The following is a 72089-nucleotide window of genomic DNA, read 5'->3' as shown; positions in this document are numbered from 1 at the left end:
CTTAATGATCTTTGAACTGCATATCTACTAACTATTTCTCCACCCCTATCAGTTCGCAAGATCTTTAACCACTTACCTTAATGGTTTTTCACCATTGCTAGAAATTCATGAAATTTTTCAAACATTTCAAATTTCTTTTGCATAAGGTAAAATCTAGAGTGATCATTTTAAGAATATAACGATAAACTCATATCCACCCCCGAATGTACATCCATCTGCGAATGAGATGAACTTACTTTCAGTGGATATAGGCATATTAACTCTTTGCAGAGAATGATCTTGTCAAAACCACTATGAACAAGATACAGATGCCATAGATTTATAAAATATGGTTGTGTCTTTTGACGATTCAGTTTTAGTTACATCAAAGAGTTCTTAGAATAGTGCAAGTGGATTCTGGTCACAGAATACTAAACTCATATTCCTTACTAACATACAGTTTGAATCCATTGATAGAAAATGGTTACTAAACACTTGTGAAAGTGTAACTGTATAATGAGTAATTCTTTCTTGGACCATCACTACTAATTTAACTCTAAGTCTGATTTGCCCATACAAGTAGGAGATTTCTAAGATCGAGGATTTATATTATTTTGGAATAGAATTTCGGGAATATAATCAAATGCGTCATTTAATTTCTTAAGAGAAAATATAGAATGACATGAAATGATTTATAGACCATTCATCCAATGATATGTTATTGAGCTAATTCGAAATGAATAAGCTAAGAGGAATTTGGATAATTTCGTATTTAAATAAGAATCCAACGATGCTCCGATTAGCGAGAGTCAAAGTAATCTTATTTATACAATCTTCTTGTTTCATATGGTAAATACTAGTCTAAGGTGTCATCAATTGATGAACAGCTAGATGTTGCATTTACAATATTTATCTTTCGAGATCTAACACTATTATGTTTGTCTAATGTTGACAATCCATTAGGGATTTATCTCATTAGAACAACAAACAAAGTTAGAACAACAATGAAGATTCGAAATTAAACTACAATTTAATAACAGAAAATAACATGGTTCAATATAAATTCATATACAATTCGGAAATTATTAAACATATAGCAAGTAGGAATGACAAGTGAAAATACTAAAACATACAATCCTAAATAATTTCCAAGGTCTTCAACAAACTGATATCAGTGTCCCGTTTAGGAGAGAGTCAGTGATACCATCCATTGAATAGAGTTGTCAGCTCATCTAAAATGATAAACATTCTAGCAACCTTTTATTTGATAAAGATCAGAATCCAGCGTTGTCCCGTTTAGGCGAGAGTCAAGGCTATTCTATCTTATGAGCTTGCACCATTGTTTCATACTTTTGTAAGTCAAATACAGTCGCCACCATTAGGGTGATCAATACTAATATAAAACACTTACAAATAATACTTATCTTTCGAGATTCTACGGTGTTAAATTGCTAATGAACGTTCCTCCATTAAGGAGGATTACTCACTAAAACAAGAACTATGTAGAACCAACAATGGAGATCGAATGTCCTAATAATAAAGCTCATTATTTAAACTGTATTTTCTTCTAATATTTGTTTTAATCAATTTATTTTAAATATATATTTATTTAATTAAAATTTCTAATTTAGAATGAAAAATTCTAAATATAAATTTTAATTTAATATTTATAAATTATACTTAGATGGATATGAAAATAAAATGAATTATTTCCATCTTAGTAATAATTTCCATTAAATATTTAGAAAAATATTCAATTTAAGTTGTTTCAAAATTAATTTAAATTAACTTACAACTCAAATTTAATTTTCTATAAATATATATTGCATTTCGAAAATTGAAGTATTTAAGAATACAATTTTCGAAAAATGCTTGTTAAAATAAAATAAAAATAAATCCTGGAAAAAAATTATTGTAAATTTATGTTGGCCCAAAATTAATTAATAAAATTAATTTACAACAAAAAAAAATAATTTTCCTATTTAATTAATTATTAAAGAAAAATTTCAAATATTTAAGTATCATGATGAAAATCAACTTAAATATTAATTTTCTATTTAATTAAATATCACTAATAAAATACTTCAAGCAAAACAGATAATAACTATCTAGACTTTCATTGACTAATTAATTCATTTTCTAATAATAATATATTTTAGTTCATTTATTTTAATTAATCATTAAATGAAAAAAATCATTGATTTCGGTTGGTCCAAAATTAAAATAAATAATTTTCAACTTTAATCTATTTTTCAAATAAAAATCAGAATTTCTGCATCAAAGTGATGCAATTTCGAAATTGTGGGAAAAGATTAATAAAATAAAATAAAATATATTTTGAAAATTATTCAAATTTAAGTTATTCTGAAATAAGATTTCAAACTTAAAATAATTTTCAATTTTGATTAAATAACATGAAAAAAATAATATTTAAGTATCATGATGAAAATCAACTTAGATATTTAATTTTTAATTTAATTAAATGTATTAAACTCAAGAAATAAGTAATTAAGTATAGATGAGACTTAATTATTAATTCTAATTTAATACTAGGAAAAATATACTTAACTTAGATTGTACAGAAATTAATTATTAAACAATTAATTTCACAATCTATGATATTTTCCTAATTAAATATTAGAAAATATAATTAGTACTAGAAATAACTATCTAGAATATATATCATTAACTAAGTGTTTTTCTAAAATTAACTTTAAAATATTAAATGAAAAATAAATTTCATATATTTTAAAAGTTAATTATGTTGCTAATTCAATTTTAATTAGGTTAGACTAATATAATTAACCTAATACAATTATTTAAATAAGGCAAATGGGCCTTCACAATTGGGGTAGTTCATGTGAGGGGGAGTTGGGTTCAGTATGTCGTACCCACTTCTATTGGCCCCCAACTCTCACACAAGGCCCAAAAGAGAGGAATTTAACCTTTAAATAAACAATTGTTATTCATTGAATAAGCCCAAATCTAATTTTACTTATGTCAAATTTTATTTTAGCAACCTTGTCCATTTACTTAGTAAAACTTAAATGGGCTTCCTATATGCATCTAAGCCCAATAGTAAACATATAAGCTCTGTTGGAATTTATTTTACAAGGATCTTAGATCTACTCACAAGTATGTTTATTAACATCCTAAATATGAACTTTCTAAAACGATGAAATAAACACGTATAAAGTTTAAGAAACCTTACATTGGGTGCAGCGAAATTAAATGACTCCTTCCGTTCAGATCTCTAACCCTTGTATCCTTTCTATAGCAGAGTATTATCAAGATCTGAACCTGGATTTGTTTCTCTGAATCCTTGATGCTGAAACTCCTCTACTGATGATCTTTATTCACGATCTTCCTCACTATGATTGAGGTATTGCTTGCTGTGTGTGGGCACTACTCTAATCACTAAGTTAATTTCGAAATATGAAGGAAGAAGAGAGAGAGAGAGAGTGGCGGCCAAGGAAGAGAGAGAAGGCTCAGGTTTTTCTGATTCAGAAGTGTAATTTTCCTGAAGCCTTCACTATCTATTTATAGCATTCCACTACGGTTAGGTTTGAATTATTTGGCATTAAAATAATGAAAATATCACTTTAAAATGCCTACAAAAGTGGCCGGCCATGGTTTGATGGATTTGGGCCTTGCTTTTTGCAATTTTGCAATTTTAACACTTTTGTATCTGATTTTCTCAAAAATGCCAACTTTCTAATTCAACCATTTAAATGCCAATTCTAACTATTTAATAACTATAAATAATTATTAAATAATATTGTCATTTATCATATTTATTAATTGAACCATACAAAGTATCATAATTAACAAATATGCCCCTATTAACTCTTTCTTTACAATTTCGCCCTTACTTAGTGAAAATTTCACAAATAGACATAGTCTAATTAGTGAATTATAATTGATTAATCAAAACCAATTACATGAGTCTTACAAACAATATTATCTCAACTAGTGCGGGGACCATGGGTCTATATAACCGAGCTTCCAATAAGTAGATAAGGAATTTAGCACTAAAATTCACTAACTTATTAATTCTTCGTTGAATCCACGCATAGAACTTAGAATTGCATTCTCAGTATATAGAATGCTCTATATGTTCCACCATATAGACGCATCATTAGTTATCCATTGTTATAATCCTAATGTGATCAATGATCCTCTATATGAATGATCTACACTGTAAAGGGATTAGATTACCGTAACACCCTACTATGTATTTTATCCTTAAAACACTTGACCCCGTATAAATGATATTTCAGCTTATGTGAAATGAGTACTCCACCATTTATGTTTGTTTGGTCAAGCTCGAAGGAGATCATCCTTTGCTTACTATTCGCCAGATAGAAGCTGTAGATTCCATGTTTATGCTAGCGCTCCCACTCAATTGCACTACCGTGTTCCCAAAATGTACGTATCACCCTGACCTAAAAGTAGGCTTAACTAACAAATCAAATAACACGAATAGCCTTTCAAGATTGAGCCTAATCATAACAGGATTAAGAACATTTGATCTAGGATCAACTTGGCGATATTGACTTGAATAGATTTTATGGTGAGTTTAATTAAATCTAAGTCAAAGTTCAATATCGGTCCCTTCCGATGCATACTCCATGCATCCAACCTGAGCTTTACTTTGACCAATATTCTGGAAAGAATATAGCATTTCTCCAAATGCAAGTAAACTCTTATTGTAGATTATCATATCAGTAAATTCCTGTGTCTAATAAATGTAGGAAACTTTATTCACATAGTCATGTTTACTTTCCAATGTGATGATAGCACAATAAACATGATCAAGTATGTGAAAAGGGTTTAAGATGAATTTATAAATCAAATAGACAAGCAATTGATAAAGTGAACCAAAACATACACAAATGAATGATAAATACTTCTGTTTCTTTATTGATGTTAAATAAAATAGATTACATTGAAATGGAGTTTTATTTAGGGCATAAAACCTAACAAACTCCCACTTGCACTAATATAAAACTAATTAGTACATATCAATTAATCCTAAATTCTGACGGTGCTTTTCAAAGGCTGTGACGGCCAGGACTTTGGTAAATGGATCAGCTAGGTTGTCCTCTGTGTCAACTTTCTCAACTAGTACATCCCCTCTTGCCACGTATTCTCTGATAATGTGATACTTCCTTTCAATGTGTTTGCTTCTCTTGTGGCTTCGAGGTTCTTTACTGTTTGCTCTTGCTCCATTGTTATCACAAAGTAAGACCAGAGGCTTTTCCATTCCAGGAATGACACCTATACTGGTGAAGAACTTTATTAGCCAGACAATTTCTTTAGCAGCTTTGGCTGCTGCTATGTATTCAGCTTCCATAGTTGAGTCCGATATTGCGGTTTATTTAGCACTTCTCCAAACCACTTCTCCACCCCAAGAGTAAACACCATCCCAGATGTAGATTTCCTGTCTTCAAGACTTGCCTGGAAATCTGAATCACTGTAGCCTATGGGATTTAAAGCACCACCCTTGTAGACTAACACAAGATTCCTTGTACTCTTCAAGTATTTCAGAATATACTTAACTGCATTCCAATGTTCATGTCCTGGATTAGACTGATACCTGCTCACGATTCCAACTGCATAGCAGATGTCAGGTCTAGTGCATAGCATTGCATACATTAGACTTCCAACTGCAGAGGCATAGGGAATTTTTGCCATGTCCTTTATCTCTTGAGGATCAGTCGGAGACTGTTCCTTAGATAGACGAATACCATATGTAGAAGGCATGTTTGCCCCATTGGTGTTGTTCATGGAGAATCTCTCTAAGACTTTGTCTATGTAGGTTGTTTGAGAGAGAGCAAGAGATCTGTTCTTCCGGTTTCTAATAATCTGAATACGAAGAACATAGGCTGCTTCACCCAAATCTTTCATATCGAATTGAGTGTTAAGCCATTTTTTGATGTGAGTCATTTTCTTGACATTGTTTCCAATAATCAAAATGTCATCAACATAAAGGACCAGGAATACTACTATTTGGTCTTCCTTGAGTTGGTAAACACAAGGTTCATCTTCATTCTGAAGAAAGCCGTAGGTCTTGATGATTTCATCAAAACTTTTGTTCCATGAGAGAGAAGCTTGCTTAAGTCCATAGATAGACTTGTTTAATTTGCAAACTTTCTTTTCCTTCCCAGGAAGAACATAACCTTCTGGTTGCTCCATATAGATGGTTTCTTCAAGTACCCCATTAAGGAAGGCAGTCTTGACATCCATTTGCCAGATTTCATAATCGAAAGCAGCAGCTATGGAGAGAAGAATTCAGATGGATTTGAGCATGGCAACAGGACTAAAAGTTTCCTCATAGTCCACGCCTTCTCTTTGGGTATAACCCTTGGCTACAAGTCTAGCTTTAAAAGTTTCGACTTCACCTCCAGCTCCTCTTTTCTTCTTGTAAACCCACTTGCATCCTATCGGATGATAGTCGTCAGGTGCGTCTACATATTCCCAGACTTTGTTCTTTTTCATGGAATCCATTTCTGAATCCATGCCGGCCGACCATCGTTTCCGTTGCGGACTAGCCATTGCCTGTTTATAGGTTAATGGATCGTCTTCAATACCGTCACCTACGACCATATTGATTTCACCATCCAAGCCATAACGAGCAGGTTTTGTTGAAACCCTCCCACTACGACGAGGTGCGGTGATCTTCTGAACAGAAACTTTAGTAGTAGATTTCTCAGTTTGTTCAACTGAGGGAGTGGGATTGTCTTCTTCACGAGTGGAAGAGGACGGAACATTGGAAGGACTTATATCTGATAGAAATTCCTCTAGAACAACTTTACTTTTCGGTTTGTAGTCTTTAATATAGTTCTCTTCAAGGAAAGTAGCATTGTAGAAACAAACACTTTGTTATCCTTGTGACTATAAAACAGTCCACCCCTAGTCTCTTTAGAATTTTCGACAAGCATGCATACTTCGGTACGTGATTCAAGTTTGCCTTCTTTCTTTCTTAAGACATGAGCAGGGCACCCCCATATTCTGTAATGGCGTAAACTAGGTGTACGACCATTCCAAAGTTCGACGGGTGTCTTAGGGACTGCTTTAGATGGAACAACATTTAAAATGTCATTAGCCATCTGTATAGCATTTCCCCAAAAGGACGTAGACAGAGTTGAATAACTCAGCATAAACCTAACCATTTCCAAAAGAGTGCGATTTCTTCTTTCTGCAACTCCATTTTGTTGTGGAGTGCTTGGGGCAGTGTATTGGGATTCAATTCCAAGTTCAATTAAATGATCTTTGAACTGCATATCCATATATTCTCCACCCCTATCAGTTCGCAAGATCTTTAATGATTTACCTAATTGGTTTTGGGCCAAAGCATGAAACTCCTGAAACTTTTCAAATGTTTCAGATTTCTTTTGCATTAGGTAAAGAAAACTATATCTAGAGAAATCGTCAATGAAAGTGACAAAATACTCATAACCACCTCGGGCTTTGACATTCAAAGGTCCGCAGACATCGGAATGCACTAACCCTAGAGGGATTTTGGCACGCTCTCCCTTTGCAGAGAAAGAACGTTTAGTCATTTTTCCTTCTAGGTAGGACTCGCATACTGGCAGTTCACCTAAGACGATATTTTTCAATGGACCGTCTTTGGTGAGGCTATTGAGTCTATCAGAGCCTATATGACCTAAACGTAAATGCCATAGATAAGTTTGATCATCATTATCAATCTCTTTTCTTTTGAGGTTTCTAGGTCTAGCTACACAGAAAAGTTCACTATTTAGTGAGATTTGAGTACTCGGTCTTAAAACATAAAGCCCTTGTTCCATTATAACAACACATATTTGAAATCCATTATGAGAAATTGTACAATTTGTACTCGAAAAATTCAATATATAAGATTGTGTTTGCAAACATGAGACACTAATCAAGTTTCTACTAAAGTTTGGAATAAATAAAATATTTTCTAAAATTAAAAATCTTTGTTGAAACTTGATGCGGGCTTTTCCTCTAGCTTTGATCGACACTAATTCGCCATTGCCAACTTTAAGCTTTAACTCTCCTGGAAGCAGATTTTCCCAAGTTTCAAGCAACTGCAGTGAAGAACATACATGGTTAGTAGACCCAGAATCAACAATCCAGATGGATTTGTCGTTCTCTAAAACACATGATTCAAAGACAAAAGCATTACCTTCGTTTGAATTGTTTAGAAGCCTGGGACATCGTTCTTCATGATGTCCCTTTTCATTACAATTCGAACATAGAAGATCATGTCTGATAATTGTACTTGAAGAAGCAGCTTTGCTAGATCCTTCATACCTAGTCCTTTTCCTTCGATTATGGATTGCAAACCCAGGGGGACCCATTGCAATCAAATTCCGTTCATGGGCTCGTAATTCTGCTTCGAGCTTGTCCATGTCGGAGGAGTTAGAATTGTTGATCATGTAAGAGATAACAAATTCATTATACTCCGGAGGAAGACTATTAAGGATGAGTTGGACCCATTGTTCTCTTGATAAATCAATTCCTAGTAGATTTGCCTTTTGGAACTTCAGAATCATCATAAACAGGTGCGAGTTAATGCAACTACCAGGATGCATTTTCACACTATAGAGTTCTTTTGCTAAGATAGTAACTAAGAGAGGATCGGGGTGAGGGTTATTCATAATGACACTACAACACATCAATAAAACAGAAGTAAGGTTTTGGCTCATAAATTCATACACAGTTTAGAAAATAACAACTAATGACATATGTTATAGAAATACTAAATCTAACATAGTTTATTTTCCAAGGTATTTCAGCAAACTGATACAGTGTCCCGTTTAGGCGAGAGTCAAAGCATCATCCATTGAATAGAGTTGTCAGCTCATCTAAAATGTTAATCATTCTAGCAACCTTTTATTCGATCAAGATTGGAATTCAGCGTTGTCCCGTTTAGGCGAGAGTCAAGGCAATTCTATCTTATGAGCTTCCACCATTGTTTCATAATTTGCAAGTCAAATATGGTCGCCACCATTAGGGTGATCCATACCATATAAAACACTTACAAACTACTTATCTTTCGAGATTAAACGGTGCGAAATTGCTAATGAACGTTCCTCCATTAGGGATGATTACTCACTAAAACAAACGCGGTGTAAAACCCACAATGGAGATCGAATGTCTCTTGATTAAAAGCTCATTATTTGAAAATATTATATGTATTTTGTATAATCATTTTAATTCGATATTATAATAATGAAAAATTACAAACTAAAGTTGGTTTAAATAAAAAATCAACTTTAATTAATTTTCAATTATTATTTAAATTTGAAAAATAAATTCAAATAAATATCGAACAAGTTCCATAATATAATAATAAAAAATTACAAATCAAAGTTGGTTTAAATAAAAAATTAACTTTAATTAATTTTCAATTATTAATTAAATTCGAAAAATAAATTCGAATAATAAATGGAACAAATTTGAAAATATCTTGTTTAAGTTGTTTTAGAAGAATCTAAAAAATCAACTTAAATATCTTTCAAATCATATTTAATTAAATTAAAATTAAGTTGTAACCACTTAATTTTGAAGATATTCCATTTTAAGTTAATATTCGAAAATATATTAACCTAAAAAATATCTAAAATATTCCATTTTAAGTTAATATTCGAAAAGATATTAACTTAAAAAAAATATCTAAAGAATCTTAATAACCAATGCCTAAAATTCCTCAACTTAATTTTGAAATTTTAAATCCAAAGGATATTCAGATTTAAGTTGGTTAGTTGTAGATAACTAATTATCAACTTAAATAGGAATATTTAATGAAAAATTTAAATTAAGCTTAAGAAAGAATCTATATGGTTATAATTCTATATTTAATTAAATACAAGAAAATACATATAGTTTAGCTTAGAATATAAAATTCTTTAAACTATGGTTTTCTTAAATTAATTTCAAAATAAATGAAATTAATTATGTTGCTAATCAATTTTATTAGGTTAAACTAGTGTAATTAACCTAGTACAGTTATTAAAATCAGGCAAATGGGCCTTCACAATTGGGGTGGTTCATGTGAGGGGGTGCTGGGTTCAGTATGTCGTACCCACTTCTATGGCTCCCAACTCTCACACAAGGCCCAAAAGAGAGGAATTTAACCTTAAAATGAACAACTGTTATTAATTGAATAGGCCCAAAAACTAAATGGGCCTAAATAAAATCTATCAAGAACTATGACATTTTATTTAGCAACATTAACCTATATGCATCTATAATAAAATTAAACACATAGACTCACACAGGCACACTTTGGATGGGTCCTATCATGTTGCTAGGTCATACACAGATGAAAGAAGATTGTAAATATACCTATTACAAATTATTAACTTGACCAAGGGAGCCATCAGATCATTAGATCTGGCAAAAAGTAACCATGGCTATTTGCAATCAAGTAATAATAGGTTTTGAAAACTTACACATAAGCTAAAACACATACTCCTGCAACAAGGTTAGCTGGATAGTTGGATGTAGGATTTATTTAATTTTAAATTAAATAATGAATTTCGAAATAAATAATTAATTAAATAAAAAAAGTTAATTTTTGAAAATTTAAGAAAAAAATTTGAAATAAAAATTTTCGAAATTAAATTAAAAATTTAAATTTAAAATTAAACCTACAATTTTAAAAAATTAGGTTTCAACCAACCTAAATATCATTTCAAAATTTGCTAACTACTTTTAAAAATTAGATGTTATTTTATAAATAAAAATTAAATAAAAAATTAAAAAAGATAAATGAATATCTTTTTCAGATTTTAAATATAATTTAAATAAATAAAATAACAAAATTTAAAAGTTAGCAAAATATCTTACACACCTTTTTAAAAATTACATGATTATAGTTATCTTATTTTAAATTTAAATAAGGTCAAATTATTTAAAAAAGATTTAATTTAAAATATTTTAAATCTGACCTTAAATTTTAAAATAAGATAAGATATAATCAAATTTAAAAATAAGATAGATTATTAAGCAAAAAAAGATAGATACTAACTATTTTTTAAATTCAAATTACACTAATATCTTGAATTAAATTTAAAAAAATATTAAATTAATTCATAATGATAATTAGAATTGAATTAGGAATAGTAATAGTATAAATACAGAACTACACAAAAAATCGGAAGTTAATTCCATGAAAAAGCATGAAAAAACGAAGAAAAACGGAAAAATTGCGAGCTGTACGGACAGGATGCTGTGCATACCCGTCCGCGCGCGCAGGAGGGTGTCATGGGCGAGTTTGTGTGGCGGAATCATGTCGTGCATGATTTCCGCGCGCGCATGCAAGTTTCAGCACAACTCCGATTTTTTTTCGAATCTTCGAAAAATCATAACTAATTCAAATTAAATCGAAATTGAGTTCTGTAAAAAAGTAACTTGCTTAATTTTTTCCATACTATCCAATAAAAATAATTTTAGAAACAGATATTCAATTATTTTTTACGAAAATTTACAAACACCAATCAATCATCAAATAACACTCAATACAACATGATACCATCCAAAAACAAACAAACAATCGTTTTAAAGTCCAAATTTCTTGCAAGTAAATCAATAACCTGGCTCTGAGGCCAGTTGTTGGAATTTATTTTACCAGGATCTTAGATCTAGTCACAAGTATGTTTATTAACATCCTAAATATGAACTTTCTAAAATGATAAAATAAACACGTATAAAGTTTAAGAAACCTTACATTGGGTGCAGCGGAATTAAATGACTCCTTCCGTTCAGATCTCTAACCCTTGTATCCTTTCTGTAGCAGAGTATTATCAAGATCTGAACCTGGATTTCTTTCTCTGAATCCTTGATGCTGAAACTCCTTTGCTGATGATCTTTCCTCACGGTCTTCCTCACTATGATTGAGGTATTGCTTGCTGTGTGTGGGCACTACTCTAATCACTAAGATAATTTTGAAATATGAAGGAAGAAGAGACAGAGAGAGTGGAGGCCAAGGAAGAGAGAGAGGGCTCAGGTTTTTTTGATTCAGAAGTGTAATTTTCCTGAAGCCTTCACTATCTATTTATAGCATTCCACTAGGGTTAGGTTTGAATTATTTGGCATTAAAATAATGGAAATATCAGTTTAAAATGCCTACAAAAGTGGCCGGCCATGGCTTGATGGATTTGGGCCTTGCTTTTTGCAATTTTGCAATTTTAACACTTTTGTATCTGATTTTCTCAAAAATGCCAATTTTCTAATTCAACCATTTAAATGCCAATTCTAACTATTTAATAACTATAAATAATTATTAAATAATATTATCATTTGTCATATTTATTAATTGAAACATACAAAGTATCATAATTAACAAATATGCCCCTATTAACTCTTTACAATTTCGCCCTTACTTAGTGAAAATTTTACAAATAGACATAGTCTAATTTTTGAATTATAATTGATTAATCAAAACCAATTACATGAGTCTTACAAACAATATTATCTCAACTAGTGCGGGGACCATGGGTCTATATAACCGAGCTTCCAATAAGTAGATCAAGAATTTAGCACTAAAATTCACTAACTTATTAATTCTTCGTTGAATCCACGCATAGAACTTAGAATTGCACTCTCAGTATATAGAATGCTCTATATGTTCCACCATATATATAGACGCATCATTAGTTATCTATTGTTATAATCCTAATATGATCAATGATCCTCTATATGAATGATCTACACTGTAAAGGGATTAGATTACCGTAACACCCTACTATGTATTTTATCCTTAAAACACTTGACCCCGTATAAATGATATTTCAGCTTATGTGAAATGAGTACTCCACCATTTATGTTCGTTTGGTCAAGCTCGAAGGAGATCAACCTTTGCTTACTATCCACCAGATAGAAGCTATAGATTCCATGTTTATGCTAGCGCTCCCACTCAATTGCACTACCGTGTTCCCAAAATGTACGTATCAACCTGACCTAAAAGTAGGCTTAAATAACAAATCAAAGAACACGAATAGCCTTTCAAGATTGAGCCTAATCATAACAGGATTAAGAACATTTGATCTAGAATCAACTTGGCGATATTGACTTGAATAGATTTTACGGTAAGTTTAATTAAATCTAAGTCAAAGTTCAATATCGGTCCCTTCCGATGCATACTCCATGCATCCAACCTGAGCTTTACTTTAACCAATGTTCTGGAAAGAACATAGCATTTCTCCAAATGCAAGTAAACTCTTGTTGTAGATTATCATATCAGTAAAACCCTGTGTCTGATAAATCTAGGAAACTTTATTCACATAGTCATGTTTACTTTCCAATGTGATGACAGCACAATAAACATGATCAAGTATGTGAAAAGGGTTTAAGATGAATTTATAAATCAAATAGACAAGCAATTGATAAAGTGAACCAAAACATACACAAATGAATGAAAAATAATTCTGTTTCTTTATTGATGTTGAATAAAATAGATTACATTGAAATGGAGTTTTATTTAGGGCATAAAACCTAACAGGCTCACATAGTACAAAATTTACCTGTTACAAATTATTTATAAGATCTATTGACAATTGGACTATGATTAAAATCAGATCATTGGATCTGTCAACAAGTTAATCATAGCAATTTAGATCAAATAAATAATAGGTTTGTTAAAAAAAATTTGAATAAACAATATAAAATTAAACAAACATTGTCCATGTAATAAATGTGAAATAAGATATTAATATAATTAAATTATTATTTTTTAAACTAACCAACCAAATTTTGAAAATTTAGGGTTGTTAAAACAAACCTTAAAAATCTCAAAATTTTAATTCAAAAAAAAAAAAATGAAAACTAATTTTAAAATATCTAGGTTTATTTGAATTATTTTTATCAAATTAAATTAAATACCTAATAAGATCAATGATTTTAAAAAAAATCTTCAATATCACTTTCAAATCTTATAATTTAATAAAATTAAAATAATAAAGTAAACCAATTTTAAAATAGATATGGTTAGATAGTTATTATTTTAAGAATAAAAATAATAAATAAATAATAATTACCATAATTATATGTCAAAATATCTCAAATTAAGCAATATTCAAATTTTTACAAAAATATCTAAGTTATTTAAATATTTAAAGACAATTTATAAATATCTAATAAGTAAAAAAATGATATAAAATAGTAAGATATCATTTTTAAAACTTATAATTTATAAATAATTAAATATTTAACAAAATAACAAATTTTTGAATTTGAAAATATTATGGTTAAAATATCTATAAAAATATCTAGGTTAATTTCTAATTTATTAATTATTTAATTTGTAATATAAGATAATTTGAATATCATATTTCAAATAAAAAGATAAAGTTATCTTTTAATTTAAAATATGTTAAATATCAAAATATCTAATCTGATAATTAAATAATATATAAATATTAAAGAAATTAACAAATTTTTGAATCTGACCATATTTTAAAAAATTAAAATAATCAATTTTTAAATTTAAACCTCAAAATATCAAAATTAATAATAATCTATTGAAAAATAAATATTATTAATTTAAAAAATGCATTTAAGTTCAAATATATTTAAAAATAATATTTTATTTAAAATTCAGGGTTTTAAAATTAGAAAAAAACGAATTTTGGGAAAAAATCCCACAAAAATCGCACATTTTGTGGAGGCTGCCAACTAGGCTGCAAGTGCAGCCTTGAGAGGCTGCACGAGAGGCCTTACGCGGGAGCAAAAGGAGATCTGCAGGGTGGCTGTGCAGCATATCTCAGCACTGGCAGGGGTGACACGGGCGGACGTGCAGGGTCCTCGTGGGCTTCAAACAGCGAAGGTGTCTGAGCATACGCGCGCGTCTCCTGCTTGTCCGAAGCACCTGGTGCATGCGTGCACCTAGCTTTGACAGTCATCGCTTCTTTCCAAAATTCATAACTTTCTCAATTTTTATCGGATTTAAGTTCCGTAAAAACAAAAATTGCTTAATTTTTCACAAGGAATCCAAATAAAATATTTTAAAAAATAGAAAAAATATTTTTCATGGAAAAAGGTTCTGTACAACACATACATTCATCAATTAACACATAAACCACATGAAACCATCCAAATCAACACATAAGATCGTTTTAATTCATATTTCATGAAAGTAAATCATTACCATGGCTTTGATTCCAGTTGTTGGAAATAATTTACTAGGATCTAGATTTACTACCATGTATGTTTCATTAACATCCTAATATGAATTCTAAAACAATGAAATAAGCACATATAAAGTTTAAGAAATCTTATATTGGGTGCAGCGGAATATAATGACTCCTTCCGTTCAGATCTCTAGCCCTTGATTCCTTTCTATAGCAGAACATAATCAAGATCTGAACCTGGATCTCTTTCTCTCCTTCCTTTGATGCTGATTCTCCTTCTTGTTGATTGGATTCTATACAATCTTCCACACTATGATTGAGATACCACTTGATGTGTGTGGGCACTACTCTATCTCTAGGGTATTTCGAAATTGAAGAGTAGAAAAGAGAAGAAGAGTGGCGGCTATAGAGAAAGAATAGAAGGCTTAGGTTTTTCTCTGAAAGGAATAAGATGCTTGTCCATAGTTTCCTGAAGTCATCACTTTCTATTTATAGAAAGCCATCTAGGTTTAGGTTAGAATTGTATGGCATTAAAATAATGAAAATATAAATGGTAACATACTTGCATAGTGGCCAGCCATGATATGGATAATGGGCCTCACTTTGTAATTTTGCCATTTTTTTATTTTTCAATCCCATTTTCTCAAAAATGCCAATTTTACAATTCAACCATTTAAATGCCAATTCTAATTATTTAATAACTAAAAATCAATTATTAAATATTATTTTCATTTAAAATATTTATTAATTAGACATATAAAGTCTCTTAATTAATAAATAAACCTAGAATCTCTTTTCTTTACAATTTCGCCCTTGCTTAGTGAAAATTCATAAACTAGACATAGTCTAACTTTAGAATTATAATTGATTAATCAAAATCAATTAACTAAGTCTTACAAGCATTATGGTCTCAACTAGTATGGCGACCATGGGCCTATATAACCGAGCTTCCAATAAGTCGAACCGAATTTACCAAGTAAATTCCCTAACTTATTAATTCCTTATTGAATCCACACTTAGAACTTGGAATTGCACTCTCAGTCATATAGAACGCTCTATATGTTCCACGATATAGATACGCTATTAATTATCCATTGTTATAATCCTAATTTGATCAGTGACCCTCTAATAGATGATCTACATTGAATAGGAGCTAAATTATTGTTACACCTTCAATGTATTTTATCCTTAAAACACTTAGCTCCGTATAAATGATATTTCAGCGAAGTGAAATGAGATCTCAACCATTTATCTCTGTTTAGCCAAGCTCGAAGGATATCATCGTTTCACTTCTAAATTCCTATAGAAGTTATAGACTCCATATTTATGTTAGCGCTCCCACTCAATTATACTATCATGTTCCCAAAATGTACGTATCACCCTGACTGTCAAAAGTAGGCTTAACTAACAAATCAAAGAACATGTATAATACTCTTGAGATCGAACCTTACCATATCAGGATTAAGATCATTTGGTCTAGGATCAACATGTGATATTGAATTGAATAGATATTACGGGAAATTTTAACAAATCTAATCAAAGTTCAATATCGGTCCCTTCCGATGTATACTCCATACATCCGATACTGGTAAACTTTGCCAATGCCCTGGAAAGGACATAACACTTATCCAAAGTGTAAGAATACCTATAGCTGATTATATCATGCCAGTCTAAATCCAGTGAACTGACAAATCAGGGAATAAACTTTCGAACATATAATTAAGATTATATTCCACTGTGCTGACAAAACTATAATCATTAACAAATTCATATGTTTTGAACTTAAATAGAATTCATACATTATATGCATATAATCATGAAATAAATCATGTGAACCATGCAACATAAAATTGTTATTTCTGATCTTTATTAATAAGTAAATCTGATTATATTGAAATGGGTTTTATTTCGGGCACAAAACCCAACACCTTTGTCACAGAGTTGTGTTAAATTTTGCCCTGTCCGCGGGGCTGTATATAACAATCGCCTTTTGTACAGGAATAACTTGATTTACTTCTCTACGAGGCACCACACTTAGAATTCTATATTTCATTCTGTTTTCAACCTTTAGCTTTATGCGTCGGCCTGTATAAGTATTTTAAGGGTTATCTTCTTAGGCTATTTAGAAGCATGTGGTTCCAACGACCACTACTTCAAACCTTTGATGTCAGTTGACCCCTCACCACTCTATTTGTTGGGTTTTATGCCCTAAATAAAACTCCATTTCAATGTAATCCATTTTATTCTACATCAATAAAGAAACAGAAGTATTTTTCATTCATTTGTGTATGTTTTGGTTCATCTTATCAATTGCTTGTCTATTTGATTTATAAATTCATCTGAAACCCTTTTCACATACTTGATCCTGTTTATTGTGTTGTCAACACATTGGAAAGTAAACATGACTATGTGAATAAAGATTCCTAGACTTATCAGACACAGGGTTTTACTGATATGATAATCTACAACAGAGTTTACTTGCATTTTGAGAAATGTTATGTTCTTTCCAGAGCATTGGTTAAAGTAAAGCTCAGGTTGGGTGCATGGAGTATGCATCGGAAGGGACCGATATTGAACTTTGACTTAGATTTATTAAACTTACCGTAATATCTATTCAAGTCAATATCGCCTAGTTGATCCTAGATAAAATGATCTTAATCCTGTTATGATTAGGCTCAATCTCAAGAGTGTTATTCGTGTTCTTTGATTTGTTAGTTAAGCCTACTTTTGGGTTAGGGTGATACGTACATTTTGGGAACACGGTAGTACAATTGAGTGGGAGCGCTAACATAAACATGGAATCTATAGCTTCTATCTGGCGATTAGTAAGTAAAGGATGATCTCCTTCGAGCTTGACCAAACGAAAATAAATAGTTGAGTAATCATTTCACATAAGCTAAAATATCATTTATACGGGGTTAAGTGTTTTAAGGATAAAATACATTGTAGGGTGTAACGGTAATCTAATCCCTTTACAGTGTTGATCATGCATACAGAGGATCATTGATCAAATTAGGATTATAACAATGGATAACTAATGACGTGTCTATATGGTGGAACATATAGAGCGTTCGTTATACTGAGAGTGCAATTCTAAGTCCTATGCGTGGATTCAACGAAGAATTAATAAGTCAGTGAATTTAGGTTATAAATTCTTGATCTGCTTATTGAAAGCTCGGTTATATAGACCCATGGTCCCCCCACTAGTTGAGACAATATTACTTGTAAGATCATTTAATTGGTTTTGATTAATTAATTATAATTCTCAAATTAGACCATGTCTATTTGTGAATTTTCACTAAGTAAGGGCGAAATTGTAAAGAAAGAGTTTTTAGGGCATATTTGTTAATTATGATACTTTGTATGGTTCAATTAATAAATATGATAAATGACAATATTATTTAATAATTATTTATAGTTATTAAATAGTTAGAATTGGCATTTAAATGGTTGAATTTGAAAATTGGCGTTTTTGGGAAAATGAGATGCAAAAATGATAAAACTGCAAAATTGCAAAAAGTGAGGCCCAAATCCACATAGCCATGGCCGACCACTTTTATAGGCTTTATCATCTAATATTTTCATTATTTTAATGCCAAATAATTCAAACCTAACCCTAGTGGAATGCTATAAATAGATAGTGAAGGCTTTAGGAAATTTACACTTTTACTTCTGATTTCCTTCAGAGAAAAACTTGAGCCTTCTCTTCTAAAACCTAGCCGCCACTTATACTCTTCTTCTTCCTTGAATAATTTCGAACCACTTAGTGTTAGAGTAGTGCCCACACACAGCAAGTGATACCTCAATCATAATGAGGAAGATCGTGAAGAAAGATATTCAACAAGAAGGAGTTTCAACATTAAAGAAAGGAGAGAAAGAGATCCAGGTTCAGATCTTGATAATACTCTGCAATAGAAAGGATACAAGGGTTAGAGATCTGAACGAAAGGAGACATTTTATTCCGCTGCACCCAATGTAAGGTTTCTCATACTTTATATGTGTTTATTTTATACTCGTTTTAGAAGTTCATATTTAGGGTGTTAATCAACATACTTGTGAGTAGATCTAAGATCCTGGTAAAATAATTTCCAACAACTGGTATCAGAGCAATGGTAATTGATGTGCTTGCAAGAAATTTGGACTTAAAACGATTTGTTTGTGTTTTGGATGGTATCATGTTGTTTTGTGTGTTGTATGATGATTGATTGATGTTTGTGAATTTTCGTGAAAAATAATTGAATATCTATTTCTGGAATTATTTTTATTGGATAGTATGGAAAAAATTAAGCAATTTTTTTTTTACAGAACCCAATTTCGATTTAATTTGAATTAGTTATGATTTTTTGAAGTTTCAAAAAATATCAAGGGTGGTGCAACTACCCACACGCGCGGATGAGGGGCAACCCTCGGACAACACGTGCACAGACAAGATTTTGTCTGAAACCGAGCCTTGCGCGCGCGGAGAGGCTGCATGCAGCCTCCTGCACTGGGGATTCTCGGTCATGCACCCTGGCTTTCGCGCGCGGGCAGTATGGACAGTTCGTTCAGCTCGTAATTTTTTCGTTTTTCTTTGATTTTTCATGCTATTTCATGGAATTAACTTTCGATTTTTTGTGTAGTTTTGTATTTTCATTTTTACTTTTCAATTTTCAAATCTAATATCAGAAATAAATTAATTTGAATTTTTTAAATTTAATTTTAGATATTAGTGTAATTTGAATTTGAAAACAAGTAAAAATCTATCTTTTTGCTTGATTTTATATCTTATTTTTAAATTTGAATATTTTATCTTATTTTTTTAAATTTAAAGGTCAGATATTAAATATTTTTTAAATAATTTTTTTTAAATTATTTGACCTTATTTAAAATAAGATTACTATAATCATGTAATTTTAAATAGAAGTAAGATATTTTGCTAACTTTTAAATTTTGTTATTTTTATTTAAATTAAATTATAAAATCTGAAAAATATTTATTTTTTTTATTTTATATTTAATTTATAAAATAACTTTAAAAATTTAAAAAGTAGTTAGCAATTATTTTTGAAATGATATTTAGGTTAGTTGAAACCTAATTTTTCAAAAATTGTAGGTTTAATTTTAAATTTTTATTATTATTATTTTATTTTTACAAACCGAAATATTTTTTTTTTATTTAAATATTTTCTAAAAATAATTATTTAAAATTAAATAAATCCTACATCCAACTATCCAATTCGTCTTCAGTAGGAGTATGTGTTTTAGCTTGTTTGTAAGTTTTATAAAACCTATTATTGCTTGATCTAAATTGCCATGGTTAATTTGTTGACAGATCCAATGATCTGATTTTAACCCATGGTTCAATTGACGATAGGTCAAGTAAATAATTTGTAACAGGTAAATTTTACAATCTTCTTTCATCTTCTTTCAGGTAAATTTGTAACATGATAGGATCCATCCAAATGTGTGCCTGTGTGAGCCTATATGTTTAATTTTGTTATAGATGCATATAGGTTGTTGTTGCTAAATAAAATATCATAGTTTTTGATAGATTTTATTTAGGCCCATTTAGTTTTTGGGCCTATTCAATTAATAACAGTTATCCATTTTAAGGTTAAATTCCTCTCTTTTGGGCCTTGTGTGAGAGTTGGGAGCCATAGTAGTGGGTACGACATACTGAACCCAGCCCCCCTCACATGAACTACCCCAATTGTGAAGGTCCATTTGCCTGATTTGGATAACTGTAATAGGTTAATTAAATTAGTTTAACCTAATAAAATTGATTAGCAACATAATTAATTTCATTTATTTTGAAATTAATTTAAGAAAAACATAGTTTAATGAATTATATTCTAAGCTAAACTATATGTATTTTCTTGTATTTAATTAAATATAGAATTATAACCAACTAGATTCTTTCTGAAGCTTAATTTAAATTTTTCATTAAATATTCCTATTTAAGTTGAAATTTAGTTATCTCAAACTAATCAACTTAAATCTGAATATCTTTTGAATTTCAAATTTAGAAATTAAGTTGAGGAATTTTAGGAATTGGTTATTAAGATTCTTAAATAAAACTCATTTCAATATAATCAGATTTACTTATTAATATAGACCAGAAATAACATTTAATGTTGCATGGTTCACATGATTTATTTCATGATTATATGTACATAATGTATGAATTCATCTGAAACCCTTTTCACATACTTGATCCTGTTTATTGTGTTGTCAACACATTGGAAAGTAAACATGACTATGTGAATAAAGTTTCCTAGATTTATCAGACACAGGGTTTTACTGATATGATAATCTACAACAAGAGTTTACTTGCATTTGGAGAAATGATATGTTCTTTCCAGAGCATTGGTTAAAGTAAAGCTCAGGTTGGATGCATGGAGTATGCATCGGAAGGCACCGATATTGAACTTTGACTTAGATTTATTAAACTTACCGTAATATCTATTCAAGTCAATATCGACTAGTTGATCCTAGATCAAATGATCTTAATCCTGTTATGATTAGGCTGAATCTCAAGAGGTTATTCGTGTTCTTTGATTTGTTAGTTAAGCCTACTTTTAGGTCAGGGTGATACGTACATTTTGGGAACACGGTAGTGCAATTGAGTGGGAGCGCTAACATAAACATGGAATCTATAGCTTCTATCTGGCGAATAGGTGTAAAGGATGATCTCCTTCGAGCTTGACCAAACGAAAATAAATGGTGGAGATCTCATTTCACATAAGTTGAAATATCATTTATACGGGGTTAAGTGTTTTAAGGATTAAATACATTGTAGGGTGTAACGGTAATCTAATCCCTTTATAGTGTAGATCATTCATATAGAGGATCATTGATCAAATTAGGATTATAATAATGGATAACTAATGATGTGTCTATATGGTGGAACATATAGAGCATTCTATATACTGAGAGTGCAATTCTAAGTTCTATGCGTGGATTCAACGAAGAATTAATAAGTCAGTGAATTTAGGTTATAAATTCTTGATCTACGTATTGGAAGCTCGGTTATATAGACCCATGGTCCCCGCACTAGTTGAGATAATATTGCTTGTAAGACTCATGTAATTGGTTTTGATTAATCAATTATAATTCTCAAATTAGACTATGTCTATTGGTGAATTTTTCAATAGGTAAGGGCGAAATTGTAAAGAAAGAGTTTTAGGGGCATATTTGTTAATTATGATACTCTGTATGGTTCAATTAATAAATATGATAAATGAGAATATTATTTAATAATTATTAATAGTTATTAAATAGTTAGAATTGGCATTTAAATGGTTGAATTTGAAAATTGGCGTTTTTGAGAAAATCAGATGCAAAAAAGATAAAACTGCAAAATTGCAAAAAGTGAGGCCCAAATCCACTTTGTATGGCTGGCCACTTTTGTAGGATTTTCCCTATGATATTTTCATTATTTTAATGCCAAATAATTCAAACCTAACCCTAGTGGAATGCTATAAATAGAAAGTGAAGGCTTCAGGAAACTAAACACTTTTCTTCTGACTTTTCATTCAGAAAAAACTGAGCCTCTCTCTCTCCCTATCTTTAGCCGCCACCTTGCTCTCTTCCTTCCCTCTTCAATTTCGAAATTCTTAGTGTTAGAGTAGTGCCCACACACAGCAAGTGATACCTCAATCATAGTGAGGAAGATCGTGAAGAAAGACTTTCAACAAGAAGGAGTTTCAGCACTAAAGAATCAGAGAAAAAGATCCAAGTTCAGATATTGATAATGCTCTGCTACGAAAAGGAATCAAGGGCTAGATATCTGAACGGAAGGAGTCATTTAATTTCGCTGCACCCAATGTAAGGTTTCCTAAACTTTATATGTGTTTATTTCATCGTTTTAGAAAGTTCATATTTAGGGTGTTAATCAACATACTTGTGAGTAGATCTAAGATCCTGGTAAAATAATTTCCAACAACTGGTATCAGAGCCATGGTAATTGATTTGCTTGCAAGAAATTTGGACTTTAAAACGATTGTTTGATGTTTTGGATGGTATCATGTTGTATTGAGTGTTATTTGATGATTGATTGATGTTTGTGAATTTTCGTAAAAAATAATTGAATATTTGTTTCTGGAATTATTTTTATTGGATAGTATGGAAAAAATTAAGCAAGTTACTTTTTTTTTATAGAACTCAATTTCGATTTAATTTGAATTAGTTATGATTTTTTGAAGTTTCAAAAAAATCGGGGTTGAGCAGCACACCTCCTGCCCGCGCGGATTTCATGCAAATCCTGCTGCCGCCGAGGTTGCACGCCCAAATTACCCCAGCACGCGCGCGGACGGGTATGCACAGCATTCCGTCCGTTCAGCTTGCAATTTTTTCGTTTTTCTTCGTTTTTTCATGCTTTTTTATGGAATTAACTTCTGATTTTTTGTATAGTTCTGTATTTATACATTTACTATTCCTAATTCAATTCTAATTATCATAATTAATTTAATTAATATTTTTTAAATTTAATTCATGATATTAGTGTAATTTGAATTTGAAAATAGTAAGTATCTATTTTTTTGCTTAATTATCTATCTTATTTTTAAATTTGATTATATCTTATCTTATTTTAAATTTAAGGTGAGATATTAAATTTTTTAAATTAAATATTTTTTAAAATAATTTGACCTTATTTAAATTTAAAATAAGATAACTATAATCATGTAATTTTAAATAGATGTAAGATATTTTGCTAACTTTTAAATTTTGTTATTTTATTTATTTAAATTACATTTAAAATCTGAAAAAGATATTTATATATCTTTTTTTAATTTTTCATTTAATTTTTATTTATAAAATAACATTAAATTTTTAAAAGTAGTTAGCAAATTTTGAAATGATATTTAGGTTGGTTGAAACCTAATTTTTCAAAATTGTAGGTTTAATTTTAAATATTTTTTTTTTAAATTTTGAATTTTTTTTTTAAAAATTTTCGAAAATAATTTTTTTATTTAATTAATTATTTTTTCGAAATTATTTATTTAAAATTAAATAAATCCTACATCCAACTATCCAGCTAACCTTGTTCCAGGAGTATGTGTTTTAGCTTGTTTGTAAGTTTTTAAAACCTATTATTGCTTGATTGCAAATAGCCATGGTTAACTTGTTGACAGATCCAATGATCTGATTTTAACTCATGGCTCCCTTGGTCAAGTAAATAATTTGTAACAGATATATTTACAATCTTGTTTCATCTGTGTATGACTTAGCAACATGATAGGATCCATCCAAATTGTGTGCCTGTTTGAGCCTATGTGTTTAATTTTATTATAGATGCATATAGGTTGTTGTTGTTAAATAAAATATCATAGTTCTTGATAGATTTTAATTAGGCCCATTTAGTTTTTGGGCCTATTCAATTAATAACAGTTGTTCATTTAAGGTTAAATTCCTCTCTTTTGGGCCTTGTGTGAGAGTTGGGAGCCATAGTAGTGGGTACGACATACTGAACCCAGCACCCCCTCACATGAACCACCCCAATTGTGAAGGCCCATTTGCCTGATTTGAATAACTGTACTAGGTTAATTAAACTAGTTTAACCTAATAAAATTGATTAGCAACATAATTAATTTCATTTATTTTGAAATTAATTTAAGAAAATCATAGTTTAAAGAATTTTATTCTAAGCTAAACTATATGTATTTTCTTGTATTAAATTAAATATAGAATTAAAACCATCTAGATTCTTTCTGAAGCTTAATTTAAATTTTTCATTAAATATTCCTATTTAAGTTGATATTTAGTTATCTCTAACTAATCAACTTAAATCTGAATATCTTTTGGATTTAAAATTTCAAAATTAAGTTGAGGAATTTTAGGCATTGGTTATTAAGATTCTTTAGATATTTTTTTTTAAGTTGATAGCTTTTCGAATATTAACTTAAAATGAAATATTTTCAAATTAAGTGGTTACAACTTAATTTTTGATATTTAATTAAATTTAAATTTGAATATATTTAAGTTCTAGATTTTTTCTAATACAACTTAAATTAGATATTTTTTCAAATTTTGAGGAAAAGATACTTAGTCAAATAAGATATTTTCTAGATAGTTATTTCTAGACTACTTATTATTTCTAATATTAAATAGGAAAATATTATACATTGTAAAATTAATTATTTAAATAATTAATTTTGGTACAATTTATTTTAAGTACATTTTTTCCTAGTATTAAACTAGAGATTAATAATTAAGCCTTCTCTACACTTAATTATTTATTTCTTGAATTTAATACATTTAATTAATTTGAAAATTAAATATCTAAGTTGATTTTCATCATGATACTTAAATATTTCTTTTTCTATCACTTAATTAAATAGAAAATTATTTTTAGTTGAATTATTTTTTTATTTTATTAATCAAATTTCGAAATTGCATTTCTTAAATGCTAGAATTTCGAATTTTATTTGAAAAATAGATTAAAGTTGTAAATTATTTATTTTAATTTTGGACCAACTTAAATCAATGATTTTTTAATTTAATGATTAATTAAAATATATTTTATTAGAAATTTAATTAATTAGTCAAAGGAAAATCTAGATAGGTGATATTTTTGCTTGAAGTATTTTTCTAGTGTATTTAATTAAATAGAAAATTAATATTTAAGTTGATTTTCATCATCATACTTAAATATTTGAAATTTTTCTTATATATTTAATTAAATAGGAAAATTATATTTTTTTTTGTTGTAAATTAATTTTTACTAATTAATTTTGGGCCAACATTAAATTAGAATAATTTTTCCAGGATTTATATTTTATTTTAACATGCATTTTCGAAAATTGTATCCTTAAATACTTTAATTTTTCGAAATGCAATATATATTTATAGAAAATTAAATTTAAGTTGTAAATTAATTTAAATTAATTTTGTAACAACTTAAATTGCATATTTTTCTAAATATTTATTGTAAATTATTACTAAGATGGAAATAATTCATGTTATTTTCATATCCATCTAAGTAAAATTTATAAATATTAAATTAAAATTTATATTTAGAATTTTTTATTCTAATTTGGAAATTTTAATTAAATAAATATATATATTTAAAATAAATAGATTAAATAATGAGAATCAAAGAGAATACAACTCTCTTTAAATAATGAGCTTTATTATTAAGATATTCGATCTCCATTGTTCGTTTTACATTGCGTTTGTTTTAGTGAGTAATCCTCCCTAATGGAGGAACGTTCATTAGCAATTTCGCACCGTTTAATCTCGAAAGATAAGTAGTTTGTAAGTGTTTTATATGGTATGTATCACCCTAATGGTGGCGACCATATTTGACTTGCAAATTATGAAACAATGGTGGAAGCTCATAAGATAGAATTGCCTTGACTCTCGCCTAAACGGGACAACGCTGAATTCCAATCTTGATCGAATAAAAGGTTGCTAGAATGTTTAACATTTTAGATGAGCTGACAACTCTATTCAATGAATGATAGCTTTGACTCTCGCCTAAACGGGACACTGATATCAGTTTGTTGAAAACCTTGGAAATTATTTAGGATTGTATGTTTTAGTATTTTCACTTGTCATTTCTACTTGCTACATGTTTAATAATTTATGAATTGTGTATGACTTTATATTGAACCATGTTATTTTCTGTTATTAAGTTGTAGTTTAATTTCGAATCTTCATTGTTGGTCTAACTTTGTTTGTTTATCTAATGATATAAATCCCTAGTGGATTTTCACCATTAGACATACATAATAGTGTTGATCTCGCAAGATAAATATTGTATATGCAACATCTAGCTGTTCATCAATTGATGACAACTTAGACTAGTATTTTTACAATATGAAACAAGAAGATTGTATAAATAAGATTACTTTGACTTTCGCTAATCGAAGCATCGTTGGATTCTTATTTACAAACGAAATTATCCTAATTCCTCTTAGCTTATTCATTTCGAATTAGCTCAATAACATATCATTGGATGAATGGTCTATAAATCATTTCATGTCATTCTATATTTTCTCTTAAGAAATTAAATGACATATGATTATACCTCGAATTTCTATTCCACAATGATATAAATCCTCAATCTTAGAAATCTCCTACTTGTATGGGCAAATCAGACTTAGAGATAAATTAGTAGTGGTGGTCCAAGATAGAATTACTCATTTTATTTGGTATAAATTAAGTCTTTGACTTTAATTTTAGAATCCAAATAGAAATTTTCTTATATTTCTAATTCCAGAATACAATACAGTTACACTTACAAGTGTTTAACATCCATCTTCTGTTAATGGTTTCAAACTGTATGGAATATGAGTTTAATATTCTGTGACAAGGATCCACTTGCACTATTCTAAGAACTCTTTGATGTAACTATACCTAAGTCATCAAAGAGACACAACCACATTTTTATTAATCTATGGCATTTGTATCTTGTTCATAGTGTTTTTGACAAGATCAATCTCTGCAAAGAGTTAATATGCCTATATCCACTGAAAATAGTTCATCTCATTCGCAGATGGATGTACATTCAGGGGTGGATATGAGTTATTCGTTGTATTCTTAAAACGATCACTCTAGATTATACCTTATGCAAAGAAATTTGAAATGTTTGAAAAATTTCATAAATTTCTAGCAATGGTTAATACCATTAAGGTAAGTGGTTAAAGATCTTGCGAACTGATAGGGGTGGAGAAATAGTTAGTAGATATGCAGTTCAAAGATCATTAAATTAATTTTTGACTTATATCCAAACTTACCTCCCTAGAAATTTTAATTTGCATATTGATGATTAGTTACTAGTCGTTGCCTAAATCCTTCTATGGTAATACAATTTCAGAATGATGTAATGGTTCTGTACTTAATGTAAATCATTACTAGATTCATGGATGACCTAATCAAAATCTTAAGAAAAACTAGGACTGTTAACCATGGTTTGTTAGCTATTCTAAGTGATTAGGGGTGGACCATCCCATTGTCAATAGATAAGAAAGTGTTTGTTCAAACAAATACTACTTTTTTAAGAAAATGACTAAGTCTGAAAATAAAGTAGCAAATAAAGGAGATATTTTTTTCTTGATTCCAAAAGTGTTCTATCATCTTATATGACATACGATGATCCCACTGCCTCTGTTGTCTTGTCACAACCAAAGAGGTTAATACCATTTAGTTTTCTTAGACATAATTCACGGTACCTTGTCGTAGTGGGAGAGTTTCTAGGAACTCACCTTCTTATGACTTGGGAGACACTAGTGATTTAAAATCCATTGTGAGTTTAAACAAGTAATGGATTTTCAAGATAAGAAACTAAGAAGAAAAGCCAATAGAACTATGGTTTAATCCATTCACATGGAATAACCTAAGGTTCTCTATTACAAGGACATAAAAGGAAATTTTAGTTAATAAGTCTATTCTATGGACTTATCAAATTTCCTGTTCCTAGTATTATAGGTTTGAGTTTATCTAAACCTATGGCTTGTGGTATACTTGGTAATTACTTACTCTAATGCAAGCAACTTATTTTAGTAAGATGCTGAAGCATTTTCTTTCTAATGGCAATCTATAGAAGCTTCACAACTTCTTAGGTATAGATTTTATTTATCTAAGGAAAAGTCTAAACTATTCCAGAAAAGATAAAGCCATGAAAGAATTTCTTATATCAACAGTGAGAGGTCTCAGATATGCTTTAGTATGTCTTAGACCAGACATCTGCTGTTGAGTGGGAGTAATGAGTAGGTATCAGATTAATCCAGGAGAAGAACATTGGAAAACAATCAAGTAAATATTAAGATTAAGAAGAGGAACTATATGTTAGTCTATAAGGGTGTGTTTAAAACTCTTAGACTACGCCACATCAGATTTTGAAGTTTGCCTTTGTGCTAGAAAATCTTTCTGATAAGATGGTGATTACTCTGGGGGTGGAATAGTGATTTTGGAGAAGTGTAAAAACCTATCTGAAGTCTCTAGGTCTACCAGAAAGGGACTGAATGTTAAAGTTGCAGGAAAGGTACTTATTCAGTCTAAGGAAAGTTCTATACATTTTTGGCATCATTCCAAATTGCCTAAACTACTAGTGTTAATTTCCTGATTAACCAAAAGTAGTTGCCAAAGGTATAGAATCCAGTATCCCAAGAGAGTAGACATATAGAGAGGAATTTCACATTATCAATAATTTTGTGATTAAGGAAGAGTAATGGTGGAGAAAAGGTTGTGTTTAATTCAACCTTTCAAATCCTATTACGAGGAGTTTACTACTACTACACTTGATTTGTATATCAAGGTGTTGAGATTATTTGAAATGCACATTTTGTTTTATATTAGTGCAACTGGGAGTTTGTTGGGTTTTATACCCTAAATAAAACTCATTTCAATATAATCAGATTTATTTATTAATATAGATCAGAAATAACATTTAATGTTGCATGGTTCACATGATTTATTTCATGATTATATGTACATAATGTATGAATTCATCTGAAACCTTTTTCACATACTTGATCCTGTTTATTGTGCTGTCAACACATTGGAAAGTAAACATGACTATGTGAATAAAGTTTCCTAGATTTATCAGACACAGGGTTTTACTGATATGATAATCTACAACAAGAGTTTACTTGCATTTGGAGAAATGCTATGTTCTTTCCAGAGTATTGGTTAAAGTAAAGCTCAGGTTGGATGCATGGAGTATGCATCGGAAGGGACCGATATTGAACTTTGACTTAGATTTATTAAACTTACCGTAATATCTATTCAAGTCAATATCGCCTAGTTGATCCTAGATCAAATGATCTTAATCCTGTTATGATTAGGCTCAATCTCAAGAGGCTATTCGTGTTCTTTGATTTGTTAGTTAAGCCTACTTTTAGGTCAGGATGATACGTACATTTTGGGAACACGGTAATGCAATTGAGTGGGAGCGCTAACATAAACATGGAATCTATAGCGTCTATCTGGCGAATAGTAAGTAAAGGATGATCTCCTTCGAGCTTGACCAAACGAAAATAAATGGTGGAGATCTCATTTCACATAAGTTGAAATATCATTTATACGGGGTTAAGTGTTTTAAGGATTAAATACATTGTAAAGTGTAACGGTAATCTAATTCCTTTACAGTGTAGATCATTCATATAGAGGATCATTAATCAAATTAGGATTATAACAATGGATAACTAATGATGTGTCTATATGGTGGAACATATAGAGCATTCTATATAGTGAGAGTGCAATTCTAAGTTCTATGCGTGGATTCAACGAAGAATTAATAAGTTAGTGAATTTTAGTAATAAATTCTTGATCTACGTATTGGAAGCTCGGTTATATAGACCCATGGTTCCCGCACTAGTTGAGATAATATTGCTTGTAAGACTCATGTAATTGGTTTTGATTAATCAATTATAATTCTCAAATTAGACTATGTCTATTGGTGAATTTTTCAATAGGTAAGGGCGAAATTGTAAAGAAAGAGTTTTAGGGGCATATTTGTTAATTATGATACTCTGTATGGTTCAATTAATAAATATGATAAATGACAATATTATTTAATAATTATTAATAGTTATTAAATAGTTAGAATTGGCATTTAAATGGTTGAATTTGAAAATTGGCGTTTTTGAGAAAATCAGATGCAAAAAAGATAAAACTGCAAAATTGCAAAAAGTGAGGCCCAAATCCACTTTGTATGGGTGGCCACTTTTGTAGGATTTTCCCTATGATATTTTCATTATTTTAATGCCAAATAATTCAAACCTAACCCTAGTGGAATGCTATAAATAGAAAGTGAAGGCTTCAGGAAACTAAACACTTTTCTTCTGACTTTTCATTCAGAAAAAACTGAGCCTCTCTCTCTCCCTATCTTTAGCCGCCACCTTGCTCTCTTCCTTCCCTCTTCAATTTCGAAATTCTTAGTGTTAGCAAGTGATACCTTAATCATAGTGAGGAAGATCGTGAAGAAAGACTTTCAGCAAGAAGGAGTTTCAGCACTAAAGAATCAAAGATCCAGGTTCAGATATTGATAATGCTCTGCTACAGAAAGGAATCAAGGGCTAGATATCTGAACGGAAGAAGTCATTTAATTTCGCTGCACCCAATGTAAGGTTTCCTAAACTTTATATGTGCTTATTTCATCGTTTTAGAAAGTTCATATTTAGGGTATTAATCAACATACTTGTGAGTAGATCTAACATCTTGGTAAAATAATTTCCAACATCGTCCCCCTTATGGATGGTTATTCGTTGAAAACTTTTAACACCGTAAGATCTCATTTGATAAGTGTTTTGTGAGTTTTCATCTCTATTAGACTCTCCCCTACGGTGACTACTTAGAGATAAACTCATAAAACATGAAACAATGGTGGTAGCTCATAAAATGAGAATAACCTTGACTCTCGTCTACCGGGACAACGTTGGATTCTCATTTTGATCAAATAGAAGGTTGCTAAAATGGTTTTATTTTAGATGAGCTGACTACTCTATTCAACTAATGTTATCTTTGACTCTCGCCTACCGGGACACTGTATTTCATTATGTTCGAAAACTTGGAAAATAAACTATGTTAGATTTAGTATTTTTATAACATATGTGATTATTTGTTATTTTCTGAACTTGTGTATGAATTTCAACCAAAACCTTACTTCTGTTTTATTGATGTGTTGTAGTGCCAATAACCCTCATCCCATACCACTCCTAGTTAATATCTTAGCAAACGAACTTGAAATTATAAACTCCTTGTCAGAGTAATACTTCACATATGCTCATGATGAACATAAAATTCCAAAAAGCAGGTGAGCTGGGAATTGTTCACTCTGAAGAGCAAATAGTTCATAACTCCATAAATCCTACTATTTCAAGCTTAGTTGAGAAGATAAGAGAAAGTGATTCCACTTCCTCAAGTTATACTTCACAACAAAATGAACCAGCAAGAACAACAAATCACAAACAAATAAGCAGTGATGCTTTAGTCTTCGAATCATGTGTTTTAGAGAATGATAAATCCATTTGGATTCTTGATTCTGGGTCTACAAACCATGTAAGTTGTTCATTGTAATTGCTTGAGAATTGGAATTATTTGAAATCCGGAGATTTGAAACTTAAGGTTGGTAATGGCAAAATGGTTTCGGTTAGAGCTAGAGGAAAAGCCAAACTCAAGTTTCAAAACAGAATTTTGGAATTAGACAATGTCTTATACATTCCAAATTTCAGTAGAAACTTGGTTTCTGTTTCATGCTTACAATTGCAACAATACAAATTAGATTTTTCGAGTTCTGGTTCTACCATTTCTCGAAATGATATTCATATTTGTGTTGCATCCATGGAACATGGGCTTTATGTTCTTAGACCAGAAAAACCATTTGCCCTACATAACAAACTTTTTAAAGTAGCTAAACCTAGAAACCACAAAAAGCAAAAGATCGATGATGATAATGAAACATATCCATGGAATTTACGTTTGGGTCACATAGGCTATGACAGACTAAATAGGCTAACCAAAGACGGTCCATTGAAAAATGTCGTCTTAGGTGAATTACCTGTTTGCGAGTCTTGCCTAGAAGGAAAGATGGCCAAACGTTCTTTCTCTGCAAAGGGAGAGCGTGCCAAACAACCCCTAGGGTTAGTGCATTCAAATGTTTGCGGACCTTTGAATGTAAAAGCCCGAGGTGGTTATGAGTACTTTGTCACTTTCATTGACGATTACTCTAGATATGGACATATTTACCTTATGCATAAGAAATCTAAAACATTTCAGGAATTTCACGCATTGGCTCAAAACCAATTAGGTAAAACATTAAAGATCTTGCGAACTGATAGGGGTGGAGAATATATGGATATGCAGTTCAAAGATCATTTAATTGAACTTGGAATTGAATCCCAATTAACCGCCCCTAGCACTCCACAGCAAAATGGAGTTGCAGAAAGACGGATCGCACGCTTTTGGAAATGGTTAGGTCCATGCTTAGTTATTCAACTCTACCTACGTCCTTTTGGGGATATGCAATTCAGATGGCAACCGACATTTTAAATGTTGTTCCATCTAAATCAATCCCTAAGACACCTGTAGAACTATGGAATGGTCGTACACCTAGTTTACGCCATTACAGAATCTGGGGGTGCCCTGCTCATGTCTTAAGAAAGAAAGACGGCAAACTTGAGTCACGAACTGAAGTTTGCATGTTTGTCGAAAATTCTAAAGAGACTAGGGGTGGACTATTTTATAGTCGCAAAGATGATAAAGTGTTTGTTTCCACAAACGCCACTTTCCTTGAAGATGACTATATTAAGAATTTCAAACCACAAAGTAAAGTAGTGTTGGAGGAAATGCTTTCAGATATAAGTCCTTCCAATGTTCCATCATCTTCCACTCGAGAAGAGGACAATCCCACTCCCTCAGTCGAACCTACTGAGAAAACTACTACCAAAGTTCCTGTTCAGAAGATCACCGCTCCTCGTCGTAGTGGGAGGGTTTCAACAAACCAGCTCGTTATGGCTTGCATGGTGAAATCAATATGGTTGTTGGTGACGGTATTGAAGACGACCCATTAACCTATAAATAGGCAATGGCTAGTCCGCAACGGAAATGATGGTCAGCCGACATGGATTCAGAAATGGATTCCATGAAAAAGAACAAAGTCTGGGAATATGTAGACGCACCTGATGACTATCATCCAATCGGATGTAAGTGGGTTTACAAGAAGAAAAGAGGAGCTGGAGGCGAAGTCGAAACCTTTAAAGCTAGACTTGTAGCCAAGGGTTATACCCAAAGAGAAGGTGTGGACTATGAGGAAACTTTTAGTCCTGTTGCCATGCCCAAATCCATCCGAATTCTTCTCTCCATAGCTGCTACTTTTGATTATGAAATCTGGCAAATGGATGTCAAGACTGCCTTCTTAATGGGGTACTTGAAGAAACTATCTATATGAAGCAACCAGAAGGCTATGTTCTTCCAGGGCAGGAAAAGAAAGTTTGCAAATTAAATAAGTCTATCTATGGACTTAAGCAAGCTTCTCGCTCTTGGAACAAAAGGTTTGATGAAATCATCAAGACCTACGGCTTTCTTCAGAATGAAGATGAACCTTGTGTTTACCAACTCAAGGAAGACCAAGTAGTAGTATTCCTGGTCCTTTATGTTGACGACATTTTGATTATTGGAAACAATATAAAGAAAATGACTAACATCAAGGAATGTCTTAACACTCAATTCGATATGAAATATTTGGGTGAGGCAGCCTATGTTCTTGGTATTCATATTATCAGAAACCGGAAGAACAGATCCCTTCTCTCTCTCAAACAACCTATATTGACAAAGTTTTAGAGAGATTCTCCATGAACAACACCAATGGGGCGAACATGCCTTCTAGATATGGTATTCGTCTATCTAAGGAATAGTCTCCTACTGATCCTCAAGAGATAGAGGACATGGCGAAAATTCCTTATGCTTCTGCAGTTGGAAGTCTAATGTATGCGATGTTATGCACTAGACCTGACATCTGCTATGCAGTTGGAATCGTGAGCAGGTATCAGTCAAATCCAGGACAACAACATTGGAATGCAGTCAAGTATATTCTAAAATACTTAAAGAGTACAAGAGATCTAGTATTAGTCTACAAGGGTGGTGCTTTAAATCGTTTAGGCTATACTGATTCAGATTTCCAGGCATGTCTTGAAGACAGGAAATCTACATCTGGGATGGTGTTTACTCTTGGGGGTGGAGCAGTGGTTTGGAGAAGTGCAAAACAAACCGCGATATCGGACTCTACGATGGAAGCAGAATACATAGCTGCAGCAGAAGCTGCTAAAGAGCTTGTCTGGCTAAGAAAGTTCTTCACCAGTATCGGTGTCGTGCCTTGAATGGAAAAGCCTCTGGTCCTACTTTGTGATAATAATGGAGCAATAGCCAATAGTAAGGAACCTCGAAGCCACAAGAGAAGCAAACACATAGAAAGGAAGTATCACATCATCAGAGAATATGTGGCAAGAGGGGATGTACTAGTTGAGAAAGTGGACACAGAAGACAACTTAGCTGATCCATTCACAAAAGTCTTGGCCGTGACTGCATTTGAAAAGCACCGTCAGAATTTAGGATTAATTGTTATGTACTGATTAGTCTTATATTAGTGCAAGTGGGAGTTTTTTGGGTTTTATGCCCTAAATAAAACTCCGTTTCAATGTAATCCATTTTATTCTACATCAATAAAGAAACAGAAGTATTTTTCATTCATTTGTGTATGTTTTGGTTCATCTTACCAATTGCTTGTCTATTTTATTTATAAATTCATCTGAAACCCTTTTCACATACTTGATCCTGTTTATTGTGTTGTCAACACATTGGAAAGTAAACATGACTATGTGAATAAATATTCCTAGATTTATCAGACAAAGGGTTTTACTGATATGATAATCTACAACAGAGTTTACTTGCATTTGGAGAAATGCTATGTTCTTTCCAGAGCATTGGTTAAAGTAAAGCTCAGGTTGGGTGCATGGGGTATGCATCGGAAAGGACCGATATTGAACTTTGACTTAGATTTATTAAACTTACCGTAATATCTATTCAAGTCAATATCGCCTAGTTGATCCTAGATCAAATGATCTTAATCCTGTTATGATTAGGCTCAATCTCAAGAGTGTTATTCGTGTTCTTTGATTTGTTAGTTAAGCCTACTTTTGGGTCAGGGTGATACGTACATTTTGGGAACACGGTAGTGCAATTGAGTGGGAGCACTAACATAAACCTGGAATCTATAGCTTCAATCTGGCGAATAGTAAGTAAAGGATGATCTCCTTCGAGCTTGACCAAATGAAAATATATGGTGGAGTACTCATTTCACATAAGCTGAAATATCATTTATACGGGGTTAAGTGTTTTAAGGATAAAATACATTGTAGGGTGTAACGCTAATTTAATCCCTTTACAGTGTAGATCATGCATACAGAGGATCATTGATCAATTTAGGATTATAACAATGGATAACTAATGACGTGTCTATATGGTGGAACATATAGAGCGTTCTATATACTGAGAGTGCAATTCTAAGTTCTATGCATGGATTCAATGAAGAATTAATAAGTCAGTGAATTTAGGTTATACATTCTTGATCTGCTTATTGAAAGCTCGGTTATATAGACCCATGGTCCCCCCACTAGTTGAGACAATATTTCTTGTAAGACTCATTTAATTGGTTTTGATTAATCAATTATAATTCTCAAATTAGACTATGTCTATTTGTGAATTTTTCACTAAGTAAGGGCGAAATTGTAAAGAAAGAGTTTTTAGGGCATATTTGTTAATTATGATACTTTGTATGGTTCAATTAATAAATATGATAAATGAAAATATTATTTAATAATTATTTATAGTTATTAAATAGTTAGAATTGGCATTTAAATGGTTGAATTTGAAAATTGGCGTTTTTGGGAAAATGAGATGCAGAAATGATAAAACTGCAAAATTGCAAAAAGTGAGGCCCAAATCCACATAGCCATGGCCGACAACTTTTATAGGCTTTATCATCTGATATTTACATTATTTTAATGCCAAAAAATTCAAACCTAACCATAGTGGAATGCTATAAATAGATAGTGAAGGCTTTAGGAAATTTACACTTTTACTTCTGATTTCCTTCAGAGAAAAACCTGAGCCTTCTCTTCTAAAACCTAGCCGCCACTTATACTCTTCTTCTTCCTTGAATAATTTTGAACCACTTAGTGTTAGAGTAGTGCCCACACACAGCAAGTGATACCTCAATCATAGTGAGGAAGATCGTGAAGAAAGATATTCAACAAGAAGGAGTTTCAGCATTAAAGAAAGGAGAGAAAGAGATCCAGGTTCAGATCTTGATAATCCTCTGCGACAGAAAGGATACAAGGGTTAGAGATCTGAATGGAAGGAGACATTTTATTCCGCTGCACCCAATGTAAAGTTTCTCATACTTTATATGTGTTTATTTTATAATCGTTTTAGAAGTTCATATTTAGGGTGTTAATCAATATACTTGTGAGTAGATCTAAGATCCTGGTAAAATAATTTCCAACACTATTGACTTAGGAGATATTTAAAAGGTACTTGCTCCCTATTTTTAGGTAGGGTGGTTTTGGTCTTAATCCTTCATAAAATTTGCAGGCTTAAACTTACTAAAAGCTTTTGATAACATAAATAGTCTCTTGGACTATTCTCGAATTACTATACGATCAAAAAGCCTTGACATTCTTCGGCTGTTTAAGCCTTTTTATCATTTTGGGAGGTCGCTTTCTTATGTTACAAACTTTAGATGACATTTTTTGGTCAAGATAAAGCTGAAGTCTATAGGAGTTCAAGCGAGGCCTTTCCATTTTAAACTCTAAACAACTCTTTTTTGAAAGTTTTCAAGAAGGGATTCAGGCGAATGCTTCCCTTTTCTAGGAATTTTGGCTGAAAATGCTTCTATTTTCAAAACGTGTGCTTATTCTAGCTTTAAGAAGGAATTCAAGCGACCTTCCTTTTAAGGAATTTGGTTGAAAATGCATCTTGTTCTAAGCTTAAATATAAATTACGAAAATTATGAATGTTAATAACAAAGCAACTAATCATGACAAACTGTATATGTTTTTCGGGGGGCCCACACGACTAGGCATATGATACCCGCCAAGTGTGCTGAGAAGTGTGGACGTCTCCAACTTCCTAGTCACTTGTTTTAAACATAGGTTGTGGCCTAAAAATATTAAGTGTAAATTCAAATGTAAACTGTTTTTGTCTTCATTTCATGATGCTCGAGGGCCATTCATACAAAAGTGAATTACATTAACCTTCACACAAAACTTTTGGGGTTTCATTAGGGTCTCATGTCCTCTGCCTATTGGTAGTACCGACGTGGGTGGTCTGCATTCTAGGCATGAGAGACTCTTGATCCATCCATTCTCTTTAACTGAATAAGACCTTGACCCACCTTCTCGAGTATCTCATCAGGGCCTTCCCAGTTCGGACCAAGTACCTCCACTCCTGGTTCCTGTGAAGCTGGGAATACTCTTCTCAAAACAAGATCACCAACATCAAATGTATGACTCTTCACCTTTGAATTAAAGTGTCGAGCAATTTTGCCTTGGTACATTTTGAGCTGGACTTGTGATTGTTCTTGGAGCTCTTCGATTAGGTCTAGTGACTCTTGGAGAAGGGCATGATTGTGGGAAGGGTCGTAATTATCTCATCGATAAGAGGGGACCATGGTTTCTACTGGGATCACTGCTTCACACCCATAAGCCATTGCATATGACGTGTGCTCCGTTGAAGTTCTTTCTGTTGTTCGATAGGCCCAGAGAACTCAGAGAAGTTCTTTTGGCCAATGAGCCTTGCAAGCTTAAAGTTTTCTCTTAACCGTGGTTTTTAGAATTTTGTTGACAACCTTCACTTGCCCATTAACCTGTGGCCGGGCTACAGTTGAGAAGCTTTTCACGATTCCATGCTGAGCAAAGAAGTCGGTGAAGTGCTCGTTGTTGAACTGTATCTTGTTGTTCAAAACAATCTTATACGGGAGTCCATACCTACACACGATATTTTTGGTAACAAAATCCAAAGCCTTTTTGGAGGTGATGGTGTTCATTGGTTCGGCCTCGACCCATTTGGTGAAATAGTCAACCGCGACGATCACATACTTGACCCCTCCTTGACCCGTGGGGAGGGATCCAACTAAATCAATCCCCCAAATTGTGAAAGGCCATGGGCTACTCATCAATGTGATCTCCATGGGCAGTGCGCATGGGACTTTGGCATATCTCTAACACTGTTCACACTTCCTCATGTATTCCATGCAATCCTTCTTCATAGTGGGCCAAAAGTATCCTTGTCGTAGGATTTTCTTGGAAAGGCTGGGCCCAGAAGTTTGATCTCTGTAGAAACCTCCGTGGACCACTGCATTAATTTTTGTTCCAGGAATACACCTTAGGTATGGCATCGATAACCCTCTGCGGTACAACTTCCCATCCATAATCACATAGTGTGGGGCCTGATATTGAATCTTCTTAGATACGGACCTATATGCGGGAAGTTCCCCCGTACTTAAGAAGTTGTAAATAGGTGCCATCTGTGAATGAGAGTTATTTGCTATGGCATTTACCCCCTGGACTTTGATGCTGGATTTCTTCAAATGGCCAACAGGGAATACTCCGTGTTCGATGATTTTATGATTTGTGGCCAACTTAGCTGACATGTTTGCGAATGAGTTTTTCTCTCTCTTAGAATCTAACATATACTGTAACTCTTCACTACTACAATTTATACATTTAGTGACACAATTTAGTGACACGCACAAAAACTGCGGGTCACTAAATGTTTTAACCGATATTTAGTGACATGCATTGCGTGTCAGTAAAAAATTTACATTATGTTTCATAATGCGGGTCACTAAAACTTTAGAGTGTCACTAAAAGCTTATTTATTTATCTATTTATTTTTTAAAATATAAATATATAGTGACGCGCACTGTACAACTCTAAAAGTGTTTAGAATGACACATTGCATGTCACTAAAGACTCAATATAAAATTAAAAAAATATATATAAAAAAAATAAAAAAACATGTACCAAAGAGTGAAATGACCGGACACGGTATTCTAGGCTCCTTTTTTTCTTTTATTTATTTATTAAAGGAAATAAGGAAAAATAAAATAAATAAATAAATATGGTATAAAAACAATGTGTTGAAACCCTAATTTCATTCCCACTAACTTTTTCTTACAAACAAAAAATTTTCTATCTCTATCTCGTCCTTATCTCTCTGCCTCCCTTTTTTTTGTTGCAAGGATGGTAAGCCATCAACAACCCTCCTCTGCCCCAGAAAGTCCCTCTCCCCGTCGGCGTATAAGTCGCCTACATCAACGAACCTAGTCCATCCATCGACCCCAACCCCGGCTCGGGTAACTCCCGTTTTAACCGACTCGACCTGAACCATTGGATTCAAACACTGCATTACTACCTACAGTTCTTGCACCACAACACTCAAAAGCCCGCCAATGCCCTGTGCAAAAACGTCCTAGATCACGTCCTCAGTCTTTATGAACGAGAAAGTCCCACTAGAGATCTCTGAAATCGAGTGCATGGACGAGGCATCGTGGTCTGCACCAAACCCAAATGCGTGGACCGGAATCTGGAATCCTGCATTGTCACCACCATGGATTGACAGAGGGAGGAGCAACCAGTAGTTCGGTTGGGCCTGGATCGTTCCAGAGCCATTTACAGTGTATTTTTGTTCTATTAATTTTTGTATTTTTTTCCTTTAAGGGATTTTAGATGTTTATGCCCATTTGTTTATAAATTTTTGATTTAAGTGTACTTTTTTTTTTGAGAAATGATTTAAGTATTTTTTTAGTTTTGTATATATTTTGTTCTATTTTTATTTTTATAGGTTTTTATATATAGCTAAATTAAAACATATTAAATTTGGTATATAGTAATTAAATTATATCATTAATTATTTTATTATCTATAATTAAATTATTATTATATATTTATAATATATAATGTGAACTAAAAAAAATTAAATATTATTAAATTTTTAAAAATTAAATAAAAAAAATATAACATATGATATTGCTTTCCTAATTAAAAAATTATTAATTTTCTAAAATTAAATTATAAAAATTATTTTGAGAAAATTATATTATTTCTTTAAAAAAAATATTTAATATAGTGACACTTTTTGCGTGTCACTATACCTCTAAAAATAATAATAAAGAATAAAAAAAAGATATAGTGACACTTTTTGTGTGTAGCTGTTACTCTTTAGTTTGACAAAACTTGACTTTAAACGCCTATAGTGAACCGCAGTGAGTGACTGTAAAAAGGTTAAGTGACATGCGTGAAGTGTCACTAAAAATTGTCTTTCCAGTCACCCTCATTAGTAACGCGTGGTGAAGTGTCACTAAATAATTTTAGAGTCACTCAATGTGTATCACTAAAACCCATTTTTCTAGTAGTGCTTGAATCCTTTCAATAACTCGCGTGACATTAGGACATAAGCAGCCATTCGCTCACCTTTTGTCTGATAGTCGCCAGAGATCTGATTCACCACCAGCTGGGAACCACTGTAAATATCCACTTGTTGGGCCCCTAATTCCTTTGCTAACTTTAGCCCTGCCAACATGGCCTCATGCTCTGCCTCATTGTTTGAGGCACAGAATTCAAAGTGTAGAGCACTTTGAAGCTGGTGCCTTTGTGGGGAGATTAAAATCACTATAGCTCTGGACCCTTTTTCATTCGTCGCGCCATCTACATAAACCTTCCAAGTAGGTATAGGAGTAGTTTTTCGTGAAGGTTCATCTGTTGGAATAATTTTACCAGGATCTTAGATTTACTAACAAGTATGTTATTTAACATCCTAAATATGAACTTCTAAAACGATATGAAATAAACACATATAAAGTATAAGAAACCTTACAGTGGTTGCAACAGAATATAATGTCTCCTTCCACTCAGATCTCTAACCCTTGTATCCTTTCTATAGCAGAGTATCACCAAGATCTGAGTCCGAATCTCCTTCTCTTGAAACTGGATTCTTCACATCCTTACACACTATGATTGAGTACTACTTGATGTGTGTGGGCACTCACTCTTTTCACTATGTGGCTTCGGTTTTTGAAGAGGGAAAGAGAGAAAGATGGTTTCGGCTAGGGTATAGGAGTGGAGGGTCAAATTTTATCTGAAGGAATGAGATGCACTCTTTTACCTTAAGCCATCACTACCTATTTATAGGAAACCACCTAGGGTTAGGTTAGATTTATTTGGCATTAAACTAATGAAAAAAAATAATAAATGGTAAAACCCATACAAAGTGGCCGACCATGGAATGGATATTGGGCCCCACTTTGCAATTTTGCCATTTTCTCATTTTTCCATCTTATTTTCTCAAAAATGCCAATTTTCAAATTTAACCATTTAAATGCCAATTCTAATTATTTAATAACTAGAAATTAATTATTAAATAATATTTTTATTTAATATATTTATTAATTAGACTAATCAAAGTCTCTTAATTAACAAATAAACCCTAGAAACTCTTTCTTCACAATTAAGCCCTTGCTTAGTGAAAATTCATAAACTAGACATAGTCTAATATTAGAATTATAATTGATTAATCAAAATCAATTAACTAAGTCTTACAAGTAGTATTGTCTCAGCTAGTATGGGACCAGGGGCCTATATATTTGAGCTTCCAATAAGCAGACCCAAAATTTACCAAGTAAATTTACTAACTTACTAATTCCTTGTTGCATCCACCATAGAACTTGGAATTGCACTCTCAGTTATATAGAACGCTCTATATGTTCCACGATACAGATACGCTATCAGTTATCCATTGTTATAATCCCAATAATCAATGATCCTCTATAGATGATTTACATTGTATAGGGATTAATTTACCGTTACACCCTTCAATGCATTTTATCCTTAAAACACTTAGCCACCTATAAATGATATTTCAGTGAAGTAAACATAATCAAGGAAATGAGTACTCAACCATTTACCTCTGTTTAGCCAAGCTCGAAAGAAATCATCATTTCACTTCTATGCCCTGATAGAAGCTATAGATTCCATATCTATATTTAGCGCTCCCACTCAATTGCACTACCATGTTCCCAAAATGTATGTATCACCCTAACCAAAAAGTAGGCTTAACTAACAAATCAAACAACATGTATAATACTCTTGAGATCGAACTTAAACATGTCAGGATTAAGATCATTTGATCTAGGATCAACTAGGTGATATTGAATTGAAAAGATATTACGGTAAGTTTAACATATCTGATTCAAGGTTCAATATCGGTCCCTTCCGATGCATACTCCATGCACCCAACCCAAGCTTTACTTTAACCAATGCCCTGGAAAGGACATAGCACTTATCCAAGGTGCAAGTAAACTATAATGTAGATGAACATATCAGTTAAACCCTGTGTACTGATAAATCTAGGAATATGTATTTAATCACATAATCTTGATTACTTTTCACTGTGCTGACGACACAATAAACAAGATATAAATGTTATAAGGATTTGGATGAATTTATAAATCAAATAAACAAATAAATGATAACATCAACCAAATGACACAATAAGTGATGAAAATACTTCTGTTTCCTTATTGATATTTAAAAGATAGAGATTACATTGAAATAGAGTTTTATTTAGGTCATAAAACCCAACATCATCCACTTTGCCCACCTTTACCCTTGTCTCTATGAGGGTTTAAGGTTTTAGCCTCATTTTTCTTACGTGCTCACCCTTCAGTCAAAACTTCTACTGATGGTTCTCCATTGGTCCCAGCCAAGTCATCAAACTGTTGGAATTATTTTACCAAGATCTTAGATTTACTAACAAGTATGTTGTTTAACATCCTAAATATCAACTTCTAAAACGATATAAAATAAACACATATAAAGTATAAGAAACCTTACAGTGTTTGCAGCGGAATATAATGTCTCCTTCCACTCAGACCTCTAACCCTTGTATCCTTTCTGTAGCAGAGTATCCCCAAGATCTGAGCCCAAATGTCCTTCTCTTGAATCTGGATTCTTCACAGCCTTACACACTATGATTGAGATACCACTTGATTGTTGGGTTTTATGTCCTAAATAAAACTCCATTTCAATGTAATCGGTATTATTCAATATCAATAAAGAAACAGAAGTACTTTTCATTCATTTGTGTATGTTTTGGTTCACATTATCAATTATTTTTCTATTTGATTTATAAATTCATCCAAACCCCTTTCACATTCTTGTTCTTGTTTATTGTGTCGTCAGCACAGTTGAAAGTAAACAAGACTATGTGATTAAAGATTCCTATATTTACCAGAATACTGGGTTTTACTGATATGATAATCTACAACAGAGTTTACTTGCATTTGGAGAAATGCTATGTTCTTTCCAGAGCATTGGTTAAAGTAAAGCTTGGGTTGGATGCATGGAGTATGCATCAGAAGGGACCGATATTGAACTTTGACATAGATTCATTAAACTTACCGTAATATCTATTCAATTCAATATCACCTAGTTGATCCTAGATCAAATGATCTTAATCCTGATATGATTAGGTTCAATCTCAAGAGTGTTATTCGTGTTCTTCGATTTGTAAGTTAAGCCTACTTTTGGGTCAGGGTGATACGTACATTTTGGGAACACGGTAGTGCAATTGAGTGGGAGCGCTATCATAAATATGGAATCTATAGCTTCTATCTGGCGAATAGAAAGTAAAAGATGATTTCCTTCGAGCTTGGCTAAACGAAGATAAATGGTTGAGTACTCATTTCACTTCGCTGAAATATCATTTATACGGGGCTAAGTGTTTTAACGATAAAATACATTGTAGGGTGTTACGGTAATTTAATCCCTTTACAGTGTAGATCATCTATATAGAGGATCATTGATCAAATTAGGATTATAACAATGGATAATCAATAGCGTGTCTATATGGTGGAACATATAGAGCGTTCTATATAGTTGAGAGTGCAATTCTAAGTTCTATGCATGGATTCAACAAAGAATTAATAAGTCAGTGAATTTACTTGGTAAATTCTTGATCTGCTTATTGGAAGCTCGGATATACAGGCCCATGGTCCCCACACTAGTTAAGACAATACTACTTGTAAGACTCATTTAATTGGTTTTGATTAATCAATTATAATTCTCAAATTAGACTATGCCTAGTTTGTGAATTTATCACTAAGCAAGGGCGAAACTGCAAAGAAAGAGTTTCTATGGTATATTTGTTAATTAAGAGACTTTGGTTAGTCTAATTAATAAATATAATAAAAGAAAATACTATTTAATAATTAATTATAGTTATTAAATAGTTGAAATTGGCATTTAAATGGTTGAATTTGAAAATTGGCGTTTTTGAGAAAATGAGATGCAGAAATGATAAAACACCAAATTGCAAAAGTGGGGCCCATATCCACAAGCCATGGCCGGCCACTTATTTAGGGTTTATCATTTAATATTTTTACTATTTTAATGCCAAATAATTCAAGCCTAACCCTAGGTGGCATACTATAAATAGGTAGTGATGGCTTCAGAAAAAGATGATGCATCTTATTCCTTTCAGAGAAAAACCTGAGCCTTCTATCTAACCTAGTCGCCACCTCTCTTTCCTTCTTCTTCTTTGTTTATTTCGAACCCCTTAGTGATAGAGTAGTGCCCACACACAGCAAGTGGTACCTCAATCATAGTGAGGAAGATCGTGAAGAATCCAGATTCAACAAGAAGGACATTCGGGCTCAGATCTTGATAATACTGTGCGACAGAAAGGATACAAGGGTTAGAGATCTTAGTGGAAAGAGACATATTATTCCGCTACACCCAATGTAAGGTTTCTCATACTTTATATGTGTTTATTTATAATCGTTTTAGAAGTTCATATTTAGGATGTTAAACAACATACTTGTGAGTAGATCTAAGATCCTGGTAAAATAATTTCAACAACTGGCCTCAGAGCCATGGTAATTGATTTGTTTGTAAAAAATTTGGACTTAAAACGATTTGTATGTGATTTGGATGGTTTCATGTTGTTTTGTGTGTTGTATGTTGATTGATTGATGTTTGTGAAATTTTGTGAAAAATAATTGAATTTTTGATTCTGGAATTATTTTTATTGGATAGTTTGGAAAAAATTAAGCAATTTACTTTTTTTACAAAACTCAATTTCGATTTTATTTGAATTAGTTATGATTTTTTTTGAAGATTTGAAAAAAGATAGGGTGATCACCTATCCCACGCGCGCGCGCGGATGAGCCATTCCCTCGGCCAGATGCTTGTTCAGACAAGTTTTGTCCGAGCAACACGCACACGAGGTGTCTGAAACCCCATTCCGCGCGCGGAAATTCTTCTGGGATACCCCAGCGCCGAATTTTCTCAGCCAGATCACTTTTGGGCGCGCGCGGATGAGTATGCAACAGCATACCATCCGTACAGCCCACAATTTTTTTTTCGTTTTTTTTTTCGTTTTTTCATACTTTTTCATGGAATTAACTTCCGATTTTTTGTGTAGTTTTGTATTTAGATATTTACTATTCCTATTTCAATTTTAATTATCAGAATTAAATTAATTTAATTTTTTAAAATTAATTTATGATATTAGTGTAATTTGAACATGAAAATAGGTAAATATCTACCTTTTTTGCTTAATTAACTATCTTATTTTTAAATTTGATTATTTTATCTTAATTTTAAATTTAAGGTCAGATATTAATTTTTTTTTAATTACTTTTTTTTAAAAAAATTATTTGACCTTATTTAAATTTAAAATAAGATTATTATAACCATGATATTTTGAATAGATATAAGATATTTTGCTAACTTTTTTAAATTTTGTTATTTTTATTTAAATTAGATTATTAATCAGAAAAATATATTTTTTTTGAATATTTAATTTATAAAATAATATAAAATTTAAAAGGTAATTAGCAATTTTTTTTTTTTTGAAATGATATTTAAGTTAGTTTAAACCTAATTTTTTCAAAAATATTGTAGGTTTAATTTTAAATATTTTTTTATTTATTTAAAACTAAAAAAAATAATCAATTTTTTTTTCTATTTATTTATTTTCTTTTGGATTTTTTTTAATTAATTAATTTAAAATTAAATAAACCCTACATCCAACTATCCAATTCAACTTGTTGCAGGAGTATGTGTTTTAGCTTGTGTGTAAGTTTTATAAAACCTATTATTGTTTGATCTAAATTTCCATTGTTAACTTGTTGATAGATCCAATGATCTGATTTTAACCCATGGTTCAATTGTCAATAGGTCAAGTAAATAATTTGTAACAGGTAAATTTTACATTCTTCTTTCATCTGTGTATGACCTAGTAACATGATAGGATCCATCCAAATCTGTGTGCCTGTGTGAGCCTATATGTTTACTTTTTGTTATAGATGCATATAAGTTGTTGTTGCTAAATAATATGTCACACCATGATAGAATTTATGTAGGCCCATTTGGTTTTTGGGCCTATTCAATTAATAACAGTTGTTCATTTTAAGGTTAAATTCCTCTCTTTTGGGCCTTATGTGAGAGTTGGGGGCCAATAGAAGTGGGTACGACATACCGAACCCAGCTCCCCCTCACATGAACCACCCCAACTGTGAAGGCCCATTTGCTTGATTTGGACAACTGTGTTAGGTTAATTAAATTAGTTTAACCTACAAAATTGATTAGCAACATAATTAATTTCATTTTTTTAAATTAATTTAAGAAAAACATAGTTTAATGAATTATATTCTAGATAAACTATATGTATTTTCTTGTATTTTAATTAAATATAGAATTATAACCAGGAAGATTCTTTCTGAAGCTTAATTTTAATTATTTCATTAAATATTCCTATTTAAGTTGTAAATTAGTTATTTCTAACTAATTTTTTTTAATCAACTTAAATTTGAATATCTTTTGAATTTCAAAAATTATGTTGAGGAATTTTAGGAATTAGTTATTAAGATTCTTTAGATATTTTTTTAAGTTGGTATTTTTTTTTTCAAAAATGGATAAACTTAAAATGGAATATTTTCAAATTAAGTGGTTACAACTTAATTTTAATATTTAATTAAATTATAATTTGAAAAATATTTAAGTTGGATATTTTAGATTCTTCTAAACAACTTAAATAAGATATTTTTTTTTCAAATTTTTTTATTACATTTTAATTATTTATTTAATTTCGAATTTATTTTCGAATTTAAACAATTGAAATTTAATTAAAGTTGGATTTTTTTTAATTTAAGTTTTTTTTTAACAAAACCAACTTTAATTTGTAATTTTTCATTATTAAAATATGGAATAAAATAAATGATTAAATAAAATACATATTTTTTTAAATAATGAGCTTTAATCAAGAGACATTCGATCTCCATTGTTGGTTTTACATAGCTATTGTTTTAGTGAGTAATTTTCCGTAATAGAGGAACGTTCATTAGCAAGTTAGCGCCGTAAAATCTCGAAAGATAAGTATTTTTGTAAGTTTTTTATATTAGTATTGATCACCCTAATGGTAGTGACTGTACAAGGCTTACAAAATTATGAAACAATGGGGGAAGCTCGTTAAATAGGAATGACCTTGACTCTCGCCTAAACGGGATAACGTCGGATTCTCTTTTCGATCGAATAAAAGGTTGCTAGAATGTTTATCATTTTAGATGAATTGACAACTCTATTCAATGGATGATGCTTTGACTCTCGCCTAAACGGGACACTGTATTAGTTTGTTGGAAACCTTGGAAAATAAAATATGTTAAATTTAGTATTTTTATAACATATGTGATTATTTGTTATTTTCTAAACTTGTGTATGAATTTATTGAACCAAAACCTTACTTCTGTTTTATTGATATTTTTAGTGGCAATATGAATAACCCTCACCCCGATCCACTCCTAGTCAACGTCTTAGCAAATGAACTCTATAGTGTGAAAATGCATCCTGGTAGTTGCATTAACTCGCACCTATTGATGATGAATCTGAAGTTCCAAAAGGCAAATCTACTTGGAATTGAATTATCAAAGGAACAATGGGTACAATTCATTCTTAATAGTCTTCCTCCGGAGTATAATCCATTTGTTGTATCTTACATGATCAACAATTTTAACTCCTCCGACATGGATAAGCTCGAAGCAGAATTACGAGCTCATGAACAGAATTTGATTGCAATTCCACCTCCTAGTTTTGCAAACTTTAATCAAAGGAAGAGAATTAAGCATGAAGGCTCTAACAAAGCTGCTTATTCAAGTACAATTATTAGACATAATCTTCTATGTTCGAATTGTAATGAAAAGGGACATCAAGAAGAACGATGTCCCCGGCTTCTAAATAATTCAAACGAAGGTAATGCTTTTGTCTTTGAATCATGTGTTTTAGAGAATGACAAATCCACCTGGATTGTTGATTCTGGGTCTACTAACCATGTTTGTTCTTCATTACAGCTGCTTGAAACTTGGGAAAATCTGGACCTAGAAGAGTTAAAGCTTAAAGTTGGAAATGGAGAGTTAGTATCGGTCAAAGCAAAAGGAACGACCCGTATCAAGTTTCAAACAAAAAGATTTTTACTTTTACAAAATGTTTTATTTATCCCAAACTTTAGTAGAAACTTGATTAGTGTTTCATGTTTACAAACACAACTTTATATACTGAATTTTTTGAGTTCTAATTATTCAATCTCTCGTAATGGATTTCATATATCTGTTGCTAACATGGAACAAGGGTTTTATGTTTTAAGACCAAATACACAAATCGCACTAAATACTGAATTTTTGAATGTAGCTAGACCTAGAAGCCTTAAAAGAAAAGAGATTGATAATGCTAAACAAACTTATCTATGGCATTTACGTTTAGGTCACATAGGCTTTGATAGACTCAATAGGCTAACCATAGATGGTCCATTGAAAAATTTCGTCTTAGGTGAATTACCAGTATGCGAGTCTTGCCTAGAAGGAAAAATGACCAAACGTTCTTTCTCTGCAAAGGGAGAGCGTGCCAAACAACCCCCCGGATTAGTGCATTTAGGTGTTTGCGGACCCCTGAATGTAAAAGCCCGAGGTGGTTATGAGTATTTCATCACTTTCATTGACGATTTTTCTAGATACTGTTTTCTTTACCTAATGCAAAAGAAATCTGAAACGTTTGAAAAGTTTCAGGAATTTCATGCTTTGGCTCAAAACCAATTAGGTAAAACATTAAAGATCTTGCGAACTGATGGGCGTGGAGAATATATGGATATGCAATTCAAAGATCATTTAGTTGAACTTGCAATTCAAAGATCTTTCGCACTCTTTTGGAAATGGTTAGGTCTATGCGGAGTTATTCAACTCTGTTTACGTCCTTATGGGGATATGCTATACAAATGGCAAACGACATTTTAAATGTTGTTCCATCTAAAGCAGTCTCTAAGACACCCGTCAAACTATGGAATGGTCGTACACCTAGTTTACGCCATTATAGAATTTGGGGGTGCCCTGCTCATGTCTTGAGAAAGAAAGAAGGCAAACTGGAATCGCGAACTGAAGTTTGCATGTTTGTCGAAAATTCTAAAGAGACTAGGGGTGAACTATTTTATAGTTACAAAGATAATAAAGTGTTTGTTTCTACAAATGCTACTTTCCTTGAAGAAAACTATATTAAAGACAATAAACCGAAAAGTAAAGTTGTATTAGAGGAAAAGTATGTTGACGACATTTTGATCATTGGCAACAATATCAAGAAAATGGCTGACATTAAGGAATGGCTAGACACTAAATTCGAAATGAAAGATTTGGGTGAGGCTGCCTATGTTCTCGGTATTCAAATTATCAGAAATCGGAAGAACAGATCCCTTGCTCTCTCTCAAACAACTTACATTGATAAAGTTTTAGAGAGATTCTCCATGACCAACACCAAAGGGGCGACTATGCCTTCTAGATATGGTATCCGTCTATCTAAGGAACAGTGTCCTATTGATCCTCAAGAGATAGAGGACATGGGAAAAGTTCTTTATGCTTCTGCAGTTGGAAGTCTAATGTATGCAATGTTCTGCACTAGACCTGACATCTGCTATGCAGTAGGAATCGTGAGCAGGTATCAGACAAATCCAGGTCAGGAACATTGGAATGCTGTTAAGTATATTCTGAAATACTTGAAGAGTACAAGACATTATGTGTTAGTCTACAAGGGTGGTGCTTTAAATCCCATAGGCTATACCGACTCAGATTTCCAGGCACGTCGTCATGACAGGAAATCTACATCTGGGATGGTGTTTACCCTTGGCGGTGGCGCAGTGGTTTGGAGAAGTGCTAAACAAACCGCGATTTCAGATTCTACCATGGAGGCAAAGTACATAGCTGCTGTAGAGGCTGCCAAAGAACTAGTCTGGCTAAGGAAGTTCTTCACAGGTCTCGGAGTCGTGCCTGGAATGGAAAAACCTCTAGTTTTGCTTTATGATAACACTGGAGCTATAGCCAACAGTAAGGAGCCTCGAAGCCACAAGAGAAGCAAACATATAGAAAGGAAATATCACATCATCAGAGAATATGTGGCAAGAGGGGATGTACTAGTGGAAAAAGTGGACACAGAAGACAACTTGGCTGATCCATTCACCAAAGTCTTGGCAGTAACTCCATTCGAAAAGCACCGTCAGAATTTCAGATTAATTGAGATGTACTAATTAGTTTTATATTAGTGCAAGTGGGAGTTTGTTGGGTTTTATGCCCTAAATAAAACTCCATTTCAGTGTAATTTGTATTATTCAATATCAATAAAGAAACAGAAGTATTTTTCATTCATTTGTGTATGTTTTGGTTCATATTATCAATTATTTGTCTATTTGATTTATAAATTCATCCAAACCCCTTTCTTATTCTTGTTCTTGTTTATTGTGTCGTCAGCACAGTGGAAAGTAAACAAGACTATGTGATTAAAGATTCCTAGATTTATCAGAACACTGGGTTTTACTGATATGATAATCTACAACAGAGTTTACTTGCATTTGGAGAAATTTTATGTTCTTTCCAAAGCATTGGTTAAAGTAAAGCTTGGGTTGCATGCATGTAGTATGCATCAGAAGGGACCGATATTGAACTTTGACATAGATTTATTAAACTTACCGTAATATATATTCAATTCAATATCACCTACTTGATCCTAAATCAAATGATCTTAATCCTGATATGATTAGGTTCAATCTCAAGAGTGTTATTCGTGTTCCTTGATTTGTTAGTTAAGCCTACTTTTGGGTCAGGATGATACGTACATTTTGGGAACACGGTAGTGCAATTGAGTGGGAGTGCTAACATAAATATGGAATCTATAGCTTCTATCTGGAAAATAGAAAGTAAAAGATGATTTCGTTCGAGCTTGGCTAAACGAAGATAAATTGTTGAGTACTCATTTCACTTCGCTGAAATATAATTTATACGGGGCTAAGTGTTTTAAGGATAAAATACATTGTAGGGTGTTACGGTAAATTGATCCCTTTAAAGTGTAGATCATCTATATAGAGGATCATTGATAAAATTAGGATTATAACAATAGATAATTAATTGCGTGTCTATATGGTCGAACATATAGAGCGTTCTATATAGCTGAGAGTGCAATTCTAAGTTCTATGCGTGGATTCAACGAAGAATTAATAAGTTAGTGAATTTACTTGGTAAATTCTTGATCTGCTTATTGGAAGCTCGGATATATAGGCCCATGGTCCCCACACTAGTTGAGACAATACTACTTGTAAGACTCATTTAATTGGTTTTGATTAATCAATTATAATTCTCAAATTAGACTATGTCTAGTTTGTGAATTTATCACTAAGCAAGGGCGAAACTGTAAAGAAAGAGTTTCTAGGGTATATTTGTTAATTAAGAGACTTTGGTTAGTCTAATTAATAAATATAATAAATGACAATATTATTTAATAAATAATTATAGTTATTAAACAGTTGAAATTGGCATTTAAATGGTTGAATTTGAAAATTGGCGTTTTTGAGAAAATGAGATGCAAAAATGATGAAATAGCAAATTGCAAAAGTGGGGCCCATATCCACAAGCCATGGCCGGCCACTTATTTAGGGTTTATCATTTAATATTTTTATTATTTTAATGCCAAATAATTCAAGCCTAACCCTAGGTGGCATACTATAAATAGGTAGTGATGGCTTCAGAAAAAGATGATGCATCTTATTCCTTTCAGAGAAAAACCTGAGCCTCTTATCTAACCTAGCCGCCACCTCTCTTTCCTTCTTCTTCTTTGTTTGTTTTGAACCCCTTAGTGATAGAGTAGTGCCCACACACAGCAAGTGGTACCTCAATCATAGTGAGGAAGATCGTGAAGAATCTAGATTCAACAAGAAGGACATTCGGGCTCAGATCTTGATAATACTCTACGACAGAAAGGATACAAGGGTTAGAGATCTGAGTGGAAGGAGACATATTATTCCGCTGCATGCAATGTAAGGTTTCTCATACTTTATATGTGTTTATTTATAATCGTTTTAGAAGTTCATATTTAGGATGTTAAACAACATACTTGTGAGTAGATCTAAGATCCTAGTAAAATAATTCCAACATTGATGTGTGTGGGCACTCACTCACTCACTATAGAGCTTCGGTTTTAGAGGAAAGGAAGAGAGAGAGAAGGTGGCGACTAGGGTAAAGGAAGAAGGCTTTGAATTTTTCTTTGAAGGAATGAGATGCATCATCTTTTTCCTGAAGCCATCACTACCTATTTATAGGAAACCACCTAGGGTTAGGTTAGAATTATTTGGCATTAAAATAATAAAAAAATAAATGGTAAATATGCATATAAGTGGCCGGCCATGATATGGATTGGGCCCCACTTTGCAATTTTTCCATTTTCTCATTTCTCCATCTCATTTTCTCAAAAATGCCAATTTTCTAATTTAACCATTTAAAGGCCAATTCTAATTATTTAATAACTAAAAATTAATTATTAAATAATATTTTCATTTACTATATTTATTAATTAGACTAATCAAAGTCTCTTAATTATCAAATGAACCCTAAAAACTCTTTCTTCACAATTAAGCCCTTGCTTAGTGAAAAATTCACAAACTAGACATAGTTTAATTTTAGAATTATAATTGATTAATCAAAATCAATTAACTGAGTCTTACAATCAAAATCAATTATCTGAGTCTTACAAGTAGTATTGTCTCAACTAGTATGGGGATCATGGGCCTATATATCTGAGCTTCCAATAAGCAGATCCAGAACTTACCAAGTAAATTCACTGACTTATTAATTCATTGTTGCATCCACGCATAGAACTTGGAATTGCACTCTCAGTTATATAGAACGCTCTATATGTTCCACAATATAGATATGCTATCAATTATCCATTGTTGTAATCCCAATAATCAATGATCCTCTATAGATGATTTACATTGTATAAGGATTAATTTACTGTTACACCCTTCAATGTATTTTATCCTTAAAACACTTAGCCACCTATAAACGATATTTCAGTGAACATAATCACTGAAATGAGTACTCAACCATTTATCTCTATTTAGCCAAGCTCGAAGGAAATCATCATTTCACTTTTATGTCTAGAAAGAAGCTATATGTAACGCCCTGTCCAACAGGGACGCCACGTGTGTGCACTTTATTTAAAATACCAATAATTATATAAGATGTAATTATACTAAAAGTGTGGGTAATTAAATTTTTGATAGTTAAAAACTCAACCTTTAAATTGTTTAACAAAAGATAAGTAACATGATTTATGGGGTCCCCCTGTTTTCAAAATATTTACAAACTAGTTTCAAAGTATTTTACAACATAAGCTTTATATTTTCCAAAATACAATCAAAATAGAGCATCCTGTAAACTGGGCTGCCTGCGGCTGGTATGTACATTGCTGCTGCGACCATAAACTCATGGTTGCTCGACTTTAGCCTTTCCTTTACCTGCACCATAAAGCACCAGTGAGTCACAGAGACTCAGCAAGAAAGTGATCAAAACAATAATTGAAAGAAAAATGATTATCAACTTAATCTCATGCCATTATGCTTACTCACTATTTGATAACAATAAGCATTCCCTTAAACATCTCACATTCCTGGTACTTAATAAAGTACCACTTTTTACCACTCGTTACATACGAGCTGAATATGTCACTATCGTTGCCCGATAAAGCAAACGATAAGTAAGAAACCTAACCGCGGTTTCAAGAGTAATTACTCATAACGGTAATAACCATTTCCAACCCTAGGTAATAACCTAGGCTTAATAAGCTTTAATCAACATCATAATAATAATTAAGGTCACCTCCATTCATTCATCAATTTTTAACCACATACGGTGCTTACCACTTTTCTTACCTTAATTCAGGAGTCAAGAATATGGCCGACCTGGGTGGAAAAACAAGCTAGGCAATCCCGGTCCTATGTCACGACAATTGAAACACAATAAATACCTTAACATAATATTCCGGATTAAAACCCTAATTTAAAACCGACTAGACTTAGCCTTCACCATCTATATAATAATTCAAATAACTCAAAATTATTCAAAGGCAGGTACTAGGTTCAACCCCGAGCTAAACACGGTTCAGAGAAAAACCCGAGAATTTTTCCCCTGCTGTAACCTGGCCGACCTGCTTCGATACAACAGGAACCAACCTGGCCGACCGGCTGTCGTCGTACAAGAAAAATTCTGGTTTTTCTCCCTCAGCTCGAACCAAAACCATTTCAGACCTAAATTGAATTTCCAGAACAGTTCAATATACCAAATACAACATATTCAACACATCATTCAATCTCAATTCACCACTTAACTCAAAATCACCATCTCACATGAAAATCAAGCTCAAATTGCTTAATCAAATGCATTCAAACTAGACAGCCATTAATCTCACTTAATCTTCATTCAAACAAGTTTCAAATCAACCCTAAGAACCTACCCTAACCTCAGTTTATACCCCAGCTCTGGATTAAATGAAAACCTTCACCAAAACCTAAACTAAACTCATAAAAACCAATCAAGAGAAGAGTAGAAAATCTTACCTCCACTTAGCTAGCTTCTAGGGTTAGGATTAGCTCAAGAAATTGAAGAAAAAGAAATGAGTTTTCCCCTGGTTCCAGCTGCTTCAAAGATCGGCAAGAGGAAGAAGAGAAGAAAGCTTGAAGTTGTGTGATTTTTCTTTGAAAAAAAAATAGTTTCTTGTCTTGGAAGGAAGCTATTTAAATAAAGGTTTTCTTTTTTTTTTCTACTAACATTCAGCCCACTAGGAGTCAAAGGTGAAAAGTCAAGCATAAAAAAAATGACTAACTTACGCTTAAAAAAAAAACTTAAACTAAAATTATAACCTAGGGGCATTTTGGTAATTTTACTAATTCCCCAATCCGACATTCTAATAAAATTCTAACTTAATCCGGGATATTCTTAAAATAATTCTTTCATTTAATGTCGTGACATTGCTAACCACATAGCTAAATTTCCACAATTACCGAGCCCAAAATAACGTATTTCATTAATTAATTTCTCAACAATTACCTAAGTAAGATCATAATCCTACTTCATTTCTCAAGAAATTACATATTTAATAAAATATGTCCATTTAAATATTATTTATTTTCTGGGATATTACACTATAGATTCCATATCTATGTTTAGCGCTCCAACTCAATTGCACTACCATGTTCCCAAAATATACGTATCACCCTGACCAAAAAGTAGGCTTAACTGACAAATCAAAGAACATGTATAATACTATTGAGATCGAACCTAACCATGTCAGGATTAAGATCATTTGATCTAGGATCAACTAGGTGATATTGAATTGAATAAATATTACGGTAAGTTTAATATATCTGAATCAAAGTTCAATATCGGTCCCTTCTGATGCATACTCCATGCATCCAACCCAAGCTTTAGTTTAACCAATGCCATGGAAAGAACATAGCACTTATCCAAGTTGCAAGTAAACTAAGTTGTAGATTGTCATATTAGTTAAACCCTTTGTGTACTGATAAATCTAGGAATATATAATTAATCACATAATCTTGATTACTTTCCACTGTGTTGACGTCACAATAAACAAGAATATAAATGTGATAAGGGTTTGAATGAATTTATAAATCAAATAAACAAATAAATGATAACATGAACCAAATGACACGCAAAGTGATGAAAATACTTCTGTTTCTTTATTGATATATAAAAGATAAAGATTACATTGAAATAGAGTTTTATTTAGGGCATAAAACCCAACAAACTTCCACTTGTACTAATATAAAACAATCAGTACATTTCAATTAATCCTAAATTCTATCAGTGCTTTTCAAATGCAGCTCCTGCCAAGACCTCAGTGAATATATCAACTAGGTTGTCCTCTGCGTGCACTTTTTCCACCAGTACATCCCCTCTTGCCACATATTCTCTTATGATGTGATATTTCTTTTCTATATGCTTGCTTCTCTTGTGGCTTCGAGCCTCTTTACCGTTGGCTATGGCTCCAGTGTTATCACAAATCAAAACCAGTGGTTTTTCCATTCCAGGGACGACACCGAGTACTGTGTGTTAGATAGACGGATACCAAATCTAAAAGGCAAAGTTGCCCCTTCGGTGTTGGTCATTGAGAATCTCTCTAACACCTTATCTATGTAAGTTGTTTGAGAGAGAGCAAGGGATCTATTCTTCCGGTTTTTTATAATTTGAATACCGAGAACATAGGCAGCTTCACCCAAATCTTTCATTTCGAATTGAGTGTCTAGCCATTCCTTGATGTCAGTCATTTTCTGACATTGTTGCCAATGATCAAAATGTCGTCAACGTAAATGACCAGGAATACTACCACTTGGTTTTGCTTGAGTTGATAAACACAAGGTTCATCTTCATTCTGAAGAAAGCCGTAGGTCTTGATGATTTCATCAAACCTTTTGTTCCAGGAGCGAGAAGCTTGCTTAAGTCCATAAATGGACCTATTGAGTTTGCAAACTTTCTTTTCCTGCCCTGGAAGAACATAGCCTTTTGGTTGCTCCATATAGATGGTTTCTTCAAGAATTCCATTAAGGAAAGCTGTCTTGACATCCATTTGCCAGATCTCATAATCGAAAGCGGCTGCAATGGAGAGAAGAATTCTGATGGATTTGAGCATGGCGACCGGACTAAAAGTTTCCTCATAGTCCACGCCTTCTCTTTGGGTGTAACCCTTGGCCACTAGTCTAGCTTTAAAAGTTTCGACTTCGCCTCCAGTGCCTCTTTTTTTTCTTGTAGACCCACTTACATTCGATTGGATGATAGTCATCGGGTGCGTCTACATATTCCCAGATTTTGTTCTTTTTCATGGAATCCATTTCTGAATCCATATTGGGTGACCATCGTTTCTGTTCTGGACTTGCCATTATCTGTTTATAGGTTAATGGGTTGTCATCAATACCGTCACCAACGACCATATTGATTTCACCATCAAAGCCATAACAAGATGGTTTAGTAGAAACCCTCCCACTACGACGAGGAGCGGTGATCTTCTGAACTTGAACTTGAGTGATAGTTCTCTCGGTTGTATCAACTTGTAAAAGTTCAATTGAGTAAGTGGGATTATCCTCTACTTGAGTAGAAGAGGATGGAACGTTAGAAGTGTTGGAATTTATTTTACCAGGATCTTAGATCTACTCACAAGTATGTTATTTAACACCCTAAATATGAACTTTCTAAAACGAGAAATAAACACATATAAACTTAAGAAAACCTTACATTGATGGCAGTAGAATAATGTCTCCTTCCACTCAGATCTCTAACCCTTGTATCCTTTCTGTCGCAGAGTATTATCAAGATCTGAGCCCGAATGTCCTTCTCTTTGTGTGTGATCCTTCACAGTCTTCCAATCTATGATTGAGGTACCACTTGCTGTGTGTGGGCACTTACTCTATCACTAAGGTTTGAAATTTATGAAGAAAAAAAGAGAGAGAAGTTGGTTCGGCTATAGAGAGAGAGGGAAGGCTCAGTTTTTTGAAAAATATTTTTTTGACAGAAAGCTTGTTGAAAACTTATTGAAAAACTTACTATTTGACTGAGCCATCACTTTCTATTTATAGCCAACTACTAGGTTTAGGTTAGTAATTATTTGTCATTAAAATAATGAAAATATCAATTTGAAAAACCATCCCAAGTGGCCGGCCATAGGTGTTAATGGGCCTTACTTGGATTTTGCAGTTTTCACAATTTTTATTTCTATTTTCTCAAAAACGCCAATTTTCCAATTCTAACCATTTAAATGCCAAAACTAATTATTTAATAACTAAAATAGATTATTAAATAATATTGTCATTTAATTTAATTATTAATTAGACATATAAAGTCTATTAATAAATAAATAAACCTAGAATCTCTTTTCTTTACAATTTCACCCCTACTTAGTGAAAATTCACAAATCAGACATAGTCTAACTTTAGAATTATCATTGATTAATCACAAATCAATTATTGAGTCTTACAAGCAGTATAGTTTCAACTAGAATGGGGACCATGGATCTATATGCTGAGCTTCCAATAAGTGAACCGAATTTACTAAGTAAATTCCTACTTATTAATTCTTCGTTGAATCCACTCTTAGAACTTAGAATTGCACTCTCAGACTTATATAGAGCATATTATATGTTCCACGATATAGATATGCTATCTCATTTAACCATTGTTATAATCTTATTGTGATCAAAGATCCTCTATATAGATGATTTACATCGAGATGGGATAATTTTACCGTTCTCACCCCTCAATGTATTTTGCCCCTTAAAACACTTAGCTACCTGTAAATGATGTTTAGTGATCTAAGAATTAGTCACTTAAACATGAGCTCATCCATTTACTTCTATTTAGCTAAGCTAAAGGGGAATCATCACTTGACTTCTATACACCAGTAGAAGCTATAGATTCCATATTTATGTTCAGCACTCCCACTCAATCATACTATCATGTTCCCAAAATATAAGCATCACCCTGACCCAAAAGTAGGCTTACCTAATAAATCAAAGAACATGAATAGTACTCCTGAGTTGAGCCTAAGCATATCAGGATTTAGATTCTTTTAATCTTAAGATCAACTACTGATATTGACTTGGAAAGATATGACGGTAAGTTTATAATATCTTAACTAAGTTGCAATATCGGACAAGTCCAATGTATACTCCATACATTCGAAACTAGTATACTTTACCAATGTCCTGGAAAGAACATAACACTTACTCCAAGTATAAGTACACATTATCGCTGATTATCACATTAGTGTAAATCCAAAACACTGATGAAACAGGGACTTAGTCTTTTGATTCATATGGTCACAATCACATTCCACTCTGTTGACGATATTGTAATTGTGAATAAACATATGATCTGGACTTAACTGATTTTGTGTGTAAATGTAATAAACATATTAAACCATTAGCATGTAAAATTCATGCAAACATAAATCACTTCAAATTTCTTATATTGATAACTAATCAGATTGTAAAGGGTTTTATTTAGGGCACAAAACCCAACAAACTCGCACTTGCACTAACATAAAACAAAGTGTGCAAATAAGTCAATCTGATGTCTTGATCTTCACATCAAGTGTAGTATATTTGAATCCACCCAAAGTTCTGGAAACTAGTTCATAAAATATTTATGAAACATCCTTTACTATATGCTTAACTCATAAAGGGATACTGAAATCCTTATTGTTTTAAAGTACATCTGAATAAACATAAGACATATCTCTCATATTTTAAAATATGAAATTGAGATAATACAGCGTAGACTTTTCTTCAGTAATATAACTTTCTAGTAATTTCGAATTTACAAAGTTATAATTCTTCTTTGGTAGAGCTTGAATTATTATAGAATAATTCCTCCACCCCCAGAGTAACCACCATCTCATAATTCGAATGAGTTGGGGTAGATACTAGGATAATTGATATACAGTTCCTTAATATCTAACATATAGATCACTTTCATAAATCTTTCTTGAATATCTTCTAATGTTCCTTATTTGATTACATCTCAGATAGCTCCCACTCAATAGTAGATGTCTGGTTAAAAATACTTTTAACCTCTTTATTGTTTGGAGAGTTATCTAGTTGTGATTTATTGTATTAGTCCGAAACTTTAAGTTTCTTTTAATACTAAATCATCAACATAGCAGACTAGTATTTGAAGTGAAAAATACTTGCCAGAGATTAAGTAATCAAAATTAAGATACCATAAAATGTTATGAGGATTAAGAATTCTTGGTTCAAGTCATTCGAATAGACTGATCTAGAGTTCTTTTATCTTATTCTCATAATTCTGATAAGTTATATCTATCTACATGAATGGTTAGATTTGCTTTTCAGTATTGTTCTTAAGTTCCTATCACAAGTGTCAACCTAATAAAGATGGGTAAAGAAATTTAAAATTCTCCCACTCAATTAAGGTAGTGTGATACATTATCAAAGAACTTTTATAGGTATCAATTTTTACTACAATAGTAAAACTAAATTGGAACATACAATCAAGATCAAGGATTTATACTGATAAAAGCTAAGTCATTATACTACTTCCAAGTTTAAAGAAAATATGTGTTACATAGGGTATTGTGGATAAACTCCACCCCTATGTATATAGAGATTATGATCCACCCCTAAAGGTTGTAACGATCACAATTTTCTAAGTGTTATAGAGATTATGTGGAGTTGAATAGAATCCAGAGTTCATTAGATATAAAAGATCGTTGAACTGCATAGTTTTCTTAACTTTTCTCCACCCCTATCAGATCAAAAGATCCTTATATAAAAAAAAAATCTTAATAATTGTATTAGAATTAACAATTATTAATAAACATAGAAATAATTTCTAGTGTTTATTTAATATAACTCTATACAGAGTTGTAAATATTATAGTTTTGGAATTAATTTTACCAGGATCTTAGATCTACTCACAAATATGTTGATTTAACAAACTAAAATTGAACTTCTAAAACGATGAATAAAACACATACAAGTTAAGAATAACTTACAGTGATGGCCGCGGAATTAAGTGTCTCCTTCCACTCAGATCTCTAACCCTTGATTCCTGTCTGTAGCAGAGTATAATCAAGATCTGAGCCCGATTCTCCTTCAGTTGGATGTGATCCTTCACAGTCTTCCAAACTATGATTGAGGTACTGAGTGATGTGTGTGGGCACTTCTCTCTCACAAGGGAATTCGAAATTTCTCTCTTCTTTTCTCTCTTATTTTCGCAGGTTATGATGCATGCAAGAGAAGAGAACAAGGGCTGCTATATATAGGGAGAAGGGAGAGCACAACTTTCCAAATAAGCAGTTTCCTCTTTCACTCTGTAATTGATTAACTGCCTTATTTAGTGTGATCCACCACTTTCCTATTTTTGCTAGGCTTTGATTAGCAATTACATGGCAATTAAAATTGAAAATAATAATTGGGAAACATCAAAAGGAGTGGACGGCCATGGTGTGTTATGGGCCTCACTTGGATTTTGCAGTTTCCTCAATTTTATTTCTATTTCTCCAAAAATGCCATTTTTCCAATTCTAATCATTTAAATGCCAAAACTAATTATTTAATAACTAAAATAGATTATTAAATAATATTGTCATTTAATATATAATTATTAATTAGACATACAAAGTCTCTTAATTAATAATTAAACCTAGAAACCCTTTTATTTACAATTTCATCCTTAAACTGTGAGAATTCACAAATTAGACATAGTCTAACTTTTAGAATTATAATTGATTAATCATAAATCAATTATAGAGTCTTACAAACAGTATAGTCTCAACTAGAATGGGGACCATGGATCTATATGCTGAGCTTTTAATAAGTTGAACCGATTTACCAAGTAAATCCCTAACTTATTAATTCCTTGTTGAATCCACTCTTAGAACTTGAAATTGCACTCTCAGACTTATATAGAGCATATTATATGTTTCGCGATATCAATATGCTATCTCATTTAACCATTGTTATAATCTTAATGTGATTAACAGATTCTCTATATAGATGATTTACATCGAGATGGGACCAATTTATCGTTTACACCCCTCAATGTATTTTGCCCCTTTGAACACTTAGTTACCTGTAAATGATGTTTTAGTGATCTAATATGTAGTCATTGAAACAAGAACTCATCCATTTACTTCTATTTAACTAAGCTCGAAGGGAATCATCACTTTACTTCTATACACCAGTAGAAGCTATAGATTCCATATTTATGTTCAGCACTCCCATTCAGTTATGCTATCATGTTCCCCAAATATACGTATCACCCTGACCCAAAAGTAGGCTTAACTAATAAATCAAAGAACATGAATAACACTCCTGAGATTGAGCCTGAGCATATCAGGATTTAGATTCTCTTAATCTAAGATCAACTTCTGATATTGACTTGGAAAGATACAACGGTAAGTTTATAATGTCTTATCTAAGTTCAATATCGGTCCAGTCCAATGTATACTCCATACAATCGAAACTAGTATTCTTTACCAATGTCCTGGAAAGAACATAACACTTACTCCAAGTGTAAGTATACTTCATCGCTGATTATCACATCAGTGTAAATCCAAAACACTGATGAACAGGGACCAAATCTTTTGAATCATATAATCACAATCACATTCCACTGTACTGACAATACCGTAATTGTGAATAACTATATGTTCTGGATTTAACTGATTTTGTGCATATATCAAATATATATATTAAACCATAAACATGTAACATACATGTAATCATAAATCACTTCAAAATTCTAAATTGATAACTAACCAGATTGTAATGGGTTTTATTTAGGGCACAAAACCCAACAAACTCCCACTTGCACTAACATAAAACAAGTTGTACATTACAATCAATCTTTCGTCTCGATCCACTGATCAAGTGTAGTATATTTGAATCCACCCATATATCCGGAACCAGGTTCATAAAACTTATGAAACATCCTTAACTATATGCTTTACTTTTCAAGGGATACTGAAATCCTTACTGCCCATTAAGTACATCTGAACAAACTGAAGACATATCTCTCAAATTTTAAAATTTGGAATTGAGATAATGCAGTGTAGAATTTTCTTCAGCAAAATAACTTTCTGGTAATTTCGAATTTACAAAGTTATATCTTCTCTGATGGAGCTTGAATTATTATGGATGGGTTCTTACACTCTTCTACAATAATTCCTCCACCCCCAGAGTAACCACCATCTCAAATTCTTAATGAGTTGGTGTGGATATTAGGATCATTAATGCATAGTTCCTTAATATCTAACATATATGTCACTTTCATAAATCTTTCTTGAGTATCTCCTAATGTTCCCCATTTGATTACATCTCAGATGGCTCCCACTCAATAGCAGATGTCTGGTTAGAAACTTTTAACCTTTTACTATTGTTTTGAGGGATATCTCGTTGTGACTTATTATCTTAGTCTGAAACTGTAAGTTTCTCTAAGACTAGGTCAACAACATAGCAGTCTAGTATTTGAAGTGTAAAATACTTGCTAGAGATTAAGCAATCAAATCAAGATACCATAAAATGTTATGAGGATTAGAAATCTTGACTCAAGTCATTCGAAAAGACTATGCAAGAATTCTTCTATCTTATTCTCATAATTCTGATAAGTTAATTCTATCCATGTGAATGATTAGATTTGTTTTATCAGAGGTGTTCTTAAGTTCCTATCACAAATATCAACCAAACGAAGATGGGTAAAGAATTTTAATATTCTCCCACTCAACTAATGTAATGTGATACATTATCAAAGAACTTTAATGCTATCATTAACTATTACAACAGTAAATCTAAACTGGAACATATAATAAAGATCAAGGATTTATTCTGATAATAGCTTATTTATATTATTTCCATGTTTAAAATTATGTGTCACAAAGAGCACTGTGGAATAAAGTCCACCCCTAAGTTTATAGAGATTATGATCCACTCCTAAAGGTTGTAAAGATCATGATTCCCTAAGTATGATAGAGGTTATGTGGAGTTGAATATAATCCAGAGTTAATTAGATATAAAAGATCGTTGAAACTGCATATTATTCTTAACTTTTCTCCACCCCTATCAGATCAAAAGATCTTTTTATTAAACAAATTCTCAATAATTGTTTTAGAATTAACAATTATTCATAAACATAGAAATAATTTCTAGTGTTTATGTAGTAATAACTCTGTACGGAGTTTAAATAACTATAGAATTTGTATCAATAATAAAAACACATACACATACAAACATAATAAATATAACAATTGGTAATAGATTTATAAGATAAAGTACTGAAGCTCAACTCATAGATTGCAATTTATTTGTAAAAGAAACTTTATTATAAACCCAAAAAATTGTTTGCAATGTTATGAGAACCAAACAGGGAATAAAAATCCCAAACTTGAAATCCAAATTGTTTGAAAAACTAAACAATTAATTCAAAAAAAAAATTAATGAGCTTCTTCTTTATCATAGACGACCTCCATCCACCATCCAGCTTTCAGATCCAACTCGTTAAGACAACATCCGAGTTTAAGAAGCTTGAGCTTGTTTCTTTGCAAGAAGCTTAGGACATTGGGATTTCCAATGGCCTTTCTCATTGCAGTAGAAACATTTTCCTTTTGGTGTATCACCAGAAGCTCCAGCCTTTTTGTTCTTAGCTGCTTTCGCAGCTTGAGCTCGCTTCTTGGCATTTTTCCACTTCTTATGATTGGATTTGGAAGTAGAAGCAACATGTGCCTCAGGATTACTCGTCTTATTACCATTTCCAGAATTCTGAGGTTTATTCCCTCTTTTCTTGGGACCTCCAATCAAATTTTCATATGTCTGAAGGTCATTGACTAAAGTATGAAAGTCTTGTTGCTTCTTATTCATGACATAATTTGATGTGTAGGGCAGAAAATCTGGAGTCAGACTATTCAAGATGAGACTCACTTGAGTAGTCTGATCCATTTCAGCACCATGATTCTGGGCTTCCTGGAAATAACTAGCCATCTGGAGAAGGTGATCACGCACATTCTGATGGGGTTCCATCCGTGCGTTGATGAATTTCTTAGTCGCGTCAAAGCGAGACTGGATAGATACCATACCGAATAGCTCAGTTAACTGCGTCATGATTTCTGCAGCCGTGACAGTGTTTGCAAACCTTGTTTTCAAGGTTTCAACCCTGCTGGAAAGCATGAAGTAACGAGCTTTATTGTTAGCATTCTGCCAACGCTCGAACTTCTCTTTAACAACTTTGGTTGCATTGTCACCTGGCTGCTCAGGGGACGACTCAGTCAACACAAACAGGGCACTTTCACCTATGAGAGCAATATTAATGTTCTCTCTCCATTTTGGGAAGTTAGCTCCATTTAGCTTATTTTCAGTCAACAGTGATAACATGGGATTCGACATTGCAATTCAGGATACTACAAGATTATAAATAGATATCAATTATGCTTTAACACAAAATCTTATTCAGAAATTATTAGCACATAGCAAGTAGGAATGACTACAGAAAATACTTAAAAATGCAATCCTAAATAATTTCCAAGGTTTTCAACAAACTGATATCATGGCCCCGTTTAGGCGAGAGTCAAAGCTATCATTCATTGAATAGAGTTGTCAGCTCATCTAAAATGACAAACATTCTAGCAACCTTTTATTCGATCAAAAAGAGAATCTGACGTTGTCCCGTTTAGGCGAGAGTCAAGGTCATTCCTATTTCATGAGCTTCCACCATTGTTTCATACGTTTGTAAGTCTTATACAGTCGCTACCATTAGGGTGATCAATACTAATATAAAAAACTTACAAATATACTTATCTTTCGAGATTAAACGGCGCTAACTTGCTAATGAACGTTCCTCCATTCGGGAGGATTACTCACTAAAACAATAGCTATGTAATTACAACAATGGAGATCGAATATCTTAATAATAAAGCTCATTATTTAAAATGTATTTTCTTCTATTATTTATTTATTTTAAATCTATATATATTTATTAAATTTTAAATTTAGAGTAAAACTCCAAATAAAATTTAATTTAATATTTATAAAATTAAACTCAGATGGTTAAGAAAATAAAATGAATTATTTCCATCTTTGTATTAATTTTCCAATAAATATTAAGAAAATTACTTAATTTGAGTTGTATTAATTTAAATTAATTTGCAACTCAAATTAAAATTTTCTTCAAATATATATACTGTATTTCCAAAAATATAATTTTCGAAATACATTAAAATAAATTAAACTTTACTAGAAAAAATACTTCAAGCAAAAATACTATCCATCTAGATTTTCTTGACTAATTAATTCAATTTCTAATAATATATTTTAGTTCCTTTATTTTAAATTAATCATTAAATGAAAAGATCATTGATTTAAGTTGATTCCAAATTAATTAAAATAATTAATTTACAACTTTAATCTATCTTTCAAGATAAATTCAAAATCATTTTACATAATCAAATGCAATTTCGAAAAATGATTAATCAAATAAATAAAATATATTTTGAAAATTATTCAAATTTAAGATGTTATGAAAATACCCAACTTAAAATAATTTTCTATTTAATTAAATATCATGAAAATAACAATATTTAAGTATCATTATGAAAATCAACTTAGATATTTAATTTTTAATTTAATTAAATATATTAAATTCAGGAAATAAATAATTAAGTGTAGAGAAGGCTTAATTATTAATTTTCAATTTAATACAAGGAAATATATCCTTAGTTGAATTGTACCAAAATTAATTATTAAACAATTAATTTCACAATCAATGATATTTTCCTATACTAGAAATAATAATTAGTATAAAAATAACTATCTAGTAAATATCTCAATTTAACTAAGTATCTTTTCAAGATTTGGAAAATATCTGATTTAAGTTATTATAGAAAGAATCTATAATTTACAACTTAAAATCTTCCAAACAAAATTTAATTAAATATCAACATTAGGTGGTAACTACCTAATTTAAAGATATTCCATTTTAAGTTTATAACCAACTTAAAAAAAAATATCTTTCAAGAATCTTCAATAACTAATTCCTAGAATTCCTCAACTTAATATTATATTCAAAAGATATTCAAATTTAAGTTAAAAGGGAAAATTAGTAATAACTAATTCATAACTTAAATAGGAATATTTAATGAAATAATAAAAGTAAGTTTCAGAAAGAATCTAGTTAGTTAAAATTCTTTATTTAATTAAATACAAGAAAAATACAAATAGTTTATCTAGAAATAATATTCTACAAACTATGTTTTTCTTAAATTAATTTCGAAGAAATTAATTATGTTGCTATTCAATTTTTATTAGGTCAAACTAGTTTCATTAACCTAGCACAGTTATCCAAATCAGGCGAATGGGCCTTCACAATTGGGGTTGTTCATGTGAGGGGGGCTGGGTCCAGTATGTCGTACCCACTTCTAATACTCCCAACTCTCACACAAGGCGCAAAAGAGAGGAATTTAACCTTAAAATGAACAACTGTTATTAATTGAATAGGCCCATTAACTAAATGAGCCTAAATAAAATCTATCAGGTTATGACATTTTATTTAGCAACAACAACCGATATGTGTCTATAACAGAAATTAAACATATAGGCTCACACAGGCACACAGATTTGGATGGATCCTATCATGTTACTAGGTCATACACAGATGAAAGAAGAATGTAAAAATATACCTGTTACAAATTATTCACTTGATCTATCATCAATTGAACCATGGGTTAAAATCAGATCATTGGATCTGTCAACAAGTTAACCATGGCAATTTAGATCATTAGAATTAACAATTATTAATAAACATAGAAATAATTTCTAGTGTTTATTTAATATAACTCTATGAAGAGTTGTAAATATTATAGTGTTGGAATTAATTTTACCAGGATCTTAGATCTACACACAAGTATGTTGATTTAACAACCTAAAATTAAACTTCTAAAACGATGAATAAAACACATAAAAGTTAAGAATAACTTACAGTGATGGCAGCGGAATTAAGTGTCTCCTTCCACTCAGATCTCTAACCCTTGATTCTTGTCTGTAGCAGAGTATAATCAAGATCTGAGCCCGATTCTCCTTCAGTTGGATGTGATCCTTCATAGTCTTCCAAACTATGATTGAGGTACTGAGTGATGTGTGTGGGCATTTCTCTCTCACAAGGGAATTCGAAATTTCTCTCTTCTTTTCTCTCTTATTTTCGCAGGTTATGATGCATGCAAGAGAAGAGAACAAGGGCTGCTATATATAGGGAGAAGGGAGAGCACAACATTCCAAATAAGTAGTTTCCTCTTTTACTGTCTAATTGATTAATTGCCTTATTTAGTGTGATCCACCACTTTCCTATTTTTGCTAGGCTTTGATTAGCAATTACATGGCAATTAAAATTGAAAATAATAATTTGGAAACATCAAAAGGAGTGGCCGGCCATGGTGTGTTATGGGCCTCACTTGGATTTTGCAGTTTCCTCAATTTTATTTCTATTTCTCCAAAAATGCCATTTTTCCAATTCTAATCATTTAAATGCCAAAACTAATTATTTAATAATTAAAATAGATTATTAAATAATATTTTCATTTAATATATAATTATTAATTAGACATACAAAGTCTCTTAATTAATAATTAAACCTAGAAACCCTTTTATTTACAATTTCATCCTTAAACTGTGAGAATTCACAAATTAGACATAGTCTAACTTTTAGAATTATAATTGATTAATCATATATCAATTATAGAGTCTTACAAACAGTATAGTCTCAACTAGAATGGGGACCATGGATCTATATGCTGAGCTTCCAATAAGTTGAACCGATTTACCAAGTAAATCCCTAACTTATTAATTCCTTGTTGAATCCACTCTTAGAACTTGGAATTGCACTCTCAGACTTATATAGAGCATATTATATGTTTCACGATATCAATATGCTATGTCATTTAACCATTGTTATAATCTTAATGTGATTCAGAGATCCTCTATATAGATGATTTACATCGAGATGGGGCCAATTTACCGTTTACACCCCTTAATGTATTTTGCCCCTTTGAACACTTAGTTACTTGTAAATGATGTTTTAGTGATCTAATATGTAGCCACTGAAACAAGAGCTCATCCATTTACTTCTATTTAACTAAGCTCGAAGGGAATCATCACTTTACTTCTATACACCAGTAGAAGCTATAGATTCCATATTTATGTTCAGCACTCCCACTCAGTTATGCTATCATGTTCCCAAAATATACGTATCACCCTGACCCAAAAGTAGGCTTAACTAATAAATCAAAGAACATGAATAGCACTCCTGAGATTGAGCCTGAGCATATCAGGATTTAGATTTTCTTAATCTAAGATCAACTTTTGATATTGACTTGGAAAGATACAACGGTAAGTTTATAATATCTTATCTAAGTTCAATATCGGTCCAGTCCAATGTATACTCCATACATTCGAAACTAGTATACTTTACCAATGTCCTGGAAAGAACATAACACTTACTCCAAGTGTAAGTATACTTCATCGCTGATTAGCACATCAGTGTAAATCCAAAATACTGATGAACAGGGACCAAATCTTTTGAATCATATAATCACAATCACATTCCACTGTACTGACAATACCGTAATTGTGAATAACTATATGTTCTGGATTTAACTGATTTTGTGCATATATCAAATATATATATATTAAACCATAAACATTTAACATACATGTAATCATAAATCACTTCAAAATTCTAAATTGATAACTAACTAGATTGTAATGGGTTTTATTTAGGGCACAAAACCCAACATATAGAATTTGCATCAATAATAAAAAAAACACTTACAGATACAAACATATAAATATAATGTGGTAATTTTGGTTTAAGATAAAGTAAATGAAGCTCAATCTCATAATTTGCAATTTGTTTGAATATAAAAGAAAATAAAATATAATATTATTAATAAAAAAAATTGCAACAATATGAGAAAAACAGTGATAAAAATCCCTAACTAAAATTTGAAATCCAAATTATCTTTAAACTAAAACAATTAATTCAAAAATAGATAAATGAGCTTCATCTTCATCTTGGACGATCTTCACCCTTTGTCCAGCTTTCCGATGCAACTCATGAAGATAGCATCTGAGTTTAGGACATTGGGGTTTCCAATGACCTTTCTCATTGCAGTAGAAACACTTTCCTTTGAGTGTATCACCAGAAGCAGCAGCCTTTTTGTTTTTCATGGCTTTGGCACGCTTCTTGGTGTTTCTCCAGCTCTTCTTCGATTTGGGTTTAGAAGCAGAGGCAACATTTGCCTCAGGTTTGACCGTCCCATTACCATTGCCAGAATTTTGAGGTTTACTCCCTTTCTTCTTGGGTCGTCCAATCAAATTTTCATATGTCTGAAGGTCATTGACTAACTCATGAAAGTCTATGTCCTTTTTATTCATGACATAATTTGATGTATAGGGCAGAAATGCTGGAGTCAGACTATTCAAGATAAGGCTAACTTGAGTAGTGTGATCCATTTCAGCACCATGATCCTGGGCTTCCTGGAAATAACTTGCCATGAGGAGAACATGATCACGCACGTTTTGATGGGGTTCCATCCGTGCATTGATGTATTTCTTAGTCGCGTCAAAGCGAGACTGAAGAGATGCCCTACCGAATAGCTTAGTTAACTTCGTCATAACTTCAGCAGCCTTTTCGGTTTTAGAAAACTGAGTTTTAAGGGTGTCAACCATGCTGGAACGCATGAAGTATAGAGCTTTTTCATTTGCTTTATGCCAACGCTCATACTTTTCTTTCACAGTTTTGGATGCATTGTCCCCCGACACTTCTGGAGACGGCTCAGTTAACACAAACAAGGCACTTTCTCCTATGAGAGCAATATTAATGTTTTCATTCCATTTTGGAAAGTTAGATCCATTTAGCTTATTTTCGGTCAAGAGTGATAACATGGAATTCATCATGGTTATACAAGATACTACAAAATAATAAATAGAAATCAATAATGGTTTAACACAAAATCCAATTCAGAAATTATAAGCATATAGCATGTAGGAATGATAAGAGAAAATACTGAAAAATACAATCCTAAATAATTTCCAAGGTTTTCAACAAACTGATATCAGTGTCCCGTTTAGGCGAGAGTCAAAGCTACAATCCATTGAATAGAGTTGTCAGCTCATCTAAAATTTTAAACATTCTAGCAACCTTTTATTCGATCAAGATTGGAATCCAGCGTTGTCCCGTTTAGGCGAGAGTCAAGGCTATTCTATCTTATGAGCTTCTACTATTGTTTCATATTTTGCAAGTCAAATATAGTCGCCACCATTAGGGTGATCCATACCATATAAAACACTTACAAAGCTACTTATCTTTCGAGATTAAACGGTGCGAACTTGCTAATGAACGTTCCTGCATTAGGGAGGATTACTCACTAAAACAAACGCTATGTAAAACCAACAATGGAGATCGAATATCTTAATAATAATAAAGCTCATTCTTTAAAAATGTATTTTCTTTATTATTTTAATAAAATATATTCATTAAATACGAATTTAGAATTAAAATTCTAAATTAGAATTTAATTTAAT

At 31.9% G+C, this 72089-nt stretch overlaps 1 protein-coding gene across 1 annotated transcript; it reads right to left on the bottom strand.

The window, feature by feature from the left end:
• Positions 1-38798: 38798 nt before the first annotated feature.
• Positions 38799-39230, bottom strand: LOC115696529 (uncharacterized). The gene has a single exon (XM_030623427.1). It carries the CDS (start codon positions 39228-39230, stop codon positions 38799-38801), a length of 432 nt encoding a protein of 143 aa, XP_030479287.1.
• Between the last annotated feature and the right edge of the window lie 32859 nt (positions 39231-72089).

This window comes from Cannabis sativa, chromosome 7 (assembly GCF_029168945.1).
Source record: "Cannabis sativa cultivar Pink pepper isolate KNU-18-1 chromosome 7, ASM2916894v1, whole genome shotgun sequence".
In the NCBI taxonomy this organism is placed as follows: domain Eukaryota; kingdom Viridiplantae; phylum Streptophyta; class Magnoliopsida; order Rosales; family Cannabaceae; genus Cannabis; species Cannabis sativa.
The sequence above is the reverse complement of the archived record's forward strand: the minus strand, read 5'-3'. Positions and strand labels throughout refer to the sequence as shown.

Excerpts from the sequence above, each read along its gene's own strand:
- LOC115696529 (XM_030623427.1), bottom strand. The coding sequence starts at position 39,230 with ATGTCAGCTAAGTTGGCCACAAATCATAAAATCATCGAACACGGAGTA.